The following is a 72,089-nucleotide window of genomic DNA, read 5'->3' on the forward strand; positions in this document are numbered from 1 at the left end:
GTCCAGAGAAGATGCTCTGAACAAAGCTGGAGTAAATCAGACCAGCAGTGCTCGCCCGTGAAGCCAGCACGAGGAAGGACGTCCTCCATCCAACAGGAGGAATCGCCTTTGCAGAGTGGCTTAGCCCGAGGCCACTTTACATCACATCGGTGCTTTCCTTCAGGCGGAAGGAATCCCTCTCCCCGAGGAAAGATGCTTTCTTGGGCCAGAAGAAATCACTTTTGGTAGGAAAGATGCTTTCTTGGCAGCGAAGGAATCCACTTTCGGCAGAAAGCAACACAGACCAATGTCACGTCACTCTGACGGATGGCATCTCCACCAGCAGAGGACAAGAAAAGGACGTACGAAGGAATCCACTTTCGGCGGACCAAGGACACTGTGCAATAAAGCACTTTGTAAAGCAGTGCTGTTTACTGCTTACTTTTTACTGTTGAGTCCTTTCGGTCTTTCTTTTTCTTTTCTTTATGTCGTGTCATTCTTTATTGTTTTGTCTGTCGTCCACGTGAGGAGACAGTCTGACCCCGGACTCCAAAATGAATTGGAATCCATTGTAACCCGAGGTCTATTTAAGGCAACGACTACTCGCATTTGGGTAGGAGGAACCTTAGACAGCCCCTTGAAGTAATAAGAAAATCTCTTTTGCTTCTGTCTCGGTTCTTTGCTTCTTGCCTCTCTCCTTCCTTTCCCCCGCTTCCGCTCCGAGGGACTCCAAAAGAACCGAGTCACTGCGGGGACTTAGGCTTCATCGTCCTCTCTTCCCCTCACTGCCGCCTCCATGCGGACTTACCAACAGGTACTTCAATCGGACTTCATCACCCTCCCGCTCTCGGCCTCAACCCATCCAAGTACATTATCCTCGGGAGAGAAAGTGTCGTATACTTGAAATCATCCTTATGATGGATTCAGAAGGAAGGTGTGTTCATACCGTTCAATGATAGATAAACTATTATCACATAATGCTTTTTAGACATGGAATATTAAACTACCATATATGATCATGCCTGGACATCATAACAGATAGTGGAGATTCATAAGCTCAAAACGAGATAGACCATAGCCACCAGATCATGCTTTTAGCAGAATCCTATACTATTTCAGCAGCATAATAAGGCTACATAGAAAGAACCATATACCTTCGAGTGCCTTAGCACTCCCAAGCCAGACGCCTCTTAGCCTCTCATTAGGCTAAGCCCTGTTCCTGCCGGCCTACCGGCGTGCGGTAGTCTCCTCCCTGAACCAAGAACTAACTTGGCTCTGATACCAACTTGAGGGGGCGCGAGTCCCTCGGAGCGGAAGCGGGGGAAAGGAAGGAGAGAGGCAAGAAGCAAAGAACCGAGACGGAAGCAAAAGAGATTTTCTTATTACTTCAAGGGGCTGTCTAAGGTTGTTCCTACCCAAATGCGAGTAGTCATTGCCTTAAATAGACCTCAGGTTACATTGGATTCCAATTCATTTTGGAGTCCGGGGTCAGACTGTCTCCTCACGTGGACGACAGACAAAACAATAAAGAATGACACGACATAAAGAAAAGGAAAGAAAAGACCGAAAGGACTCAACAATAAAAAGCAAGCAGTAAACAGTACTGCTTTACAAAGTGCTTTATTGCACAGTGTCCTTGGTCTGCCGAAAGTGGATTCCTTCGTACGTCCTTTTCTTGTCCTCTGCTGGTGGAGATGCCATCCGTCAGAGTGACGTGACATTGGTCTGTGTTGCTTTCTGCCGAAAGTGGATTCCTTCGCTGCCAAGAAAGCATCTTTCATGCCAAAAGCTATTTCTTGCTGGCCAAGAAAGCATCTTTCCTCGGGTGGAGGGATTCCTTCCGCCTGAACGAAAGCACCGATGTGATGTAAAGTGGCCTCGGGCTGAGCCACTCTGCAAAGGCGATTCCTCCTGCTGGATGGAGGACGTCCTTCCATGTGCTGGCTTCACGGGCGAGCACTGCTGGTCTGATTTGATCCAGCTTTGTTCAGAGCATCTTCTCTGGACTTGTCCTTGTGCTTGGTGATAAGTCATTTCTTCCACCGAAAGCATTGCTTGATGAAGACACAAGGCTTGGTTGTTCCGCCGAAAGTAGATTCTCCCGGTCATAGAACAATCATCTTCCTCTGCTTAGTCAGAGGCTGGTTCTTTTCCCTTGGTTTGGTGTAGCTTCACCGGCTTGAACCTGGGATCATCAAGGATTGCTTGATGTTGGGTCTTGATTGCACCCTTTCTTGGATGTATTTCCAAGATGCTTTGCCACATGTGTTCTGTAGCTTCAGCTCTACCCATCTTATGCATTTGATTATGCATAGAAGGAGACTGTTCTTCTTCTTTTTCAGGAGAGAGAGTATCCTCTGCATAGGAATCTTGAGCTTCTCCTGCAAGACACCTGAACATATTAGCATCATCAGGCAGAGAGTTAGATGAACTCTGTGAGGCAGCATCCTTAATTGACACCGTCTTCTTTAATGCAGTACTCTTGATGGAGTCTGTCAAATGTTCTGCTTCAAATGTAGAACAGAACTGCTTCTTCAGCTGGTCCAGGCATTTGGACAAAATCTCTTCAGGACTGCATTGTGGATATTTTCTGGAGAGTTTAGCTTTAAGACTGGCAAAATAATTGTCAGTAGAACCTTCAGACTGCTAAATTTCAGAACGGTCCTTCTTGAAGGTAGCTAAATCAGATTTAATGGTGGAAATGATATCATCATATTTTTCTCGAGGCATACCTCGCCACTATTTGTGGAGATATTTTCTCTTGAGGACAGGGATATTTACCTCCTGGTCCATTTCTGCCGATATGATCCACTTAAATATCCATGGGATCTTGTTCTAGATTACGAACATCATCGGACATAGCTCTGTTGAGATGCATTCATCTGTGAGCTTGTTGATGGTGGGATGATTATCCACCCATTCTTCAAAATATTGAAGCACTGGTGAGGGCAGCATATTAATTTCTGGCCCAAACTTGGTCCACCATTTGTGAAACCATCCTGGCAGTGGCTTCTGCAATATTTCCGGCTCCACCTGTATAAACCAAGAATGCTTCTTCTTGGGATTTTCATAATAGAAAATGTTGGTGAAGGCTTGAACATAGTCCCAGTAATTAACCAGATAGACTTGTCCATTGGTTGTGATCTGCTTGGCCTGATTTGGGTCAAGTCCCCATTCATTGGGTCTGATCACCTTCAGAATATACCATTTGCTAAAATTGATTATTCCACTCCTGATACTTCCATTTTGGAAGTTATGCTGGGTTTCTACAGATTTAGTATGGAGCAGGAGTGCCTCCATTACTACTCTGTTTTTCCCCTCCATTGAAGGGTAACCCCGTTCGTCAAAGTATTTTTGACGTATGAACCATGGATCACTCAGATGAGCAACTTCACTGTGATCCAGGTACATAATAATCTCCTCGGATTTCTTCTCCGAGTAAGTACTGTCCAGGAGATTCTCCTGTAGTACTTCCTTCATCGTTGGGCTCGACGATGAAGTTGGTTGCAAGAAAGTTCCTTGCCCAGCACTAGTGTGCTGTTCATGGTCAACCTTCTGCTTTTCTTTATTGAGAAAGGTTGCCAAGTCCACCAGTTTCGAACTGCTGGGTTCCATTGGTGGAAAATTACCCGCAGTTAACTGTGGAGCAGCTTGAGTGGGAAGTGCATAAGCACTGCGTCCCCTGCCATATATGGGAAGTGCATAAGCACTGCGTCCCCTGCCATAATGACCATAATGGGGCAATGTATTCCCAGTATTTTCGGGAAGTGCTATATTTGCACTGCGTCCCCTGATATTTCGGGCAGATGATTTTCTGCCTTGTTCATAAGAATCTCGCCTTGGGATCATTCCTGCAAGAATTCATGAAACAAGGGGTGAAGAAGCATAATTTCTTCTACAGTCAGATCTTCAATTTGAAAATCAAAAGCACTTAATTGTGCTTGCCATCCAACAGATACTTTCTGTGAGGCTTGAATGATTTGTTTTACTGCATTGCAGTTTGTCCTTAGCACAAATGGCTTGGATAACAAATCATTTTGGAAAAGGGATATAACTTTCATTATTGAAAGTATTCCTCTTTTCTCTTCAGGATACTTACTCTGAGTGGCATTCCACATGGCAGAAGTGTATCTCAATGAAACTTCTTTACCCTGTATTGGATCAAACTATTTTAAGATTCCTTCAAAATAAATAGAGGAAGTTGAAACATGAATAATCTTATCCCAGTTTGGATTAGGTAAAGTGTTTTTAATTGCAATTATTTTTCCAAAACTGATGTAATATCCCCTAAACCATAATGCGGTTTGGAATAAGTTCATTTCATCAGATTTTATGGTGAAATTGTTATTAACAGTCACCATCTTAAAGATTTGTATATCTTTAAAGTGTTGTTCTACTGATTTAGAAAACACTATGACTTCATTGTTATAATTAACAATAAAATGTGAGAATGGATTATAAATCTCATTCTGTATTTTCTGGAATTCAGAGATTGCATTTCCTATGCCAAAAGGTATGACATTCCATTCGTACTGTCCGAATGGTGTGGTAAATGCTGTTTTATACCGATCACATTCCTTAATTGGAATATGGTAAAAAGCTAAGTCTAGCTTGAACTTAGAAAAGATGAATGATTCACTCAACTTATCTAAGCATTCTTTCTGGTTAAAAGATGGATATATTTTCCATCCCAAAGCTTTATTTAGAGGTTTATAGTTTATAACCAATTTTGGTTTACCTCTAGCTTGTATTATGTTATTTTTAACATAGTATGCTTCAGAACTCCATGGTGATTGGGATTCCCTAATCAACCCTTCATTTAGGAGTCTATCTATTTCAGTTTTACACAGATCAAGATATTTCTGTGTAGGTCTAGCCTTAGGAGGTATATCCTTTTCATTAAAGGATTCATCGTAAGGTAAGGAAATGAAATAATTTTCCCTAGACCTAGTCGATAGGTTATTTCCTATCTGTTTCCTTAGATCCTTAATCCTTTTAATTATTAAAGGATCTTCAAGCTTTCCTAAGGTGCTAAGTATTTTAGCCTGCTTTATAAGAAAGCTTAAGTAATCTTCTTTACAAGCTAACTTAATTTTAGCTTGCTGTATGGCTTGATTATAGCCCTGAGAGACATAAGGAGTTATTCTTTGCCTTTTCATGTTAGGCACTATGTCTCTTTTAGATTCTAACAGATTAATTTCTGTTTTTAATTCTTCAATTTCATGCCTCAGTCGATTTACCGAGACTATGGCTCTATGGTTATTGGTCAACATAATAACCATATGAACCATCTGATGTAGAGCTATAATCTACATCACTTTGTTCTTCTTCATTGGAAGAATAATTTACTTCTTCTTCTTCATTCGAAGAAGGATAGATTTTCTGTTTATCTTCTTCTTCATTTAAAGAAGAGTCTTCTAATGGATAGTCTCTAATTTTGGACTTCCAATAATGGACTGACAGGGAGGGCTGCCTATCCATCATTTACTTCTTCTTCTTTATTGGAAGAAGAATATCTTTTCTTATCTTCTTCATTTGAAGAAGAGGGATATATCTTTTTCAGTTTTATTAACTGATTTTCCCTTTTCTTGGATTTCCAATAGTGGACTGACAAGGAAGCTTGCCTGTCAGTACTTGATTCTATATTAGAATCCAAGATTATACTTAGGAGTTGAATTACTCCTATGTCTCTAGGTTTAAGCTTATTCCTAAACCTATAGAACTTACAATGAGTCCTAATGTTTTCTGAGTTATTAGATTTTATTAACTCAGTCCCAGACACAATGTTTTCTTGTTCTGGTTCTAGGTGTTCAACCATTTGATGCACCTCAGATCTATTATCTGCAATAGGTTCAATGATTTCTTGACCTATTAATTCATAGATATTACTAGGAATATCTATCCTAAATGCAGGATGATGATCTTCCCCATATATTAAAGGATGATCTCTTGCATATATCTTTTTTATTAAAAAAGAAGTAAGCTCTATTTTAGCTTTTTGTTCTTTAAAGAACTTTGAAGACCAAGGAACATAACATATTATGTCCTTTTCGATTTCCTGGAGACACTGAATGTAATAATCTAATTCAGTTAGTCCAAGGGTCTTAAAATACCAATTCTGAAAGATTTTATTATCTTCAGATTTACCACTCTCATTTAGAGCATATTTATTTATACGTCCTATTTGGATGTATATTTGCTGGTCTATTAGACTCAGTCTTCTAAAATATGTTAAAAATACTTCCATAATTTCATTATTATGGTTTAAGCCAGTGGGAGGGGAGACATTCTCCAAATTCATGGAACTATTGTCCATGACCACTGCAGAACTAGGGCTACTGGAGACAATCTCCATAGGTGCAGGCAGAGCTGGCTCTTTGGCGAGTGCTAAGTTGACCATGCACAGTGAAAGTATAGCTTTCTTTCTATTAACCTTATCAAAAGATATGTATATGCTAACTGATCAACAAATAGTGTATGATTCTGAACAAAAGCAGTATGATATGGGAGCTATCTTCTAGTCTATATTTGAACACTGAATCTTACTATACAGATATATGATATAAATGCATGCTCAGGATATGATAGTTTAACTCTATGGAACTTAGAAGCATAATATGATAATCTTTTATTCTAGCATTGAAAAATACAACCCTTCCAACCTGCCGTCTTATGGATGACCAACCCGACGGTCCTCGATCACCAGGCGATGTACCATACAGGGGAGGATCACTGCGGGGACTTAGGCTTCATCGTCCTCTCTTCCCCTCACTGCGGGGACTTGGCTCTGATACCAACTTGAGGGGGCGCGAGTCCCTCGGAGCGGAAGCGGGGGAAAGGAAGGAGAGAGGCAAGAAGCAAAGAACCGAGACGGAAGCAAAAGAGATTTTCTTATTACTTCAAGGGGCTGTCTAAGGTTCCTCCTACCCAAATGCGAGTAGTCGTTGCCTTAAATAGACCTCAGGTTACATTGGATTCCAATTCATTTTGGAGTCCGGGGTCAGACTGTCTCCTCATGTGGACGACAGACAAAACAATAAAGAATGACACGACATAAAGAAAAGGAAAGAAAAGACCGAAAGGACTCAATAATAAAAAGCAAGCAGTAAACAGTACTGCTTTACAAAGTGCTTTATTGCACAGTGTCCTTGGTCCGCCGAAAGTGGATTCCTTCGTACGTCCTTTTCTTGCCCTCTGCTGGTGGAGATGCCATCTGTCAAAGTGACGTGACATTGGTCTATGTTGCTTTCTGCCGAAAGTGGATTCCTTCGCTGCCAAGAAAGCATCTTTCCTGCCAAAAGCTATTTCTTGCTGGCCAAGAAAGCATCTTTCCTCGGGTGGAGGGATTCCTTCCGCCTGAACGAAAGCACCGATGTGATGTAAAGTGGCCTCGGGCTGAGCCACTCTGCAAAGGCGATTCCTCCTGCTGGATGGAGGACGTCCTTCCATGTGCTGGCTTCACGGGCGAGCACTGCTGGTCTGATTTGATCCAGCTTTGTTCAGAGCATCTTCTCTGGACTTGTCCTTGTGCTTGGTGAGAAGTCATTTCTTCCACCGAAAGCATTGCTTGATGAAGACACAAGGCTTGGTTGTTCCGCCGAAAGTAGATTCTCCCAGTCATAGAACAATCATCTTCCTCTGCTTAGTCAGAGGCAGGTTCTTTTCCCTTTGTTTGGTGTAGCTTCACCGGCTTGAACCTGGGATCATCAAGGATTGCTTGATGTTGGGTCTTGATTGCACCCTTTCTTGGATGTATTTCCAGGATGCTTTGCCACATGTGTTCTGTAGCTTCAGCTCTACCCATCTTATGCATTTGATTATGCATAGAAGGAGACTGTTCTTCTTCTTTCTCAAGAGAGAGAGTATCCTCTACATAGGGATCTTGAGCTTCTCCTGCAAGACACCTGAACATATTAGCATCATCAGGCAGAGAGTTAGATGAACTCTGTGAGGCAGCATCCTTAATTGACACCGTCTTCTTTAATGCAGTACTCTTGATGGAGTCTGTCAAATGTTCTGCTTCAAATGTAGAACAGAACTGCTTCTTCAGCTGGTCCAGGCATTTGGACATAATCTCTTCAGGACTGCATTGTGGATATTTTCTGGAGAGTTTAGCTTTAAGACTGGCAAAATAATTGTCAGTAGAACCTTCAGACTGCTGAATTTCAGAACGGTCCTTCTTGAAGGTAGCTAAATCAGATTTAATGGTGGAAATGATATCATCATATTTTTCTCGAGGCATACCTCGCCACCATTTGTAGAGATATTTTCTCTTGAGGACAGGGATATTTACCTCCTGGTCCATTTCTGCCGATATGATCCACTTAAATATCCATGGGATCTTGTTCTGGATTACGAACATCATCGGACATAGCTCTGTTGAGATGCATTCATCTGTTAGCTTGTTGATGGTGGGATGATTATCCACCCATTCTTCAAAATAATGAAGCACTGGTGAGGGCAGCATATTAATTTCTGGCCCAAACTTGGTCCACCATTTGTGAAACCATCCTGGCAGTGGCTTCTGCAATATTTCCGGCTCCACCTGTATAAACCAAGAATGCTTCTTCTTTGGATTTTCATAATAGAAAATGTTGGTGAAGGCCTGAACATAGTCCCAGTAATTAACCAGATAGACTTGTCCATTGGTTGTGATCTGCTTGGCCTGATTTGGGTCAAGTCCCCATTCATTGGGTCTGATCACCTTCAAAATATAGCATTTGCTAAAATTAATAATTCCACTCCTGATACTTCCATTCTGGAAGTTATGTTGAGTTTCTACAGATTTAGTATGGAGCAGGAGTGCCTCCATTACTACTCTGTTTTTTTCCTCCATTGAAGGGTAACCCCGTTCGTCAAAGTATTTTTGACGTATGAACCATGGATCACTCAGATGAGCAACTTCACTATGATCCAGATACATAATAACCTCCTCGGATTTCTTCTCCGAGTAAGTACTGTCCAGGAGATTCTCCTGTAGTACTTCCTTCATCGTTGGGCTCGACGATGAAGTTGGTTGCAAGGAAGTTCCTTGCCCAGCACTAGTGTGCTGTTCATGGTCAACCTTCTGTTTTCCCTTATTGAGAAAGGTTGCCAAGTCCACCAGTTTCGAACTGCTGGGTTCCATTGGTGGGAAATTACCCGCAGTTAACTGTGGAGCAGCTTGAGTGGGAAGTGCATAAGCACTGCGTCCCCTGCCATATATGGGAAGTGCATAAGCACTGCGTCCCCTGCCATAATGACCATAATGGGGCCATGTATTCCCAGTATTTTCGGGAAGTGCTATATTTGCACTGCGTCCCCTGATATTTCGGGCAGATGATTTTCTGCCTTGTTCATAAGAATCTCGTCTTGGGATCATTCCTGCAAGAATTCATGAAACAAGGGGTGAAGAAGCATAATTTCTTCTACAGTCAGATCTTCAATTTGAAAATCAAAAGCACTTAATTGTGCTTGCCATCCAACAGATACTTTCTGTGAGGCTTGAATGATTTGTTTTACTGCATTGCAGTTTGTCCTTAGCACAAATGGCTTGGATAACAAATCATTTTGGAAAAGGGATATAACTTTCATTATTGAAAGTATTCCTCTTTTCTCTTCAGGATACTTACTCTGAGTGGCATTCCACATGGCAGAAGTGTATCTCAATGAAACTTCTTTACCCTGTATTGGATCAAACTGTTTTAAGATTCCTTCAAAATAAATAGAGGAAGTTGAAACATGGATAATCTTATTCCAGTTTGGATTAGGTAAAGTGTTTTTAATTGGAATAATTTTTCCAAAACTGATGTAATATCCCTTAAACCTTAATGAGGTTTGGAATAAATTCATTTCATCAGATTTTATGGTGAAATTGTTATTAACAGTCACCATCTTAAAGATTTGTATATCTTTAAAGTGTTGTTCTACTGATTTAGAAAACACTATGACTTCATTGTTATAATTAACAATAAAATGTGAGAATGGATTATAAATCTCATTCTGTATTCTCTGGAATTCAGAGACTGCATTTTCTATGCCAAAAGGTATGACATTCCATTCGTATTGTCCGAATGGTGTGGTAAATGCTGTTTTATACCGATCACATTCCTTAATTGGAATATGATAAAAAGCTAAGTCTAGCTTGAACTTAGAAAAGATGAATGATTCACTCAACTTATCTAAGCATTCTTTCTGATTAAAAGATGGATATATTTTCCATCCTAAAGCTTTATTTAGAGGTTTATAATTTATAACCAATTTTGGTTTACCTCTAGATTGCACTATGTTATCTTTAACATAGTATGCTTCAGAACTCCATGGTGATTGGGATTCCCTAATCAACCCTTCATTTAGGAGTCTATCTATTTCGATTTTACACAGATCAAGATATTTCTTGTTAAACTATGTTGGTCTAGCCTTAAGAGGTATATCCTTTTCATCATCATAAGGTAAGGAAATGAAATGATTTTCCCTAGACCTAGTCGATAGGTTATTTCCTATCTGTTTCCTTAGATCCTTAATCCTTTTAATTATTAAAGGATCTTCAAGCTTTCCTAAGGTGCTAAGTATTTTAGCCTGCTTTATAAGAAAGCTTAAGTAATCTTCTTTACAAGCTAACTTAATTTTAGCTTGCTGTATGGCTTGATTATAGCCCTGAGAGACATAAGGAGTTATTCTTTGCCTTTTCATGTTAGGCACTATGTCTCTTTTAGATTCTAACAGATTAATTTCTGTTTTTAATTCTTTAATTTCTTGCCTCAGTTGATTTACCGAGACTATGGCTCTATGGTTATTGGTCAACATATTAACCATATGAACCATCTGATGTAGAGTTATAATCTACATCACTTTGTTCTTCTTCATTAGAAGAATAATTTACTCCTTCTTCTTCTTCATTAGAAGAAGGGTAATTTCTTTGTTCTTCTTCTTCTTCATTTGAAGAAGAATATTCCAATGGATAGTCCCTAATTTTGGACTTCCAATAATGGACTGACAGGGAAGGCTGCCTGTCCATTTTCCATCCTGATTCAGGATCATTTACTTCTTCTTCTTTATTGGAAGAAGAATATCTTTTCTTATCTTCATTTGAAGAAGAGGGATATATCTTTTTCAGTTTTATTAACTGATTTTCCCTTTTCTTGTATTTCCAATAGTGGACTGACAAGGAAGCTGGCCTGTCAGTACTTGATTCTATATTAGAATCCAAGATTATACTTAGGAGTTGAATTACTCCTATGTCTCTAGGTTTAAGCTTATTCCTAAACCTATAGAACTTACAATGAGTCCTAATGTCTTCTGAGTTATTAGATTTTATTAACTCAGTCCCAGACACAATGTTTTCTTATTCTGGTTCTAGGTGTTCAACCATTTGATGCACCTCAGATCTATTATCTGCAATAGGTTCAATGATTTCTTGACCTATTAATTCATAGATATTACTAGGAATATCTATCCTAAATGCAGGATGATGATCTTCCCCATATATTAAAGGATGATCTCTTGCATATATCTTTTTTATTAAAAAAGAAGTAAGCTCTATTTTAGCTTTTTGTTCTTTAAAGAACTTTGAAGACCAAGGAACATAACATATTATGTCCTTTTCGATTTCTTGGAGACACTGAATGTAATAATCTAATTCAGTTAGTCCAAGGGTCTTAAAATACCAATTCTGAAAGATTTTATTATCTTCAGATTTACCACTCTCATTTAGAGCATATTTATTTATACGTCCTATTTGGATGTATATTTGCTGGTCTATTAGACTCAGTCTTCTAAAATATGTTAAAAATATTTCCATAATTTCATTATTATGGTTTAAGCCAGTGGGAGGGGACACATTCTCCAAATTCATGGAACTATTGTCCATGACCACTGCAGAACTAGGGCTACTGGAGACAATCTCCATAGGTGCAGGCAGAGCTGGCTCTTTGGCAAGTGCTAAGTTGACCATGCACAGTGAAAGTATAGCTTTCTTTCTATTAACCTTATCAACAGATATGTATATACTAACTGATCACCAAATAGTGTATGATTCTGAACAAAAGCAGTATGATATGGGAGCTATCTTCTAGTCTATATTTGAACACTGAATCTTACTATACAGATATATGATATAAATGCATGCTCAGGATATGATAGTTTAACTCTATGGAACTTAGAAGCATAATATGATAATCTTTTATTCTAGCATTGAAAAATACAACCCTTCCATCCTGCCATCTTATGGATGACCAACCCGACGGTCCTCGATCACCAGGCGATGTACCATACAGGGGAGGATCACTGCGGGGACTTAGGCTTCATCGTCCTCTCTTCCCCTCACTGCCGCCTCCATGCGGACTTACCAACGGGTACTTCAATCGGACTTCATCACCCTCCTGCTCTCGGCCTCAACCCATCCAAGTACATTATCCCCGGGAGAGAAAGTGTCGTATACTTGAAATCATCCTTATGACGGATTCAGAAGGAAGGTGTGTTCATACCGTTCAATGATAGATAAACTATTATCACAAGATGCTTTTTAGACATGGAATATTAAACTACCATATAAGATCATGCCTGGACATCATAACAGATAGTGGAGATTCATAAGCTCAAAACGAGATAGACCATAGCCACCAGATCATGCTTTTAGCAGAATCCTATACTATTTCAGCAGCATAATAAGGTTACATAGAAAGAACCATATACCTTCGAGTGCCTTAGCACTCCCAAGCCAGACGCCTCTTAGCCTCTCATTAGGCTAAGCCCTGTTCCTGCCGGCCTACCGGCGTGCGGTAGTCTCCTCCCTGAACCAAGAACTAACTTGGCTCTGATACCAACTTGAGGGGAAGAGAGGACGATACCATAAGAGCCAAGTTGGTATCAGAGCCAAGTTAGTTCCTGGTTCAGGGAGGTGACTACCGCACGCCGGTAGGCCGGCAGGAACAGGGCTTAGCCTAATGAGAGGCTAAGAGGCGTCTGGCTTGGGAGTGCTAAGGCACTCGAAGGTATATGGTTCTTTCTATGTAGCCTTATTATGCTGCTGAAATAGTATAGGATTCTGCTAAAAGCATGATCTGGTGGCTATGGTCTATCTCGTTTTGAGCTTATGAATCTCCACTATCTGTTATGATGTCCAGGCATGATCTTATATGGTAGTTTAATATTCCATGTCTAAAAAGCATCTTGTGATAATAGTTTATCTATCATTGAACGGTATGAACACACCTTCCTTCTGAATCCGTCATAAGGATGATTTCAAGTATACGACACTTTCTCTCCCGGGGATAATGTACTTGGATGGGTTGAGGCCGAGAGCGGGAGGGTGATGAAGTCCGATTGAAGTACCCGTTGGTAAGTCCGCATGGAGGCGGCAGTGAGGGGAAGAGAGGACGATGAAGCCTAAGTCCCCGCAGTGATCCTCCCCTGTATGGTACATCGCCTGGTGATCGAGGACCGTCGGGTTGGTCATCCATAAGATGGCAGGATGGAAGGGTTGTATTTTTCAATGCTAGAATAAAAGATTATCATATTATGCTTCTAAGTTCCATAGAGTTAAACTATCATATCCTGAGCATGCATTTATATCATATATCTGTATAGTAAGATTCAGTGTTCAAATATAGACTAGAAGATAGCACCCATATCATACTGCTTTTGTTCAGAATCATACACTATTTGTTGATCAGTTAGCATATACATATCTGTTGATAAGGTTAATAGAAAGAAAGCTATACTTTCACTGTGCATGGTCAACTTAGCACTTGCCCAAAAAGCCAGCTCAGCCTGCACCCATGGAGATTGTCTCTGCATGCCCTGAGTTCCGCCATATGGAAAAATATTCCATAGTTTTGGAGGAAGACTCCAAAGGCGTAATCTCCACCCATAATAATAGTATTATGGACCAACTTCTTTTGTTCTTTAATTTTAGAACAATGAGTCTAATAGACCGAGAAAAGAATCTCCAAACTGGAAGTTCTTTAAGACAAATCCTACATAAGGATTATATGTCTGAGGAAAATGCACTCCTCCGAAAATGGTATAGAAACCATTTCAATAATGCTGAGAACGAAAAAATTAAATCTCAGTATTTTCAAGACTTAAAAACCACAGGAGAAATAATAGGTTTCTTTCTTTGGTTCAAAAAATGTCATAAAAATATTAATGACTTTAAAAGTCTTGAAGAATTTCTAATGAAAGAAAAGCTTGTGAAAAATTTCACAACTGACCATGACAAATTAGTTATGGCACATAAGATGATAAGAGATATTAAATCTCAAGAAGTCTTGGAAAATTCTAGGACTAACCCTGATAAATTAATTAGGGAAAAAACAACGTCTGTTAGGAAAGACAGTGTACCGAAACCTATAGTTAAATCTATAGAGTCCACTGCTTTACCTCAGCAGGATGTTTATTCCTCTCTCATTAAAGAGAAGGAAAAAGAAATAGAACAACTTAAAGTTGAAATAGATCAACTTAAGGTTGCTTCTGGTCTTCAGAACTCAATAAGTTCTGAGAAAGATCCCCTAGATAATGAATCTAGGTCCTTGCCAGATCTAATAGATCTGTCAGACTTACCTGAATGGAATACTAGTAAACTAGATCAAGCTCAAGAACAGATTGATAATTTGAGACAGTTTACTACTATATCCAGGTCAGATACAGATCCTTTTCAAATTAAGAAAGGGAATATAGGTCAACAAAAATCTGAACCTATAAAGAAGACAGAAAATAGTCTGCCTAAACCTGAGTCAGTTAAAGTCTACTCAGAAGAAGCTAAGACTCTATTAGAGTTTTACTTAAGGTTTAAAATAAACCTAAGCGTCCAAAGAAAGGAGTAAATCAACTCCGTGAATGGACATTTTATCCTAAATATTGGAAGTCCAAAATTAGGGACTATCCGATAGAAGATTCTTCTTCAAATGAAGAAGAAGAAGAGCAAAGAAATTATCCTTCTTCAAATGAAGAAGAAGAAGAACAAAGATATTACTATTCTTCTAATGAAGAAGAAAGTGATGTAGATTATAGCTCTACATCAGATGGTTCATATGGTTAATATGTTGACCAATAACCATAGAGCCATAGTCTCGGTAAATCAACTGAGGCAAGAAATTAAAGAATTAAAAACAGAAATTAATCTGTTAGAATCTAAAAGAGACATAGTGCCTAACATGAAAAGGCAAAGAATAACTCCTTATGTCTCTCAGGGCTATAATCAAGCCATATAGCAAGCTAAAATTAAGTTAGCTTGTAAAGAAGATTACTTAAGCTTTCTTATAAAGCAGGCTAAAATACTTAGCACCTTAGGAAAGCTTGAAGATCCTTTAATAATTAAAAGGATTACGGATCTAAGGAAACAGATAGGAAATAACCTATCGACTAGGTCTAGGGAAAATCATTTCATTTCCTTACCTTATGATGAATCCTTTAATGAAAAGGATATACCTCTTAAGGCTAGACCAACACAGTTTAACAAAGAATATATTGATCTGTGTAAAATCGAAGGGTTGATTAGGGAATCCCAATCACCATGGAGTTCTGAAGCATACTATGTTAAAAATAATATAGTACAAGCTAGAGGTAAACCAAAATTGGTTATAAACTATAAACCTCTAAATAAAGCTTTAGGATGGAAAATATATCCATCTTTTAATCAAAAGGAATGCTTAGATAAGTTGAGTGAATCATTCATCTTCTCTAAGTTCAAACTAAGCTTAGCATTTACCACACCATTCGAACAATACGAATGGAATGTCATATCTTTTGGCATTGGAAATGCAGTCTCTGAATTCCAGAGAATACAGAATGAGATTTATAATCCATTCTTAAATTTTATTGTTAATTACAACAATGAAGTTATAGTGTTTTCTAAAATAATAGAACAACACTTTGAAATGGTAATCATTAATAATGAATTAACCATCGCCGCTGATGCAATAACCTTGCTCCAAACCTTCCTTAGGATTTTGGACCATTCTATCAGCCCAGGGAAAATTATCCCTATTTTAGCCACTTTACCAAATCCTGATTGGATTAAGATTTTCTATATATTCACTGCTTTTATTTTCAGTGAAATCTTAAAACAATTGGATTTAATTTATGGTAAAGGATTCTTTTTGCAGAATACCTCTGACACGTGCAAGGCCACTCAGAGTAAGTATTCACACACAGAAAGAGGAATACTTTCAATAATGAAAGTTATATCCTTCTTTCGAAATGATTTGTTATCCCTCCAGATTATGTTGGGAATTGACTGCAATGCAGTAAAACAAATCATTAAAGCCTCACAGAAAGTATCTGTCGGATGGCAAGCACAATTAAGTGTTTTTGATTTTCAGATTAAATATCTGACTGTAGAAGATATTATGCTTCTTCACCCCTTGTTTCATGAATTCTTGCAGGAATGATTCCAAGGCGAGACTACCATGAACAAGGCAGAAATCATCTGCCCGAAATATCAGGGGACGCAGTGCAAATATAGCACTTCCCGAAAATACTGGGAATACATGGCCCCATTATGGTCATTATGGCAGGGGACGCAGTGCTTATGCACTTCCCATATATGGCAGGGGACGCAGTGCTTATGCACTTCCCACCAAGCTGCTCCACAGTTAACTGCGGGTAATTTCCCACCAATGGAACCCAGCAGTTCGAAACTGGTGGACTTGGCAACCTTTCTCAATAAAGGGAAGCAGAAGGTTGACCATGAACAGCACACTAGTGCTGGGCAAGGAACTTCCTTGCAACCAACTTCATTGTCGAGCCCAACAATGAAGGAAGTACTACAGGAGAATCTCCTGGACAGTACTTACTCGGAGAAGAAATCCGAGGAGGTTATTATGTACCTGGATCACAGTGAAGTTGCTCATCTGAGTGATCCATGGTTCATACGTCAAAAATACTTTGACGAACGGGGTTACCCTTCAATGGAGGGGAAAAACAGAGTAGTAATGGAGGCGCTCCTGCTCCATACTAAATCTGTAGAAACCCAGCATAACTTCGAAAATGGAAGCATCAGAAGTGGAATAATCAATTTTAGCAAATGCTATATTCTGAAGGTGATCAGACCCAATGAATGGGGACTTGACCCAAATCAGGCCAAGCAGATCACAACCAATGGACAAGTCTATCTGGTTAATTACTGGGACTATGTTCAAGCCTTCACCAATATTTTCTATTATGAAAATCCCAAGAAGAAGCATTCTTGGTTTATACAGGTGGAGCCGGAGATATTGCAGAAGCCACTGCCAGGATGGTTTCACAAATGGTGGACCAAGTTTGGGCCAGAAATTAACATGCTGCCCTCACCAGTACTTCAACATTTTGAATAATGGGTGGATAATCATCCCACCATCAACAAGCTCACAGATGAATGCATCTCTACAGAGCTATGTCCGATGATGTTCGTAATTCAGAACAAGATCCCATGGATATTCAAGTGGATCATATCGGCAGAAATGGACCAGGAGGTAAATATCCCTGTCCTCAAGAGAAAATATCTCTACAAATGGTGGCGAGGTATGCCTCGAGAAAAATATGATGATATCATTTCCACCATTAAATCTGATTTAGCTACCTTCAAGAAGGACCGTTCTGAAATTCAGCAGTCTGAAGGTTCTACTGACAATTATTTTGCCAGTCTTAAAGCTAAACTCTCCAGAAAATATCCACAATGCAGTCCTGAAGAGATTATGTCCGAATGCCTGGACCAGCTCAAGAAGCAGTTCTGTTCTACATTTGAAGCAGAACAGTTGACAGACTCCATCAAGAGTACTGCATCAAAGAAGACGGTGTCAATTAAGGATGCTGCCTCATAGAGTTCATCTAACTCTTTGCCTGATGATGATAATATGTTCAGGTGTCTTGCAGGAGAAGCTCAAGATCCTTATGCAGAGGATACTATCTCTCCTGAAAAACAAGAAGAACAGTCTCCTTCTATGCATAATCAAATGCATAAGATGAGTAGAGCTGAAGCTACAGAACACATGTGGCAAAGCATCTTGGAAATCCATCCAAGAAAGGGTGCAATTAAGACCCAACACCAGTTAATACTGGATGATCCCAGGTTCAAGCCGGTGAAGCTACCCCAAACCAAGGGAAAAGAACCTGCCTCTGACTAAGCAGAGGAAGATGATTGTTCTATGACCGGGAAAATCTACTTTCGGCAGAAGAACCAAGCCTTGTGTCTTCATCAAGCAATGCTTTCGGTGGAAGAAATGACCTCTCACCAAGCACAAGGACAGGTCCAGAGAAGATGCTCTGAACAAAGCTGGATTAAATCAGACCAGCAGTGCTCGCCCATGATGCCAGCAAAAGGAAGGACGTCCTCCATCCAACAGGAGGAATCGCCTTTGCAGAGTGGCTCAGCCCGAGGCCACTTTACATCACATCACCGCTTTCCTTCAGGCGGAAGGAATCCCTCCGATCGAGGAAAGATGCTTTCTTAGCCAGCAAGAAATAGCTTTTGGCAGGAAAGATGCTTTCTTGGCAGCGAAGGAATCCACTTTCGGCAGAAAGCAGCACAGACCAATGTCACGTCACTCTGACGGATGGCATCTCCACCAGCAGAGGACAAGAAAAGGACGTACGAAGGAATCCACTTTCGGCGGACCAAGGACACTGTGCAATAAAGCACTTTGTAAAGCAGTACTGTTTACTGCTTGCTTTTTATTGTTGAGTCCTTTCGGTCTTCCTTTTCCTTTTCTTTATGTCGTGCCATTCTTTATTGTTTTGTCTGTCGTCCATGTGAGGAGACAGTCTGACCCCGGACTCCAAAATGAATTGGAATCCATTGTAACCCGAGGTCTATTTAAGGCAACGACTACTCGCATTTGGGTAGGAGGAACCTTAGACAGCCCCTTGAAGTAATAAGAAAATCTCTTTTGCTTCCATCTCGGTTCTTTGCTTCTCGCCTCTCTCCTTCCTTTCCCCCGCTTCCGCTCCGAGGGACTCGCGCCCCCTCAAGTTGGTATCAGAGCCAAGTTGGTTCTTGGTTCAGGGAGGAGACTACCGCACGCCGGTAGGCCGGCAGGAACAGGGCTTAGCCTAATGAGAGGCTAAGAGGCGTCTGGCTTGGGAGTGCTAAGGCACTCGAAGGTATATGGTTCTTTCTATGTAGCCTTATTATGCTGCTGAAATAGTATAGGATTCTGCTAAAAGCATGATCTGGTGGCTATGGTCTATCTCGTTTTGAGCTTATGAATCTCCACTATCTGTTATGATGTCCAGGCATGATCTTATATGGTAGTTTAATATTCCATGTCTAAAAAGCATTATGTGATAATAGTTTATCTATCATTGAACGGTATGAACACACCTTCCTTCTGAATCCGTCATAAGGATGATTTCAAGTATACGACACTTTCTCTCCCGGGGATAATGTACTTGGATGGGTTGAGGCCGAGAGCGGGAGGGTGATGAAGTCCGATTGAAGCAAAGAACCGAGACAGAAGCAAAAGAGATTTTCTTATTATTTCAAGGGGCTGTCTAAGGTTCCTCCTACCCAAATGCGAGTAGTCGTTGCCTTAAATAGACCTCGGGTTACAATGGATTCCAATTCATTTTGGAGTCCGGGGTCAGACTGTCTCCTCACATGGACGACAGACAAAACAATAAAGAATGACACGACATAAAGAAAAGGAAAAGAAAGACCGAAAGGACTCAAAGGCAAAAGCAAGCAGTGTACAGTACTGCTTTACAAAAGTGCTTATTGCACAGTGTCCTTGGTCCGCCGAAAGTGGATTCTTCCGTACGTCCTTTTCTTGTCCTCTGCTGGTGGAGATGCCATCCGTCAGAGTGACGTGATATTGGTCTGTGTTGCTTTCTGCCGAAAGTGGATTCCTTCGCTGCCAAGAAAGCATCTTTCCTGCCAAAAGCTATTTCTTGCTGGCTAAGAAAGCATCTTTCCTCGATCGGAGGGATTCCTTCCGCCTGAAGGAAAGCGGTGATGTGATAGAAAGTGGCCTCGGGCTGAGCCACTCTGCAAAGGCGATTCCTCCTGTTGGATGGAGGACGTCCTTCCATGTGCTGGCTTCACGGGCGAGCACTGCTGGTCTGATTTAATCCAGCTTTGTTCAGAGCATCTTCTCTGGACTTGTCCTTGTGCTTGGTGAGAGGTCATTTCTTCCACCGAAAGCATTGCTTGATGAAGACACAAGGCTTGGTTCTTCTGCCGAAAGTAGATTCTCCCGGTCATAGAACAATCATCTTCCTCTGTTTAGTCAGAGGCAGGTTCTTTTCCCTTGGTTTGGTGTAGCTTCACCGGCTTGAACCTGGGATCATCCAGTATTAACTGGTGTTGGGTCTTAATTGCACCCTTTCTTGGATGGATTTCCAAGATGCTTTGCCACATGTGTTCTGTAGCTTCAGCTCTACTCATCTTATGCATTTGATTATGCATAGAAGGAGACTATTCTTCTTCTTTTTCAGGAGAGATAGTATCCTCTGCATAAGGATCTTGAGCTTCTCCTGCAAGACACCTGAACATATTATCATCATCAGGCAAAGAGTTAGATGAACTCTGTGAGGCAGCATCCTTAATTGACACCGTCTTCTTTGATGCAGTACTCTTGATGGAGTCTGTCAACTGTTCTGCTTCAAATGTAGAACAGAACTGCTTCTTGAGCTGGTCCAGGCATTTGGACATAATCTCTTCAAGACTGCATTGTGGATATTTCCTGGAGAGTTTAGCTTTAAGACTGGCAAAATAATTGTCAGTAGAACCTTCAGACTGCTGAATTTCAGAATGGTCCTTCTTGAAGGTAGCTAAATCAGATTTAATGGTGGAAATGATATCATCATATTTTTTCTCGAGGCATACCTCGCCACCATTTGTAGAGATATTTTCTCTTGAGGACAGGGATATTTACCTCCTGATCCATTTCTGCCGATATGATCCACTTGAATATCCATGGGATCTTGTTCTGAATTACGAACATCATCGGACATAGCTCTGTAGAGATGCATTCATCTGTGAGCTTGTTGATGGTGGGATGATTATCCATCCATTCTTCAAAATGTTGAAGTACTGGTGAGGGCAGCATGTTAATTTCTGGCCCAAACTTGGTCCACCATTTGTGAAACCATCCTGGCAGTGGCTTCTGCAATATCTCCGGCTCCACCTGTATAAACCAAGAATGCTTCTTCTTGGAATTTTCATAATAGAAAATATTGGTGAAGGCTTGAACATAGTCCCAGTAATTAACCAGATAGACTTGTCCATTGGTTGTGATCTGCTTGGCCTGATTTGGGTCAAGTCCCCATTCATTAGGTCTGATCACCTTCAGAATATAGCATTTGCTAAAATTGATTATTCCACTCCTGATACTTCCATTTTGGAAGTTATGCTGGGTTTCTACAGATTTAGTATGGAGCAGGAGTGCCTCCATTACTACTCTGTTTTTCCCCTCCATTGAAGGGTAACCCCGTTCGTCAAAGTATTTTTGACGTATGAACCATGGATCACTCAGATGAGTAACTTCACTGTGATCCAGGTACATAATAACCTCCTCGGATTTCTTCTCCGAGTAAGTACTGTCCAGGAGATTCTCCTGTAGTACTTTCTTCATCGTTGGGCTCGACGATGAAGTTGGTTGCAAGGAAGTTCCTTGCCCAGCACTAGTGTGCTGTTCATGGTCAACCTTCTGCTTCCCTTTATTGAGAAAGGTTGCCAAATCCACCAGTTTCGAACTGCTGGGCTCCATTGGTGGGAAATTTCCCGCAGTTAACTGTGGAGCAGCTTGAGTGGGAAGTGCATAAGCACTGCGTCCCCTGCCATATATGGGAAGTGCATAAGCACTGCGTCCCCTGCCATAATGACCATAATGGGGCCATGTATTCCCAGTATTTTCGGAAAGTGCTATATTTGCACTGCGTCCCCTGATATTACGGGCAGATGATTTTCTGCCTTGTTCATGGTAGTCTCGCCTTGGGATCATTCGTGCAAGAATTCATGAAACAAGGGGTGAAGAAGCATAATATCTTCTACAGTCAGATATCTAATCTGAAAAACACTTAATTGTGCTTGCCATGCAACAGATACTTTCTGTGAGGCTTCAATGATTTGTTTTGCTGCCTTGCAGTAAATTCCCAACATAATCTGGAGGGATAACAAACCATTTCGAAAGAAGGATATAACTTTCATTATTGAAAGTATTCCTCTTTCTGTGTGTGAATACTTACTCTGAGTGACCTTGCACGTGTCAGAGGTATTCTGCAAAAAGAGTCCTTTACCATAAATTAGATCCAATTGTTTTAAGATTTCACTGAAAATAAAAGCAGTGAATATATAGAAAATCTTAATCCAATCTGGATTTGGTAAAGTGGCTAAAATAGGGTTAATTTTCCCTGGGCTGATAGAATGGTCCAAAATCCTAAGGAAGGTTTGGAGCAAGGTTATTGCATCAGCGGCGATGCTTAATTCATTATTAATGATTACCATTTCAAAGTGTTGTTCTATTATTCTAGAAAACACTATAACTTCATTGTTGTAATTAACAATAAAATTTAAGAATGGATTATAAATCTCATTCTGTATTCTCTGGAATTCAGAGACTGCATTTCCAATGCCAAAAGATATGACATTCCATTCGTATTGTTCGAATGGTGTGGTAAATGCTAAGCTTAGTTTGAACTTAGAGAAGATGAATGATTCACTCAACTTATCTAAGCGTTCCTTTTGATTAAAAGATGGATATATTTTCCATCCTAAAGCTTTATTTAGAGGTTTATAGTTTATAACCAATTTTGGTTTACCTCTAGCTTGTACTATGTTATTTTTAACATAGTATGCTTTAGAACTCCATGGTGATTGGGATTCCCTAATCAACCCTTCATTTAGGAGTTTGTCTATTTCAGTTTTACACAGATCAAGATATTTCTGTGTAGGTCTAGCCTTAGGAGGTATATCCTTTTCATTAAAGGATTCATCGTAAGGTAAGGAAATAAAATGATTTTCCCTAGACCTAGTCGATAGGTTATTTCCTATCTGTTTCCTTAGATCCTTAATCCTTTTAATTATTAAAGGATCTTGAAGCTTTCCTAAGGTGCTAAGTATTTTAGCCTGCTTTATAAGGAAGCTTAAGTAGTCTTCTTTACAAGCTAACTTAATTTTAGCTGGCTGTATGGCTTGATTGTAGCCCTGAGAGACATGAGGAGTTATTCTTTGCCTTTTCATGTTAGGCACTATGTCTCTTTTAGATTTTAACAGATTAATTTCTGTTTTTAATTCTTCAATTTCTTGCCCCAGTTGATTTACCGAGACAATGGCTCTATGGTTATTGGTCAACATATTAACCATTTGAACCATCTGATGTAGAGCTATAATCTACATCACTTTCTTCTTCATTAGAAGAATAGTAATATCTTTGTTCTTCTTCTTCTTCATTTGAAGAAGGATAATTTCTTTGCTCTTCTTCTTCTTCATTTGAAGAAGAATCTTCTATCGGATAGTCCCTAATTTTGGACTTCCAATAATGGACTGACAGAGAAGGCTGCCTGTCCAGTTTCCATCCTGATTTAGGATAAAATGTCCATTCACGGAGTTGATTTACTCCTTTCTTTGGACCCTTAGGTTTATTTTTAAACCTTAAGTAAAACTCTAATAGAGTCTTAGCTTCTTCTGAGTAGACTTTAACTGACTCAGGTTTAGGCAGACTATTTTCTGTCTTCTTTATAGGTTCAGACTTTTGTTGACCTATATTCCCTTTCTTAATTTAAAAAGGATCTGTATCTGACCTGGATATAGTAGTAAACTGTCTCAAATTATCAATCTGTTCTTGAGCTTGATCTAGTTTACTAGTATTCCATTCAGGTAAGTCTGACAGATCTATTAAATCTGGCAAGGACCTAGATTCATTATCTAGGGGATCTTTCTCAGAACTTATTGAGTTCTGAAGACCAGAAGCAACCTTAAGTTGATCTATTTCAACTTTAAGTTGTTCTATTTCTTTTTCCTTCTCTTTAATGAGAGAGGAATAAACATCCTGCTGAGGTAAAGCAGTGGACTCTATAGATATAACTATAGGTTTCGGTACACTGTCTTTCCTAACAGACGTTGCTTTTTCCCTAACTAATTTATCAGGGTTAGTCCTAGAATTTTCCAAGACTTCTTGAGATTTAATATCTCTTATCATCTTATGTGCCATAACTAATTTGTCATGGTCAGTTGTGAAATTTTTCACAAGCTTTTCTTTCATTAGAAATTCTTCAAGACTTTTAAAGTTATTAATATTTTTATGACATTTTTTGAACCAAAGAAAGAAACCTATTATTTCTCCTGTGGTTTTTAAGTCTTGAAAATACTGAGATTTAATTTTTTCGTTCTCAGTATTATTGAAATGGTTTCTATACCATTTTCGGAGGAGTGCATTTTCCTCAGACATATAATCCTTATGTAGGATTTGTCTTAAAGAACTTCCAGTTTGGAGATTCTTTTCTCGGTCTATTAGACTTATTGCTCTAAAATTAAAGAACAAAAGAAGTTGGTCCATAATACTATTATTATGGGTGGAGATTACGCCTTTGGAGTCTTCCTCCAAAACTATGGAATATTTTTCCATATGGCGGAACTCAGGGCATGCGGAGACAATCTCCATGGGTGCAGGCTGAGCTGGCTTTTTGGGCAAGTACTAAGTTGACCATGCACAGTGAAAGTATAGCTTTCTTTCTATTAACCTTATCAACAGATATGTATATGCTCACTGATCAACAAATAGTGTATGATTCTGAACAAAAGCAGTATGATATGGGAGCTATCTTCTAGTCTATATTTGAACACTGAATCTTACTATACAGATATATGATATAAATGCATGCTCAGGATATGATAGTTTAACTCTATGGAACTTAGAAGCATAATATGATAATCTTTTATTCTAGCATTGAAAAATACAACCCTTCCATCCTGCCATCTTATGGACGACCAACCCGACGGTCCTCGATCACCAGGCGATGTACCATACTGGGGAGGATCACTGCGGGGACTTAGGCTTCATCGTCCTCTCTTCCCCTCACTGCCGCCTCCATGCGGACTTACCAACGGGTACTTCAATCGGACTTCATCACCCTCCCGCTCTCGGCCTCAACCCATCCAAGTACATAATCCCCGGGAGAGAAAGTGTCGTATACTTGAAATCATCCTTATGACGGATTCAGAAGGAAGGTGTGTTCATACCGTTCAATGATAGATAAACTATTATCACAAGATGCTTTTTAGACATGGAATATTAAACTACCATATAAGATCATGCCTGAACATCATAACAGATAGTGGAGATTCATAAGCTCAAAACGAGATAGACCATAGCCACCAGATCATGCTTTTAGCAGAATCCTATACTATTTCAGCAGCATAATAAGGCTACATAGAAAGAACCATATACCTTCGAGTGCCTTAGCACTCCCAAGCCAGACGCCTCTTAGCCTCTCATTAGGCTAAGCCCTGTTCCTGCCGGCCTACCGGCGTGCGGTAGTCTCCTCCCTGAACCAAGAACTAACCTGGCTCTGATACCAACTTGAGGGGGCGCGAGTCCCTCGGAGCGGAAGCGGGGGAAAGGAAGGAGAGAGGCGAGAAGCAAAGAACCGAGACGGAAGCAAAAGAGATTTTCTTATTACTTCAAGGGGCTGTCTAAGGTTCCTCCTCCCCAAATGCGAGTAGTCGTTGCCTTAAATAGACCTCGGGTTACAATGGATTTCAATTCATTTTGGAGTCCGGGGTCAGACTGTCTCCTCACATGGACGACAGACAAAATAATAAAGAATGACACGGCATAAAGAAAAGGAAAAGAAAGACCGAAAGGACTCAAAGGCAAAATCAAGCAGTGTACAGTACTGCTTTACAAAAGTGCTTTATTGCACAGTGTCCTTGGTCCGCCGAAAGTGGATTCTTCCGTACGTCCTTTTCTTGTCCTCTGCTGGTGGAGATGCCATCCGTCAGAGTGACGTGACATTGGTCTGTATTGCTTTCTGCCGAAAGTGGATTCCTTCGCTGCCAAGAAAGCATCTTTCCTGCCAAAAGCTATTTCTTGCTGGCTAAGAAAGCATCTTTCCTCGATCGGAGGGATTCCTTCCGCCTGAAGGAAAGCGGTGATGTGATAGAAAGTGGCCTCGGGCTGAGCCACTCTGCAAAGGCGATTCCTTCTGCTGGATGGAGGACGTCCTTCCATGTGCTGGCTTCACGGACGAGCACTGCTGGTCTGATTTAATCCAGCTTTGTTCAGAGCATCTTCTCTGGACTTGTCCTTGTGCTTGGTGAGAAGTCATTTCTTCCACCGAAAGCATTGCTTGATGAAGACACAAGGCTTGGTTGTTCTGCCGAAAGTAGATTCTCCCAGTCATAGAACAATCATCTTCCTCTGCTTAGTCAGAGGCAGGTTCTTTTCCCTTGATTTGGTGTAGCTTCACCGGCTTGAACCTGGGATCATCAAGGATTGCTTGATGTTGGGTCTTGATTGCGCCCTTTCTTGGATGTATTTCCAAGATGCTTTGCCACATGTGTTCTGTAGCTTCAGTTCTACTCATCTTATGCATTTGATTATGCATAGAAGGAGACTGTTCTTCTTCTTTTTCAGGAGAGAGAGTATCCTCTGCATAAGGATCTTGAGCTTCTCCTGTAAGACACCTGAATATATTAGCATCATCAGGCAAAGAGTTAGATGAACTCTGTGAGGCAGCATCCTTAATTAACACCGTCTTCTTTGATGCAGTACTCTTGATGGAGTCTGTCAAGTGTTCTGCTTCAAATATAGAACAGAACTGCTTCTTGAGCTGGTCCAGGCATTTGGACATAATCTCTTCAGGACTGCATTGTGGATATTTCCTGGAGAGTTTAGCTTTAAGACTGGCAAAATAATTGTTAGTAGAACCTTCAGACTGCTGAATTTCAGAACGGTCCTTCTTGAAGGTAGCTAAATCAGATTTAATGGTGGAAATGATATCATCATATTTTTCTCGAGGCATACCTCGCCACCATTTGTAGAGATATTTTCTCTTGAGGACAAGGATATTTACCTCCTGGTCCATTTCTGCCGATGTGATCCACATGAATATCCATGGGATCTTGTTCTGAATTACGAACATCATCGGACATAGTTCTGTAGAGATGTATTCATCTGTGAGCTTGTTGATGGTGGGATGATTATCCACCCATTCTTCAAAATGTTGAAGCACTGGTGAGGGCAACATATTAATTTCTGGCCCAAACTTGGTCCACCATTTGTGAAACCATCCTGGCAGTGGCTTCTGCAATATCTCTGGCTCCACCTGTATAAACCAAGAATGCTTCTTCTTGGGATTTTCATAATAGAAAATGTTGGTGAAGGCTTGAACATAGTCCCAGTAATTGACTAGATAGACTTGTCCATTGGTTGTGATCTGCTTGGCCTGATTTGGGTCAAGTCCCCATTCATTGGGTCTGATCACCTTCAGAATATAGCATTTGCTAAAATTGATTATTCCACTCCTGATACTTCCATTCTGGAAGTTATGTTGGATTTCTACAGATTTAGTATGGAGCAGGAGTGCCTCCATTACTACTCTGTTTTTCCCCTCCATTGAAGGGTAACCCCGTTCGTCAAAGTATTTTTGACGTATGAACCATGGATCACTCAGATGAGCAACTTCACTGTGATCCAGGTACATAATAACCTCCTCGGATTTCTTCTCCGAATAAGTACTGTCCAGGAGATTCTCCTGTAGTACTTCCTTCATCGTTGGGCTCGACGATAAAGTTGGTTGCAAGGAAGTTCCTTGCCCAGCACTAGTGTGCTGTTCATGGTCAACCTTCTGTTTTTCCTTATTGAGAAAGGTTGCCAAGTCCACCAGTTTCGAACTGCTGGGTTCCATTGGTGGGAAATTACCCGCAGTTAACTGTGGAGCAGCTTGAGTGGGAAGTGCATAAGCACTGCGTCCCCTGCCATATATGGGAAGTGCATAAGTACTGCGTCCCCTGCCATAATGACCATAATGGGGCCATGTATTCCCAGTATTTTCGGGAAGTGCTATATTTGCACTGCGTCCCCTGATATTTCGGGCAGATGATTTTCTGCCTTGTTCATGGTAGTCTCGCCTTGGAATCATTCCTGCAAGAATTCATGAAACAAGGGGTGAAGAAGCATAATATCTTCTACAGTCAGATATTTAATCTGAAAATCAAAAACACTTAATTGTGCTTGCCATCCGACAGATACTTTCTGTGAGGCTTTAATGATTTGTTTTACTGCCTTGCAGTCAATTCCGAACATAATCTGGAGGGACAACAAATCATTTCGAAAGAAGGATATAACTTTCATTATTGAAAGTATTCCTCTTTCTGTGTGTGAATACTTACTCTGGGTGACCTTGCACGTGTCAGAGGTATTCTGCAAAAAGAATCCTTTACCATAAATTAGATCCAATTGTTTTAAGATTTCACTGAAAATAAAAGCAGTGAATATATAGAAAATCTTAATCCAATCTGGATTTGGTAAAGTGGCTAAAATAGGGATAATTTTCCCTGGGCTGATGAAGTGGTCCAAAATCCTAACTAAGGGTTGGAGCAAGTTCATTTAATCAGCGGCGATGGTTAATTCATTATTAATAATTACCATATCAAAGTGTTGTTCTATTATTTTAGAAAACACTATAACCTTATTGTTGTAATTAACAATAAAATTTAAGAATGGATTATGAATCTCATTCTGTATTCTCTGGAATTCAGAGACTGCATTTCCAATGCCAAAAGGTATGACATTCCATTCGTATTGTCCGAATGGTGTGGTAAATGCTAAGCTTAGTTTGAACTTAGAAAAGATGAATGATTCACTCAACTTATCTAAGCATTCTTTCTGGTTAAAAGATGGATATATTTTCCATCCTAAAGCTTTATTTAGAGGTTTATAATTTATAACCAATTTTGGTTTACCTCTAGCTTGTACTATGTTACTTTTAACATAGTATGTTTCAGAACTCCATGGTGATTGGGATTCCCTAATCAACCCTTCATTCAGGAGTTTGTCTATTTCGATTTTACACAGATCAAGATATTTCTTGTTAAACTGTGTTGGTCTAGCCTTAAGAGGTATATCCTTTTCATTAAAGGATTCATCATAAGGTAAGGAAATGAAATGATTTTTCCTAGACCTAGTCGATAGGTTATTTCCTATCTGTTTCCTTAGATCCTTAATCCTTTTAATTATTAAAGGATCTTCAAGCTTTCCTAAGGTGCTAAGTATTTTAGCCTGCTTTATAAGAAAGCTTAAGTAATCTTCTTTACAAGCTAACTTAATTTTAGCTTGCTGTATGGCTTGATTATAGCCCTGAGAGACATAAGGAGTTATTCTTTGCCTTTTCATGTTAGGCACTATATCTCTTTTAGATTCTAACAGATTAATTTCTGTTTTTAATTCTTTAATTTCTTGCCTCAGTTGATTTACCGAGACTATGGATCTATGGTTATTGGTCAACATATTAACCATATGAACCATCTGATGTAGAGTTATAATCTACATCACTTTGTTCTTCTTCATTAGAAGAATAATTTACTCCTTCTTCTTCTTCATTAGAAGAAGGGTAATTTCTTTGTTCTTCTTCTTCTTCATTTGAAGAAGAATATTCCAATGGATAGTCCCTAATTTTGGACTTCCAATAATGGACTGACAGGGAAGGCTGCCTGTCCATTTTCCATCCTGATTCAGGATAAAATGTCCATTCACGGAGTTGATTTACTCCTTTCTTTGGACCCTTAGGTTTATTATTAACCCTTAAGTAAAACTCTAATAGAGTCTTAGCTTCTTCTGAGTAGACTTTAACTAACTCAGGTTTAGGCAGGCTATTTTCTGTCTTCTTTATAGGTTCAGATTTTTGTTGACCTATATTCCCTTTCTTAATTTGAAAAGGATCTGCATCTGAACTGGGTATAGTAGTAAACTGTCTCAAATTATTAATCTTTTCTTGAACTTGATCTAGTTTACTAGTATTCCAGTCAGGTAAGTCTGACAGATCTATTAGATCTGGTAAAGACCTAGATTCATTATCTAGGGGATCTTTCTCAGAACTTATTGAGTTCTGAAGACCAGAAGCAACCTTAAGTTGATCTATTTCAACCTTAAGTTGTTCTATTTCTTTTTCCTTCTCTTTAATGAGAGAGGAATAAACATCCTGCTGAGGTAAAGCAGTGGACTCTATAGATTTAACTATAGGTTTCAGTACACTGTCTTTCCTAACAGACATTGTTTTTTCCCTAATTATTTTATCAGGGTTAGTCCTAGAATTTTCCAAGACTTCTTGAGACTTAATGTCTCTTATCATTTTATATGCCATAACTAATTTGTCATGGTCAGTTGTGAAATTTTTCACAAGCTTTTCTTTCATTAGAAATTCTTCAAGACTTTTAAAGTCATTAATATTTTTTTGACATTTTTTGAACCAAAGAAAGAAACCTATTATTTCTCCTGTGGTTTTTAAGTCTTGAAAATACTGAGATTTAATTTTTTTCGTTCTCAGTATTATTGAAATGGTTTCTATACCATTTTCGGAGGAGTGCATTTTCCTCAGACATATAATCCTTATGTAGGATTTGTCTTAAAGAACTTCCAGTTTGGAGATTCTTTTCTCGGTCTATTAGACTCATTGTTCTAAAATTAAAGAACAAAAGAAGTTGGTCCATAATACTATTATTATGGGTGGAGATTACGCCTTTGGAGTCTTCCTCCAAAACTATGGAATATTTTTCCATATGGCGGAACTCAGGGCATGCGGAGACAATCTCCATGGGTGCAGGCTGAGCTGGCTTTTTGGGCAAGTGCTAAGTTGACCATGCACAGTGAAAGTATAGCTTTCTTTCTATTAACCTTATCAACAGATATGCATATGCTAACTGATCAACAAATAGTGTATGATTCTGAACAAAAGCAGTATGATATGGGAGCTATCTTCTAGTCTATATTTGAGCACTGAATCTTACTATACAGATATATGATATAAATGCATGCTCAGGATATGATAGTTTAACTCTATGGAACTTAGAAGCATAACATGATAATCTTTTATTCTAGCATTGAAAAATACAACCCTTCAATCCTGCCATCTTATGGATGACCAACCCGACGGTCCTCGATCACCAGGCGATGTACCATACAGGGGAGGATCACTGCGGGAACTTTGGCTTCATCGTCCTCTTTTCCCCTCACTGCCGCCTCCATGCGGACTTACCAACGGGTACTTCAATCGGACTTCATCACCCTCCCGCTCTCGGCCTCAACCCATCCAAGTACATTATCCCCGGGAGAGAAAGTGTCGTATACTTGAAATCATCCTTATGACGGATTCAGAAGGAAGGTGTGTTCATACCGTTCAATGATAGATAAACTATTATCACAAGATGCTTTTTGGACATGGAATATTAAACTACCATATAAGATCATGCCTGGACATCATAACAGATAGTGGAGATTCATAAGCTCAAAACGAGATAGACCATAGCCACCAGATCATGCTTTTAGCAGAATCCTATACTATTTCAGCAGCATAATAAGGCTACATAGAAAGAACCATATACCTTCGAGTGCCTTAGCACTCCCAAGCCAGACGCCTCTTAGCCTTTCATTAGGCTAAGCCCTGTTCCTGCCGGCCTACCGGCGTGCGGTAGTCTCCTCCCTGAACCAAGAACTAACTTGGCTCTGATACCAACTTGAGGGGGCGCGAGTCCCTCGGAGCGGAAGCGGGGGAAAGGAAGGAATCTTCTCCCCCTCCACTTTCTCCTCCTTCTACTTCCTCATCTTATTCTTCTTCTTCTACTCCACCTACCTCCTCCTCCTTCTTCTTCTCCTTAGTCTTCTTCTTCTTCCTCTTCTCCTTCTTCTTCTTCTTCTTCTGCTCCTCCTCCTCCTCCTCCTCCTCCTCCTCCTCCTTCTCCTTCTCCTTCTCCTTCTCCTTCTTCTTCTTCCTCTTCCTCTTCTTCTTGTTCTTGTTCTTCCTCTTCCCATTATCCTTTTTCTTCTTCTTCTCCTCCTCCCTACTACATCTTCTTGTACTTCCTCTTCTTCTTCTTCTTCTTCTTCTCTTCCTCATCCTCCTCCTTCTTCTTCTCCTTCAACTTCTACCTCTCCTTCCTCTTCTTATTCTTCTCCTTCTTCATCTCCTTCTTCTTATTCTTCTCCTTCCTCTTCTTCTTCTTCAACTACTCCTTCTTCACCTTCTTCTTCTTCTCCAACTTCTTCCTCTCCTCCTTCTCCTTCTTCTTGTTCTGCTGCTACTTCTTCTTCTTCTCTTTCTACTTCTTCTTCTCGTTCTCCTTCTCTTTCTTCTTCTTCTGCTACATCTCCACCTTCCTCTTTGGCTACTCTTTTTTCTTCTTCTGCTACATCTTCACCTTCTCCTTCTTCTATTTCTTCTCCTTCTCCTTCTTCTACTTCTTCTCCTTCTCCTTCTTTGGTTCCTTCTCCTTCTCCTTCCTCTTCTTCTTCTTCTTCTCCTTCTCCTTCTTCTTCTTCGATTCCTTCTCCTTCCTCTTCTTCTTCTTCTTCTCCTTCTCCTTCTTCTACTCCTTCTCCTTCTCCTTCTTCTATTCCTTCTCCTTCATCTTCTTCTACTACTCCTTCTTCACCTTTTTCTTCTTCTCCAACTTCTTCCTCTTCTCCTTCTCCTTGTTTTGCTACTACTTCTTCTTCTTCTTCTCCCTCTCCTTCTTCTTCTCGTTCTCCTTCTCCTTCTTCTTCTTCCGCTACATCTCCACCTTCTTCTTCTTTAGCTACTCCTTCTGCTGCTCCATCTTCACCTTCTCCTTCTTCTTCTTCTCCTTCTTCTACTCCTTCTACTTCTTCTTCTTCTCCTTCTTCTCCTTCTTCTTCTTCTCCCTCTTTTACTCCTACTTCTTCTTCCACTTCTACTTCTTCTTCTCCATGTTCCTCTTCTCCTTCTTCATCTTCTCTTTCTTCTCCTTCTTCTTCTTCTTCATCATCTCCTGTTTCTTCTTCTTCTTCTTCTTCTCCTTCTTCTACTCCTCCTACGTCTTCCACTTCTACTTCTTCTCCATCTTCCTCTTCTCCTTCTTCTTCTTCTTCTTCTCCATCTCCGGTTTCTTCTTCTCCTTCTTCTTCTTCTTCTTCTTCTTCTTCTTCTTCTTCTTCTTCTTCTTCTTCTTTTTCTTCTCCAGCTCCAGCTCCTGTTTCTTCTTCTTCTTCTCCTTCTTCTACTTCTTCTTCTTCTCTTTCTGCTTCTTCTTCCTCAACTCCTCCTTCTTCTCCTCCTTCTCCTTCTTCTCCACCTACTTCTTCTACATCTTCTCTTCTCCTTCTTCTCCATCTCCTGTTTCTTCTTCTTCTTCTTCTTCTTCTTCTTCTTCTTCTTCTCATCATTTTTCTTCTTCTTCTTCTTCTTTATTTTTCTTCTTCTACTTCTTCTTTTCCGCCTCTTTCTTCCTCTTCTTATTCTACTCCTTCCCATTCTTCTCCTTATACGCTTTCCTCTCCTTCCTCTTGTCCTTCTCCTTCTTCGTCGGCTTCTTCTACTTCTTTTTCATCTCCTCCTCCTCCTCCTTCTTTTTCCCCTTCATATTCTTCTCCTTCTTCTTCTTCTTCATCTTCTTCTTCTTCTCCCCCTCCTCCTTCTCCCCCTCTACCTTCTCCTCCTTCTTCTTCTACTTCCTCATCTTATTCTTCTTCTTCTTCTCCACCTCATCCTCCTCCTCCTTCTTCTCCTTCGTCTTCATCATCTTCTTCTCCTCCTTCCTCTCCTCCTTCTTCTCCTTCTTCTTCTTCTTCTTCTTCTTCTCCTCTCCTCCTTCTTCTCCTTCTTCTTCCTCTTCTTCTTCTTCTTCCTCTTCCCCTTCTTCTTCTTCTCCTCCTCCTCCTCCTCCCTACTACATCTTCTTGTACTTCCTCTTTTTTTTTCTTCTTCTTCTCCTCCTCATCTTCTTCTCCTTCAACTTCTACTTCTCCTTCTTGTTCTTATTCTTCTCCTTCTTCTGCTTCTTCTTCTCCTTCTTGTTCTTATTCTTCTCCTTCCTCTTCTTCTTCTTCTCCTTCTCCTTCACCTTCTTCTTCTTCTACTCCCTCTTCACCTTCTTCTTCTTCTCCAACTTCTTCCTCTTCTCCTACTCCGTCTTCTTGTTCTGCTACTTCTACTCCTTCTTCTTCTTCTCCTTCTACTTCTTCTTCCCATTCTCCTTCTCTTGCTTCTTCTTTTGCTACATCTCCACCTTCTTCCTCTTTAGCTGCTACTTCTTTTGCTACATCTTCACCTTCTCCTACTCTTCTTCTCCTTCTTCTATTCCTACTTCTTCTTCTTCTTCTTCTCCTACTGTTAGATGTATGCCCTAGAAGTCAATTTGGCGGACACATTATTAATTCTAGAACATAAATTTATACTTGACTTTATTATTATTGAATAATAAATGGGCATCTTTTCATTCATATTGTTTATGTGTCTATGAATCGTCCAAGAAATTAATAAGATGATGATACATATTCTCAAGAGTTGAAAATTTGAACCATGTATTATTGGTGATTAATTTCTAAATGCTCCTGATCAATGGATCATCACGAGGATGGTGATCGATCCAATCAGTGCACAGATCGCTTTCCTTATGGATGGACGAGACTCGAGTCCACAGTGTAGGGACACTGAAGTGATAGTGCAGGTGCTTGTTAGAGAACAAGGGTACTGAGCGTGACCAAGACAAGAAGTCACTTGGATGTCTATCCACTCGTCAGTGACTTACTTGATGTTGCAGTAGTGTGACTGGTCCTTTGATTTGCGGTGCTTCGGCTACTCACAGTAAGGTTATTGTAGTTTGACCGCATATATACATGGTCTCTAGTCATATGGGTCCTTGTAGTGTAGATTGGCTGCTGTAGGTTCACTGTAGGAGTAGGGTATGCACCTACATGGAATCTATCGACCTTGATAGATGAGGAGTGATCCTATGTGATTTATTAGATTGAGTTCTAAGACCTTGGCCAGGGCAGTAATATAAAGTGGAGAAAGAGTTTTCCACTATCGAACTCAAATCGAATAAATCTAGATATATGACAGACAACGGGGTTTGACGAGTTATCCATGACCTTCGATCTGTAGGGATCCACGATAGAAGGACTGTATCATACGATAACTGCACCTAGAGGTTCATCATTCTATTCTGCTGGGTAGCCACTACATACTGCTAGGTGTCACTGGTAGATGGTGAGACTCACAGGGATCATCTCGATGGTCGATAATCCCTGGTGAGTTGAGTTGGAATTGTTTCAACCCATTGAAAGGAGTTTTCAATGATATTGTGATAGAAATTGCAATATATCTCGCTAACAGTCAGAATAGAACCTATGGGGTCACACACCTTAGAAGTATTGACCGATCCGATGGTTGAATTGTGATTAAGAATCACATATGATCAATTAGATTGATAAATGGTTAACACGCTAAGAGTTAGTGGTTAGAAGAACGAACAATTGTAATCGGATTGCAATTTAATTTAATTAATTGGACTTGATCATGAGTCCTACTTGGAGTGGGATTCATGAAGTCCTAATTGGATTAGAATTTCAAATTAAATTAGAGTCCTACTTGGAATAGAATTTCTAAAGTCCTAATTGTCTTAGGGCTGAAATTTGAACAAGTCCTGATTAGACTAGGATTTTCTCAAGTTCTAATTAATTTTAATTTTAATCTAATTAATTAAATGACTCCTAATTGGATTAAGATTGAAGAGTTTAATAGAGTCATGGTTCAATTAAATCCTAATTAGATTAGGATAAGGAGGAAATTGAAATGGGTTCATATAAATCCCATTTTGAATGGGATTAGACCCATGCATTAGACCCAAACCATCTTACCACTTAATTTGATTAAATGGCTAATTAAATAGGATATGAGGGAGGGGCCCACGCCCCTCCCCTAGGGAATTGCGTGGAAGAAAAAGGAGGGGCGTAAGCCCCTCCTTGCTACCGAATAGAAGAGATAAGGGTGAGCTCCTAAAAAATAGGAGCTCATCCTTATCTCATGGGAAATTAAAAGGAGGAGGGGTTTTGGCCCCTCCTCTCATGCTATTTATGGGAGTTCACGGCAGCAAGTCCCTATCTCCATTCCTCCTTTCAGCCGTAAGAGCAAGGGAAGAAAATAAAGATGGTTTCATCTCCTTCCTCTTCTTCTTTTGGTTCTAGCGCAAGGGAAAGTAAAAGGCTGCTAAGAGCTTTCGTTTCTTCTTCCTTGGCACTTCCTTTTTATTCTTCCTCTCAAGCCAATCAATGGTTGATTCAAAGGAAAGGACTTTAGCCATCTAAAATCATCTCTACAAGGGAGCTAGCACCCCGGGGAGATCCAAAGGCTTCGATCGAATCACTACTTCGTGTAGATACCTGTAGAGGCCGGACGCGTGTGCGGCTTTCATTGAGCCCTCATCAAATATCACGTGAATCAGATTTGCGGAGACCATCTACCCACACAATGTGAAGATCTGATCTTCTTAATCATGATTTTAAAATGATTTAATAAAAATTTAATCCTTATCTATCTACAAAAGGTTTTAAAATACGTTCATGCGATGAACGGGATATGCACATGTCTTTCCGCTGCGTATCTGAAAATTTTTGAATTTTCAGCGGCATGTGACAGATCCTAACAGTGGTATCAGAGCCAATTGATAAATGCCTGGATGTTTAATGTTTATATCTATGTAGGTAGATTTATATTTGCATGAGATGTGAATACGCGATCGAGTGAGACCGAATAATAAACCTCCCTAATCAGTCGATGGTGAACCAACATGAGTTAGTCATATTAGATTAATTGATCTAATTGGTGTCTAGGCAAGCCTATAAGGTAGTTACTTAATTAGGACCTTACTCTCTAAGTAAGGGGAGCCTCCCACCTGCTTACCTGGCCAATTGTTTGATTACCTCTTATGAAGAACTCAAGTTGCAAACACTAAGACATGATTATGCAATATTAAGTCCATAGGTCTTCCACCGTAGTAGAGCTGCTAAGGTCTTTTCGATGTTGATTTGTCTCGGCTGGACACAGTGGACAAGTTGCATCGGAGGACTGGACCTCTCTATTAGACATGAGATGTTGTGGGGTAAAGGTGGGGTTGGGCACCAATAACTGTTAGGTGAGGATCCAATGACGACTTTATTTCTGCGGTTATACGGTGGGTCTGACTTAACTAAGTAATGGGGCCAATAACTGTTAGGTGAGGTTTTTATGACTTAGAGACCAAGTATCACTGCAATTTGCTTAAGAAGCATTGTACAAGAGTTGTACACTCATCCATTTATATGTCACCAATAACTGTTAGGTGAGGTGGCATGTAAATCGGTGAGACCGCAGTACCTACTAGAAATCCTAGTCGCGTAGGGTTTTCGTTTCTCCATCAGGAGAGTATGAGGGATTCGATAAAATAGTGGGAGCATATTTGTTTTAAAAGTTCCTAGAACAAATTAAGTTCAAGTACAAAGTCTAACTAGAATCTTTACTCTGTACAGATCACAATATCAGCTTCGAACCCTTTGACCCGTATTCTTGAAACCAACCGACTGACCGGAACCAATTACAAAGACTGGCTGAGAAACCTCAAAATAGTTCTGAGTTGTGAGAAATTAGGGTATGTGCTCGAGAGTGACATCCCCAGGTTACCATCACGTCCGACCGATGATCAGCGTGAGACGCATGAAAAATGGACGGACGATGACATTAAAGTCAAGTGCTACATCATGGCATCCATGACTAATGAACTTCAATGCCAGCATGAGAACATGAAGACTGTTAGAAAAATACTGGCTCATCTGCAAGAGTTGTATGGTGAGCAGAGCCGCACTGCATGTTTTGAAGTATCCAAGAGAATTTTCAAGGCAAAAATGCACGAAGGGCAGTCTATCCATGATCACTGTCTCTCTATAATCAAGGACCTTAGAGGAGCTTGAGAAGCTCGGTATGACCATGCATAAGGAACTGCAGATAGATCTGATCCTACAATCCCTACCTGATTTATTTGGTCAGTTTATAGTAAACTACTATATGAATAAAATTGAATGCACGAAGACTGAACTTTTGAATATATTGGTAACTGCTGAGGGAGCCTTGAAAGGTTCAAGAGGCTCTGTTCTGGCTGCTGAGCTGACTTCTGGTTCCAAGAGAAAGTCTACTTGGAAGAAAAAGAAGCCTGTAAAGAAACAGAAGAAAGACAAGAAGCCTAAAAAGGAAGTTCATAAGAAAAAGACTAATGACAAGGAAAAATGTTTCCACTGCAACGTCGACGGCCATTGAAAAAGAAACTGCCCTTCATCCCTCGAGAGCCTAAAGAACAAAAAGGCAGACACACCTTCTGAAGATATATTAGACTTGCTCGTAAATGAAACTAACCTTACGGTTTCTTCTACTTCTAGTTGGGTTATAGATTCTGGTTCTAGTGCTCATTTGTGCACTACTCTGCAGGGTCTAAAGAAAAGTAGGAGGCTGGCGGAAGGTGCAGTGACCCTTCGGGTAGGCAACGGGCCAAAAGTTGCTGTTGTAGCTGTGGGCACCTATCCTCTGCGATTACCGTCTGGATTTAGTTTATTGCTTAGAGACTGTTATTATGTCTCTGCTGCTAGCAGGAATTTGATTTCTGTTTCGTATTTAGCATAGGATGGTCATATTATGACATTTGACAAAGACTGCTGTTCTATTTATTTCAGAAATAAATTAGTTGCACGTGGTTTCATGATTGACAATCTCTATCACTTGCATATTGATGTATCTGTGAATGTGTCTGAGCAAGTAGTGAATGCCATAGGATCTAAAAGATCTAGAGATGAGATAAACCAGAAGTATTTATGGCACCTCAGGCTATTGGAGATGACAGAATGAACAAAATGGAGAAAGATGGGCTTCTCGACCCATTGACTTCTGAGTCATATCCAGTTTGTGAGTCCTGTCTTCAAGAAAAAATGGCTAGATTGCCCTTTGTAGGACATGGGGAGAGGACCACTGAAATACTTATCCTGGTACACACTGATGTGTGTGGCCCATTTGATGTGTCAGCCAGGAGTCGTTATTCGTACTTTATTACCTTTACCGATGATTATTCACGATATGCGTATGTGTATCTTATGAGATACAAATCTGAGTCTTTTGAAAAGTTCAAAGAATTCAGAAATGTAGAAAAACAGACTGGAAAAACTCTTAAGGTTCTTCGATCAAATCGAGTAGGAGAATACCTTAGTGGGAAATTCCGAAACTATCTCAAGGAGAATGGCATAGTCTCACAATGGACGCTTCCGGGTACACCTCAACTCAACGGGGTGTCAGAAAGGAGGAATAGGACTCTATTGGAAATGGTCCGATCTATGATGAGCTTCACAGATCTGCCTATGTTTCTTTGGAGAGATGCCTTATTATCCGCGATTTATTTACTGAATAGAGTTCCCTCTAAATCCGTTCCTACCACACCATATGAGATATGGCATGGTAAGAAGCCGAGTCTTGGTCATCTCAAGATTTGGAAATGTCCGGCCCATGTCAAACGAATGCAGGCGGACAAGTTAGAGCCTAGGACCATAAGTGCTCGTTTCATAGGATATCCTAAAGAGTCATTAGGATACAATTTTTACGTCTCAGAGGATCACAATGTGTTTGTGAGCCGACATGCCATCTTCTTGAAAAAACAATTTATCCTTGATAGAGGCAGTGGGAGGAAAATTGAGCTTGAAGAGAGAGTCTCTGAAAAGCAACGAGTAATGGATCCTAGAGAACCTATTCACATAGAGCCAGTACACGTAGTTACTCCACCTCGTAGATCAAGTAGGGTCTCCCATCCTCCTGATAGATACTTAGGTATACTAGTAGAGGATACCGAGGAAATATTTCTCATGGAAGATAGGAAACATGTACAGGATTCCAATACCTACAACGAGGCGATATCTGATATTGATTCCGAGAAATGGCTGGAAGCCATGAAGTCAGAGATAGACTTCATGTATTCCAACCAAGTCTGGACCTTAGTAGATCCACCGAAGTTATAGTACCTATTGGATGTAAATGGATCTACAAAAGGAAAATAGGTTCGGATGGGAAGGTAGAGACCTATAAGGCAAGGCTAGTAGCGAAAGGGTAGCGCGAAGGCATTGACTATCAGGAGATCTTTTTACCAGTAGCCATGCTAAAATTCATTCGAACATTGCTTGCCATTGCAGCATTTCATGATTATGAAATATGGCAGATGGATGTGAAAACTGCTTTCCTGAATGGATATCTTGATGAAGATATTTATATGGAGCAGCCTTTGGGTTTCACTTCCAGTGATGGAGATCACAAGGTCTGCAAGCTGCAAAGGTCCATCTATGGACTGAAGCAAGCATCTCGAAGTTGGAACACTCGTTTCAATGATGCGATCAAATCGTTTGATTTCATCAAAAACGAAGAGGAACCGTGTGTTTACAAGAAGGTTAGTGGGAGTGCTGTCGTATTCCTCGTACTGTACGTAGATGACATCCTCCTGATTGGGAATGATATTCCTATGCTAACCTCGGTCAAGGTCTGGTTGTCAAAAGAGTTCTCCATAAAAGACCTTGAGGAAGCATCCTACATTTTGGGGATTAATGTATATAGAGATAGATCTAAAAGGATGCTTGGCCTATCACAGAAGATGTATATAGAGGAGGTACTGAAGAGGTTTAGTATGGAAAACTCCAAGAGGGGTCTATTATCCCTAAGGCATGGGATTCATCTCTCCAAGAAGATGCGCCCCAACACATCTGAAGAGATTCAACGCATGAGCAGGATTCCTTATGCTTCTACAATAGGAAGCCTCATGTATGTCATGCTGTGTACACGACCTGATATAGCCCTTGCTGTGAGTATCACTAGCAGATATCAGTCGAATCCAGGCGAAGAGCACTGGACTGCTGTGAAGAACATTCTTAAGTACTTAAGAAGAACTAAAGATTTGTTCTTGGTTTTTGGAGGATCATCAGAGTTAAAGGTAGAAGGATACACAGATTCAGACTTCATGACTGATATTGATGATAGAAAGTCTACATCTGGATATGTGTTCTTGTGCAATGGTGGTACGGTAAATTGGAAGAGTTCCAAACAACCGATTATTGCTGATTTTACCATGGAAGCTGAGTATATCGCCGCCTCTGAAGCTGCAAAGGAAGCCTTCTGGTTCAAAAAATTCATTGCAGAGCTAGATGTAATGCCATCAGATGCCATCACACTCTACTGCGATAATAATGGCGCCATAGCTCTTGCTAAGAAGCCAAGGTCTTATCAGAAGTCCAAGCACATAGAGCGGCGCTTTCACCTCATACGCGACTACCTCAAAAAGAAATATGTCGAGGTGCAGAGAGTAGACTCCACGGATAACGTGGTGGACCCGCTCACTAAGCAGTTAAATCAGCAGAAGACTGAAGCCCACCTTGAGAAGATGGGACTTAGATATACGTCTGATTGGCTTTAGTGCAAGTGGGAGATTGTTAGATGTATGCCCTAGAAGCCAATCTGGCGGACACATTATTAATTCTCGGACATAAATTTGTACTTGACTTTATTATTATTGAATAATAAATGGGCATCTTTTCATTCATATTGGTTATGTATCTATGAATCGTCCAAGAAATTAATAAGATGATGATGCATATTCTCAAGAGTTAAGAATTTGAGCCATGTATTATTGGTGATTAATTTCTAAATGCTCTTGATCAATGGATCATCACAAGGACGGTGATCAATCCGATTAGTGCGTAGATCGCTTTTCTTATGGATGGACGAGACTCGAGTCCACAGTGTAGGAGAGTCCACAGTGTAGGAACACTGAAGTGATAGCGCAGGTGCTTGTTAGAGAATAAGAGTACTGAGCGTGACCAAGACAAGAAGTCACTTGGATGTCTATCCACTCGTCAGTGACTTACTTGATGTTGCAGTAGTGTGACTGGTCCTTTGATCTATGGTGCATCGGCTACTCACAGTGAGATTATTGTAGTTTGACTACATATATACATGGTCTCTAGTCATATGGGTCCTTGTAGTGTAGATTGGCTGCTGTAGGTTCACTGTAGGAGTAGGGTATACACCTACATGGAATCTATCGACCTTGATAGATGAGGAGTGATCCTATGTGATTTATTAGACTGAGTTTTAAGACCTTGGCTAGGGCAGTAATATAAAGTGGAGAAAGAGTTTTCCACTATCGAACTCAAATCGAATAAATCTAGACATATGACAAACAACGGGGTTTGACGAGTTATCCATGACCTCCGGTTGTAGGGATCCACGATAGAAGGACTGTATCATACGATAATAACACCTAGAGATTCATCATTCTATTCTGCTGGGTAGCCACTACATACTGCTAGGTGTTCTGGTGGATGGTGAAACTCACAGGGATCATCTCGATGGTCGATAATCCATGGTGAGTTGAGTTGGAATTGTTTCAACCCATTGAAAGAAATTTTCAATGATATTGTGATAGAGATTGCAATATATCTCGCTACCAGTCAGAATAGAACCTATGGGGTCACACACATTAGAAGTATTGACCGATCCGATGGTTGAATTGTGATTAAGAATCACATATGATCAATTAGATTGATAAATGGTTAAGAATCACATAAGTGGTTAGAAGAAGGAACAATTACAATCGGATTGTAATTTAATTTAATTAATTGGACTTGATCATGAGTCCTACTTGGAGTGGAATTCATGAAGTCCTAATTGGATTAGGATTTCAAATTAAATTAGAGTCCTACTTGGAATAGGATTTCTAAAGTCCTAATTGTCTTAGGGCTGAAATTTGAACAAGTTCTAATTAGATTAGGATTTTCTCAAGTCCTAATTAATTTTAATTTTAATCTAATTAATTAAATGACTCCTAATTGGATTAGGATTGAAGAGTTCAATAGAGCCATGGTTCAATTAAATCCTAATTAGATTAGGATAAGGAGGAAATTGAAATGGGTTCATATAAATCCCATTTTGAATGGGATTAGACCCATGCATTAGACCCAAACCATCTTACCACTTAATTTGATTAAATGGCTAATTAAATGGGATATGAGGGAGGGGCCCACGCCCCTCCCCTAGGGAATTGCGTGGAAGAAAAAGTAGGGGCGTAAGCCCCTCCTTGCTGCTGAATAGAAGAGAAAAGGGTGAGCTCCTAAAAAATAGGAGCTCATCCTTATCTCATGGGAAATTAAAAGGAGGAGGGGTTTTGGCCCCTCCTCTCATGCTATTTCTGGGAGTTCACGGTAGCAAGTCCCTATCTCCATTCCTCCTTTCAGCCGTAAGAGCAAGGGAAGAAAATAAAGGTGGTTTCATCTCCTTCCTCTTCTTCTTTTGGTTCTAGCGCAAGGGAAAGTAAAAGGCTGCGAAGAGCTTTCGTTTCTTCTTCCTTGGCACTTCCTTCTTCTTCCTCCTCTCAAGCCAATCAAAGGTTGATTCAAAGGAGAGGACTTCAGCCATGTAAAGCCATCTCTACAAGGAAGCTAGCACCCCGGGGAGATCCAAAGGCTTCGATCGAATCACTACTTCGTGTGGATACCTGTAGAAGCCGGACACGTGTGCGGCTTCAATTGAGCCCTCATCAAATACCACGTGAATCAGATTTGCGGAGACCAGCTACCCGCACAAGGTGAAGATCGGATCTTCTTAATCATAATTTTAAAATAATTTAATAAGAATTTAATCCTGATCTATCTACAAAAGGTTTTAAAATACGTTCATGCGATGAACGGAATATGCACATATCTTTCTGCTGCGTATCTGAAAATTTTTGAATTTTCAGCGGCATGTGACAGATCCTAACACCTACTTCTTCTACTGCTGCTGCTGCTTCTTCTTCTACTTCTTCTCCTTCTCCTTCTACTCCTTCTCCTCCTTCCTCTTCTTCTTCTTCTTCTCCTTCTCCTTCATCTTCTTCTACTACTCCATCTTCACCTTCTTCTTCTTCTCCAACTTCCTTTTCTCCTTCTCCTTCTTCTTGTACCGCTACTTCTTCTTCTTCTTCTCCTTCTCCTTCTTCTCGTTCTCCTTCTCCTTCTTCTTCTTCCGCTACACAGACCAATGTCACGTCAATCTGACGGATGGCATCTCCACCAGTAGAGGACAAGAAAAGGACGTACGAAGGAATCCACTTTCGGCGGACCAAGGACACTAAGTAGCATCTCCGCCTAAGTTCCCGTAGTGATCCTCCCCTGTATGGCACATCGCCTGCGATCGAGAGGCTGTCGGGTTGATCACTTATAAGATGGCAGGATAGAAGGATTGTGTTTTCCAATACCAGAACAAACACTATCATATTATGCTTTCAAGTTCCATCGAGTTAAACTATCATATGCTTTTATCTGCTCTTGTGTCATAGGCTGTATGGGAAGATTTATCTTTCAAACATGAAGGAGAATGTTATTATCATGTCATTTATGATGATGTTTCTATGTTTTAGAATCATAGACTATCTGTCAGCTATCTTCATATGCATATCTGCAAATAAGGTTAATAGTTAGAAAGTTATATCTTCACTGTGCATCTCAAACTTAGCACTTACCCAAAAAGCCAGCACAGCCTGAACCTATGGAGAAAATCTCCATGTGCCCTGGTTCCAGCCCTATGGAAATAGTTCCATAGATATGGAGGAAGACTCCATCGGCGTTATCTCCACCCATAATAATAATATTATGGAACAGTTATTTTTGTTTTTTAATTTTAAAACAATGAGTCTTAAAGAAAGACAAAGGAATCTTCAATCCGGAAGTTCCATAAGAGAAATCTTAGGTAAAGATTTCAATTCTAAAGAAAATAGATTCTTTAAAAAATAGTACATGAGCCATTTTACTGAAACTGAGAAAGATAATTATCGCACTCAGTATTTTCAAGACTTACAAACCAAAGGAGAAATAATAGGTTTTGCACTTTGGTTTCAAATGATCCATAAAGATCAATTAGAACTTAAAGGTCTTGACAAATTTCTAATAAAAGAAATCTTAGAAAATTCTAAGACTAACCCTGATAAATCTATTAGGGTAGGAAAAATGTCTATTCAGGAAAACAGTGAATCCAAGTCTCTAAAGAGAGTAAGGATCACTGATTTACCTCAATCAGATGTTTATTCTTTTCTCATTAAAGAAAAGGAAAACCAGATAGACCAACTTAAAGTTGAGTCTGATCTTCAGAACTTAATTAGTTCCGATGAAGATCTTCTAGACAATAAGTCTAGGCCATTGCCAGATCTAATAGATCTGTCAAACTTACCTGAATGGAATACTAGTAAACTAGATGATATTCAGAATAAGATTAAAAATCTAAAAAAGTTTACTACTATATCCATGTCAGATGAAGGTTCCTTTCAAACCAGTGAGAGGAATATAGGTCAAGAAAAACCTATCCCTACATGGGGGACAGAAAATACTCTGCCAAAAACTGAGTCAATTAAAAACTACTTAGAAGATATCAAGACTTTATATGAGTCTTGCTTAAGGTTTAGGAATAAACCTAACCAACTATAGATAGGGGTATATTTATCCCTAGAAAATATATTAGATTCTAATATAGGATTAAATATGGATAGGCAGTCTTCCCTGTCAGTCCACTATTGGAATCCAAAATAAGGGATTACCCATTAGAGGATCCTTCTTCAAATGAGGAAGAAGAAGAAAGTGAAACAGATGTAGACTATAGCTCTACATCAGATGGTTCCATCTGGTTAATAACCAGATCTCTTGTGTTGTTGGAAAAATAATGTTAGCCAGCAACCATAGAGCTTCCGTCTCAGTAAGTCAACTGAGATATGAAATAAAAGAACTTAAGGCAGAAATAAGTCTGCTAGAAGCTGAGAAGACCATAGTGCCTAGAATTAAAAGGCAAAAAGAAGAGATAATATTCTCTTATGAGTTAAGGAATCCGAATAGGGCCTTAACACAAGCTAGGAATCAATTAGCTTGTAAAGAAGAATATCTAAGTTTTCTCCACCAAGAAGCTAAAATATTTAGCATAGAAAGAAAACTTAGGAATCCTTTAATAATCCAATGGATAAAGGATGTTAAAAAACAGATAGGTAATTTACTATCTACAAATGAGTCTAGGAAAAATTATATAATTTCCTTACCTTATGTCGATTTCTTTAATGAAAAAGAAATACCTCCTAAGGCTAGACCAACATAGACAAGTAAAAAATACTTTGATCTGTTGAAATCAAAAATAGAAATACTCCTGAATAAAGGATTGATTAGAAAATCCCAGTCTCCATGGAGTTCCGAAATATACTATGTTAATAAAAACATAGGACAAATTAGAGGTGGACCAAATTTGGTTATAAATTATAAGCCTCTAAATAGGGTCTTAAAATGGAAAAGGTTTCCATTCCCAAACCAAAAAGACCTCTTAGAAAGATTAAGTAAATCACTAATCTATTCTAAGTTTTATCTGAAATCCAGATACTATCAGACCCAAATAAAGGAATCTGATAAGTATAAAACTGCATTTGTTACACCAATAGGGCAATATGAATGGAATGTTTTGCCATTTAGTTTAAGGAATGCACTCTCTGAAATACAGAGTATTCAGAATGAGATTTATAATCCATTCTCACATATTATCATTAATTATAATGATGAAGTTGTAGTGTTTTCTAAATCACTAGAACAACACTTTAGAGACATAGAAATTTTTGGAATGGTAACCATTAATAATGGATTAACCATCGCCGCTGATGCAATGAACTTGTTCCAAACCTCAGTTAGGTTCTTGGGCCACTTCATCAACTTTGGGAAAATTGTCCCACTTGAAAAATCTACTTTACCAAATCCAAACTGGACTAAGATCCTCCTTGTATTTACCTCTTCTATTGGTCTTGATGGAATCTTAAAACAGTTGGATCCAATCTATGGTAAAGAAATCTTCTTACAGAGTACTTCTGGTATGTGGAATGCCACTCAGAGTAAGTATTCACACACAGAAAGAGGAATACTTTCAATAATGAAAGTTATATCCTTCTTTCAAAATGATTTGTTACCTCTTCAATTTATATTGAGGATAGACTGCAAGGCAGCACAACAAATCATTAAAGCCCGGCAGAAAGTATCTGCTTTGTGGCAAGCACAATTATGTGTTTATGATTTTCAAATTAAAACATTAACCCAAGAAGAAAATTATCTTCGTTACCCCTTGTTTCATGAATTGCAGGGATGATCCCTAGGCAAGACTATCATGAACAAGGCAGAAAATCATCTGCCCGAAATATCAAGGGATGCAGTGCAAATATAGCACTTCCCGAAAATACTGAAAATTCATGGCCCCATTATGGTCATTATGGCAGGGGACGCAGTGCTTATGCACTTTCCACATATGGCAGGGGACGCAGTGCTTATGCACTTTCCACTCAAGCTGCTCCACAGTTAACTGCAGGAAATTTCCCACCAATGGAGCCCAGCAGTTCGAAACTGGTGGACTTGGCAACCTTTCTCAATAAAGGAAAGCAGAAGGTTGACCATGAACAGCACAGTGGTGCTAGGCAAGGAACTTCCTTACAACCAACTTCATCGTCGAGCCCAACGATGAAAGAAGTACTACAGAAAAATCTGCTGGATAGTACTTACTCGGAAAAGAGATCCGGGGAGGTTATTATGTACCTGGACCACAGTGAAGTTTCTCATCTAAGTGATCCATGGTTCATACGTCAAAAGTATTTTGACGAACGGGGTTACCCTTCAATGAGGAAAAAAATAGAGTAGTAATGGAGGCGCTCCTGCTCCATACTAAATCTGTAGAAACTCAACATAATTTCCAAAATAGAAATATCAGGAGTGGAGTAATTAATTTTAGCAAATGTTATATATTGAAGGTGATCAGACCAAATGAATGGAGACTTGACCCAAATCAGGCCAAGCAGATCACAACCAATGGACAAGTCTATCTAGTTAATTATTGAGACTATGTTCAGGCATTCACCAATATTTTCTATTATGAAAATCCCAAAAAAAAGCATTCTTGGTTTGTACAGGTGGAGTCGGAAATATTGCAGAAACCACTGCCAGGATGGTTTCACAAATGGTGGACCAAGTTCGGGCCTGAAATCAATATGCTGCCCTCACCAATCCTTCAACATTTTGAAGAATGGGTGGACAATCATCCCACCATAAACAAGCTCACAGATGAATGCATCTCTACAGAGCTATGTCCGATGATGTTCATAATTTAGAACAAGATCCCATGGATATTCAAATGGGTCATATCGGCAGAAATGGACCAGGAGGTAAATATCCCTGTCCTTAAGAGAAAATATCTCTACAAATGGTGGCGAGGAATGCCTCGAGAAAAGTATGATGATATTGTTACCACCATTAAATCTGATTTAGCCGCCTTTAAGAAAGACAATACTGAAATTCAGAAGTCTGAAGGCTCTACTGACAACTATTTTGCCAGTTTAAAGGCTAAACTCTTCAGGAAGTATCCACAGTGTTCTCCTGAAGAGATCATGTCCAAATGCCTGGACCACCTCAAGAAGCAGTTCTGTTCCACATTCGAAGCAGAACATATACAGACAGACTCCATAAAGAGTACTGCATCCAAGAAGACGGTGTCAATGAAGGATACTACCTCACAGAGTTCATCTAACTCTTTGCCTGATGACACTAATATGTTCAGGTGTCTTGCAGGAGAAGCTCAAGATCCTTATGCAGTGGATACTCTTTCTCTTGAAAAAGAAGAAGAGCAGTCTACTTCTGTACATAATCAAATGCATAAGGCAAGTAGAGCTGAAGCTACAGAATATATGTGGCAAAGTATCTTGGCAATTCATCCAAGAAAAGGGGCAATCAAGACCTAGCATCAATTAATTCTTGATGATCCCAGGTTCAAGCCAGTAAAGATGCACCAAATCAAGGGCAAAAAACCTGCCTCTGACTAAGCAGAGGAAGAGGGTTGTTCCGAAAGAATCTACTTTCGGCAGAAGAACCAAGCCTTGTGTCTTCATCAGCAATGCTTTAGGTGGAAGAAATGACTTCTCACCAAGCACAAGGATAAGTCCAGAGAAGATGCTCTGAATAAAGCTGAATCAAATTAGATCAGCAGTGCTCGCCAGTGAAGCAAGCACGAGGAAGGACATTCTCCACCCAACAGGAGGAATCGCCTTTGCAGAGTGGCTCAGCCCAACGCCACTTTAGATCACATCATTGCTTTCCTTCAGGCGGAAGGAATCCCTCCGATCGAGGAAAGATGCTTTCTTGGCAACGAAGGAATCACTTTCGGTGGAAAGCTACACAGACCAATGTCACGTCACTCTGACGGATGGCATCTCCACCAGCAGAGGACAAGAAAAGGATGTACGAAGGAATCCACTTTCGGCGGACCAAGGATACTATGCAATAAAGCACCTTTGACAAAAGCAGGATTGTTTACTGCTTTTATCTTTGTGTCTTTTCGGTCTTTCTTTTTCCTTTTCTTTATATCGTGTCATTCTTTATTGTATTTGCATGTCGTCCATGTGAGGAGACAGTCTGACCCCGGACTCCAAAATGAATTGGAATCCAATGTAATCCGTGGTCTATTTAAGGGACTTAACTCTTCACATTGAGGAGGAGGAACCTTAGACAGCCCCTTGAAGTAATAAGAAAATCTCTTTTGCTTCTGTCTCTGTCTTTGCGCCCTTGCTTCTCTCCTTCCTTCTTCCCCGCTTCCGCATCCGAGGGTTTCACCCCTCAAGCTGGTATCAGCTTGAGTGGGTGAAACCCTCGGATGCGGAAGCGGGGAAGAAGGAAGGAGAGAAGCAAGGGGGCAAAGACAGAGACAGAAGCAAAAGAGATTTTCTTATTACTTCAAGGGGCTGTCTAAGGTTCCTCCTTCCCCGCTTCCACATCCGAGGGTTTCACCCCCTCAAGCTAGTATCAGAGCCAAGTTAGTTCTTGGTTTTAGGAAGGAGACTACCGAATCTTGGTAGGCCGGAGGAACAGGGTTCTTCTACTTCTATTACTTCTGCATCTTCCGTTCCTCCTTCCTCTCCTTTTCTCCTCCTCCTCCTCCTCCTTCTTCTTCCTCTTCGCCTCCTTCTTCTTCTACTACTTCATCTTCTACTACTACTCCTTCACCTTCTTCTTATTCTCCAACTTCTTCCTTTTCTCCTTCTCCTTCTCCTCGTTCTGCTACTTCTTCCTCTTCTTCTTCTTCTCCTTCTACTTCTTCCGCTTCCGCTTCTTATTCAACTTCTCCTTCTACTTCATCTTCTTCTACTACTCCTTCACCTTCTTCTTATTCTCCAACTTCTTCCTTTTCTCCTTCTCCTTCTTCTCGTTCTGCTACTTCTTCCTCTTCTTCTTCTTCTCCTTCTTCTTCTTCTTCTTCTTCCTGTTCTTCCTGTTCTTCTTCTTCTTCTTCTTCTTCTTCTTCTTCTTCTTCTCGTTCTTCTTCTTCTTCTTCTTCTTCTTCTTCTTCTTCTTCCTCTTCTTCTTCTTCAACTTCTCCTTCTGCTCCATCTTCTTCTACTACTTCTTCACCTTCTTCTTATTCTCCAACTTCTTCCTTTTCTCCTGTTCCTTCTTCTCGTTCTGCTACTTCTTCCTCTTCTTCTTCTTCTCCTTCTTCTTCTTCTTCATCCAAGCCTCACAGAAAGTATCTATCGGATGGCAAGCACAATTAAGTGTTTTTGATTTCCAAATGGAAAATCTGACTATAGAAGATAATATTAAATATCCCTGTCCTCAAGACAAATCCTACATAAGGATTATATGTCTGAGGAAAATGCACTCCTCCGAAAATGGTATAGAAACCATTTCAATAATACTGAGAACGAAAAAATTAAATCTCAGTATATTCAACTTCTCCTTCTACTTCATCTTCTTCTACTACTCCTTCACCTTCTTCTTATTCTCCAACTTCTTCCTTTTCTCCTTCTCCTTCTTCTCGTTCTGCTACTTCTTCCTCTTCTTCTTCTTCTTCTTCTTCTTCTTCTTCTTCTTCTTCTTCTTCTTCTTCTTCTTCTTCTTCTTCTCGTTCTTCTTCTTCTTCTTCTTCTTCTTCTTCTTCTTCTTCTTCTCGTTCTTCTTCTTCTTCTTCTTCTTCTTCTTCTTCCTCTTCTTCTTCAACTTCTCCTTCTGCTCCATCTTCTTCTACTACTTCTTCACCTTCTTCTTATTCTCCAACTTCTTCCTTTTCTCCTGTTCCTTCTTCTCGTTCTGCTACTTCTTCCTCTTCTTCTTCTTCTCCTTCTTCTTCTTCTTCTTCTCATTCTTCTTATCCTTCTACTTCTTTTGCTATAACTCCACCTTCGTCTTTAGCTACTCCTTCTTCTTCTGCACCAACTTCTTCTACGCCTTCACCTCCTCTTTCTCCTTCTTCTCCTTCTTCTCCTTCTTCTTCTTCTTATCGTTCTCCTTCTTCTTCTACTTCTTTGTCTCCTTCTTTCTCTTCTCATTCTTCTCCTTCTTCTCCTTCTTCTTCCACTCCTCCTCCTCCATCTTCTGCTTCCATTGCTTCTTCTTCTTCTTCACATCCTCCTCCTTCTCCTTCTTCTCCTTCTTCTACTTCTACTACTTCTGCATCTTCCGTTCCTCCTTCCTCTCCTTTTCTCCTCCTCCTCCTCCTCCTTCTTCTTCCTCTTCGCCTCCTTCTTCTTCTACCGCACGCCGGTAGGCCGGCAGGAACAGGGCTTAGCCTAATGAAAGGCTAAGAGGCGTCTGGCTTGGGAGTGCTAAGGCACTCGAAGGTATATGGTTCTTTCTATGTAACCTTATTATGCTGCTGAAATAGTATAGGATTCTGCTAAAAGCATGATCTGGTGGCTATGGTCTATCTAGTTTTGAGCTTATGAATCTCCACTATCTGTTATGATGTCCAGGCATGATCTTATATGGTAGTTTAATATTCCATGTCTAAAAGCATCTTGTGATAATAGTTTATCTATCATTGAACGGTATGAACACACCTTCCCTGAATCCGTCATAAGGATGATTTCAAGTATACGACACTTTCTCTCCCGGGGATAATGTACTTGGATGGGTTGAGGCCGAGAGCGGGAGGGTGAGGAAGTCCGATTGAAGTACCCGTTGGTAAGTCCGCATGGAGGCGGCAGTGAGGGGAAGAGAGGACGATGAAGCCTAAGTCCCCGCAGTGATCCTCCCCTGTATGGTACATCGCCTGGTGATCGAGGACCGTCAGGTTGGTCATCCATAAGATGGCAGGTTGAAGGGTTGTATTTTTCAATGCTAGAATAAAAGATTATCGTATTATGCTTCTAAGTTCCATAGAGTTAAACTATCATATCCTGAGTATGCATTTATATCATATATCTGTATAGTAAGATTCAGTGCTCAAATATAGACTAGAAGATAGCTCCCATATCATACTGCTTTTGTTCAGAATCATACACTATTTGTTGATCAGTTAGCATATACATATCTGTTGATAAGGTTAATAGGAAGAAAGCTATACTTTCATTGTGCATGGTCAACTTAGCACTTGCCCAAACAGCCAGCTCTGCCTGAACCTATGGAGGTGATCTCCAGTTGCCCTAGTTCTGCAGTGGTCATGGACAGTAGTTCCATGAATTTGGAGAATGTCTCCCCTCCCACTGGCTCAAACCATAATAATGAAATTATGGAAGTATTTTTAACATATTTTAAAAGACTGAGTCTAATAGACCAGCAAATATACATCCAAATAGGACGTATAAATAAATATGCTCTAAATGAGAGTGGTAAATCTGAAGATAATAAAATCTTTCAGAATTGGTATTTTAAGACCCTTGGAGTAACTGAATTAGATTATTACATTCAGTGTCTTCAAGAAATTGAGAAGGACATAATATGTTATGTTCCTTGGTCTCCAAAGTTCTTCAGAGAACAGAAAGCTAAATTAGAGCTTACTTCTTTTCTAATAAAAAAGATATATGCAAGAGATCATCCTTTAATATATGGGGAAGATCATCATCCTGCATTCAGGATAGATATTCCTAGTAATATCTATGAATTAATAGGTCAAGAAATTACTGAACCTATTACAGATAATAGATCTGAGGTGGATCAAATGGTTGAACACCTAAAACCAGAACAAGAAAACATTGTGTCTGGAACTGAGTTAATAAAATCTAATAACTCAGAAAATATTAGAACTCATCGTAAGTTCTATAGGTTTAGGAATAACCTTAAACCTAGAAACATAGGAGTAATTCAACTCCTAAGTATAATCTTGGATTCTAATATAGAATCAAATACTGACAGGCAAGCTTCCTTGTCAGTCCACTATTGGAAATCCAAGAAAAGGGAATATCAGTTAATAAAACTGAAAAGGATCTATCCCTCTTCTTCAAATGAAGAAGATAAGAAAAGATATTCTTCTTCTAATAAAGAAGAAGAAAAAGTAAATGATCCTAAATTAGGATGGAAAATGGATAGACAGTCTTCCCTGTCAGTCCATTATTGGAAGTCCAAAATTAGGGACTATCCATTAGAAGACTCTTCTTCAAATAAAGAAGAAGAAGAGCAAAGAAATTATCCTTCTTCCCATAAAGAAGAAGATGAACAGAAAATCTACCCTTCTTCGAATGAAGAAGAGGAAGAAGTAAATTATTCTTCTAATGAAGAAGAAAGTGGGTCGAACTACCAGAATGGTCTAGAAATCCGAGTCTTTCTTAAGTAAAGTAATTTTTTTGATTGAAAAACTGGGACTTTCTAGTTCTTATGAACCTAACTCATTGAAATTCCATCCAGTAAAACGGAAGAATTATAAATTTCCAAAATAATAGATAGGAATATCGCAAATAGAGCCATTGCGACCCCCATAAGTGGTGTAGTCCCCCAGCCCGGTGCTACTTTACCATATTCCGAATTCAATGGTTTCAATAAATTCCCTACAGTAGTTCGTCTTGGCCCAGATCTAGAACTACCCTCAACGGTTTGTGTAGCCATAAAATACTATTCCTTGGTTGAGATCTGTTGACTTTGTATACCATTCCGTTGTAGATTATAGCTCTACATCAGATGGTTCGTATGGTTAATATGTTGACCAATAACCATAGAGCCATTGTCTCGGTAAATCAACTGAGGCAACAAATTGAAGAATTAAAAATAGAAATTAATCTGTTAGAATCTAAAAGAGACATAGTGCCTAACATGAAAAGGCAAAGAATAACTCCTTATGTCTCTCAAGGCTATAATCAAGCCATACAGCAAGCTAAAATTAAGTTAGCTTGTAAAGAAGATTATTTAAGCTTTCTTATAAAGCAGGCTAAAATACTTAGCACCTTAGGAAAGCTTGAAGATCCTTTAATAATTAAAAGGATTAAGGATTTAAGGAAACAGATAGGAAATAACCTATCAACCAGGTCTAGAGAAAATCATTTTATTTCCTTACCTTATGATGAATCCTTTAATGAAAAGGATATACCTCCTAAGGCTAGACCTACACAGAAATATCTTGATCTGTGTAAAACTGAAATAGATAAACTCCTGAATGAAGGGTTGATTAGGGAATCCCAATCACCATGGAGTTCTGAAGCATACTATGTTAAAAATAACATAGTACAAGCTAGAGGTAAACCAAAATTGGTTATAAATTATAAACCTCTAAATAAAGCTTTAGGATGGAAAATATATCCATCTTTTAACCAGAAAGAATGCTTAGATAAGTTGAGTGAATCATTCATCTTTTCTAAGTTCAAGCTAGACTTAGCTTTTTATCATATTCCAATTAAGGAATGTGATCGGTATAAAACAGCATTTACCACACCATTCGGACAATACGAATGGAATGTCATACCTTTTGGCATAGGAAATGCAGTCTCTAAATTCCAGAGAATACAAAATGAGATTTATAATCCATTCTCACATTTTATTGTTAATTATAACAATGAAGTCATAGTGTTTTCTAAATCAGTAGAACAACACTTTAAAGATTTACAAATCTTTAAGATGGTGACTGTTAATAACAATTTCACCATAAAATCTGATGAAATGAATTTATTCCAAACCTCATTAAGGTTTAAGGGATATTACATCAGTTTTGGAAAAATTATTCCAATTAAAAACACTTTACCTAATCCAAACTGGGATAAGATTATCCATGTTTCAACTTCCTCTATTTATTTTGAAGGAATCTTAAAACAGTTTGATCCAATTCAGGGTAAAGAAGTTTCATTGAGATACACCTCTGCAATGTGGAATGCCGCTCAGAGTAAGTATCCTGAAGAGAAAAGAGGAATACTTTCAATAATGAAAGTTATATCCCTTTTCCAAAATGATTTGTTATCCAGGCCATTTGTGCTTAGGACAAACTGCAATGCAGTAAAACAAATCATCCAAGCCTCACAGAAAGTATCTGTAGGATGGCAAGCACAATTAAGTGTTTTTGATTTTCAAATGGAAAATCTGACTATAGAAGATAATATGCTTCTTCACCCCTTGTTTCATGAATTCTTGCAGGAATAATCCCAAGGCGAGACTACCATGAACAAGGCAGAAAATCATCTGCCCGTAATATCAGGGGACGCAGTGCAAATATAGCACTTTCCGAAAATACTGGGAATACATGGCCCCATTATGGTCATTATGGCAGGGGACGCAGTGCTTATGCACTTCCCATATATGGCAGGGGACGCCGTGCTTATGCACTTCCCACTCAAGCTGCTCCACAGTTAACTGCGGGTAATTTCCCACCAATGGAGCCCAGCAGTTCGAAACTGGTGGACTTGGCAACCTTTCTCAATAAAGGGAAGCAGAAGGTTGACCATGAACAGCACACTAGTGCTGGGCAAGGAACTTCCTTGCAACCAACTTCATCGTTGAGCCCAACGATGAAGGAAGTACTACAGGAGAATCTCCTGGACAGTACTTACTCGAAGAAGAAATCCGAGGAGCTTATTATGTACTTGGATCACAGTGAAGTTGCTCATCTGAGTGATCCATGGTTCATACGTCAAAAATACTTTGACGAACAGGGTTACCCTTCAATGGAGGGGAAAAACAGAGTAGTAATGGAGGCACTCCTGCTCCATACTAAATCTGTAGAAACCCAGCATAACTTCCAAAATGGAAGTATCAGGAGTGGAATTATTAATTTTAGCAAATGCTATATTTTGAAGGTGATCAGACCAAATGAATGGGGACTTGACCCAAATCAGGCCAAGCAGATCACAACCAACGGACAAGTCTATCTAGTGAATTACTGGGACTATTTTCAAGCCTTCACCAACATTTTCTATTATGAAAATCCCAAGAAGAAGCATTCTTGGTTTATACAGGTGGAGCCGGAAATATTGCAGAAGCCACTGCCAGGATGGTTTCACAAATGGTGGACCAAGTTTGGGCCAGAAATTAATATGCTGCCCTCACCAGTACTTCAACATTTTGAAGAATGGGTGGATAATCATCCCACCATCAATAAGCTCACAGATGAATACATCTCTACAGAGCTATGTCCGATGATGTTCGTAATCCAGAATAAGATCCCATGGATATTCAAGTGGATCATATCGGCAGAAATGGACCAGGAGGTAAATATCCCTGTCCTCAAGAGAAAATATCTCTACAAATGGTGGCAAGGTATGCCTCGAGAAAAATATGATGATATCATTTCCACCATTAAATCTGATTTAGCTACCTTCAAGAAGGACCGTTCTGAAATTCAGCAGTCTGAAGGTTCTACTGACAATTATTTTGCCAGTCTTAAAGCTAAACTCTCCAGGAAATATCCACAATGCAGTCCTGAAGAGATTATGTCCAAATGCCTGGACCAGCTCAAGAAGCAGTTCTGTTCTACATTTGAAGCAGAACATCTGACAGACTCCATCAAGAGTACTGCATCGAAGAAGACAGTGTCAATCAAGGATGCTGCCTCACAGAGTTCATCTAACTCTTTACCTGATGATGTTAATATGTTCAGGTGTCTTGCAAGAGAAGCTCAAGATCCCTATGCAGAGGATACTCTCTCTCCTGAGAAAGAAGAAGAACAGTCTACTTCTATGCATAATCAAATGCATAAGATGAGTAGAGCTGAAGCTACAGAACACATGTGGCAAAGCATCTTGGAAATACATCCAAGAAAGGGTGCAATCAAGACCCAACATCAAGCAATCCTTGATGATCCCAGGTTCAAGCCGGTGAAGCTACACCAAACCAAGGGAAAAGAACCTGCCTCTGACTAAGCAGAGGAAGATGATTGTTCTATGACCGGGAGAATCTACTTTCGGCAGAAGAACCAAGCCTTGTGTCTTCACCAAGCAAAGCTTTCGGTGGAAGAAATGACTTCTCACCAAGCACAAGGACAAGTCCAGAGAAGATGCTCTGAACAATGCTGGATTAAATCAGACCAGCAGTGCTCGCCCGTGAAGCCAGCACATGGAAGGACGTCCTCCATCCAGCAGGAGGAATCGCCTTTGCAGAGTGGCTCAGCCCGAGGCCACTTTCTATCACATCACCGCTTTCCTTCAGGCGGAAGGAATCCCTCCGATCGAGGAAAGATGCTTTCTTAGCCAGCAAGAAATAGCTTTTGGGAGGAAAGATGCTTTCTTGGCAGCGAAGGAATCCACTTTCGGCGGAAAGCAACACAGCTCAATGTCACGTCACTCTGACGGATGGCATCTCCACCAGCAGAGGACAAGAAAAGGACGTACGAAAGAATCTACTTTCGGCGGACCAAGGACACTGTGCAATAAAGCACTTTTGTAAAGCAGTACTGTTTACTGCTTGCTTTTGCCTTTGAGTCCTTTCGGTCTTTCTTTTCCTTTTCTTTATGTCGTGTCATTCTTTATTGTTTTGTCTGTCGTCCACGTGAGGAGACAGTCTGACCCCGGACTCCAAAATGAATTGGAATCCAATGTAACTCGAGGTCTATTTAAGGCAACGACTACTCGCATTTGGGTAGGAGGAACCTTAGACAGCCCCTTGAAGTAATAAGAAAATCTCTTTTGCTTCCGTCTCGGTTCTTTGCTTCTTGCCTCTCTCCTTCCTTTCCCCCGCTTCCGCTCAGAGGGACTCGCGCCCCCTCAAGTTGGCTCTGATACCAACTTGAGGGGGCGCGAGTCCCTCTGAGCGGAAGCGGGGGAAAGGAAGGAGAGAGGCAAGAAGCAAAGAACCGAGACGGAAGCAAAAGAGATTTTCTTATTACTTCAAGGGGCTGTCTAAGGTTCCTCCTACCCAAATGCGAGTAGTCGTTGCCTTAAATAGACCTCGGGTTATAATGGATTCCAATTCATTTTGGAGTCCGGGGTCAGACTGTCTCCTCACGTGGACGACAGACAAAACAATAAAGAATGACACGACATAAAGAAAAGGAAAAGAAAGACCAAAAGGACTCAAAGGCAAAAGCAAGCAGTAAACAGTACTGCTTTTACAAAAGTGCTTTATTGCACAGTGTCCTTGGTCCGCCGAAAGTAGATTCTTCCGTACGTCCTTTTCTTGTCCTCTGCTGGTGGAGATGCCATCCGTCAGAGTGACGTGACATTGGTCTGTGTTGCTTTCCGCCAAAAGTGGATTCCTTCGCTGCCAAGAAAGCATCTTTCCTGCCAAAAACTATTTCTTGCTGGCTAAGAAAGCATCTTTCCTTGGGTGGAGGGATTCCTTCCACCTGAAGGAAAGCACCGATGTGATAGAAAGTGGCCTCGGGCTGAGCCACTCTGCAAAGGCGATTCCTCCTGCTGGATGGAGGACGTCCTTCTATGTGCTGGCTTCACGGGCGAGCACTGCTGGTCTGATTTAATCCAGCTTTGTTCAGAGCATCTTCTCTGGGTTTGTCTCGATCAGAAGCGATTCCTTCGTCTGCAAGACTTGATGAAAAGTAGCTATAGCGCTTATTAACGTCTTTTATAGCTATAGAGCTTATTAGCTTCTTTTAACCAGAATTGGCTATTACCAATCTGTTGCCAAGGAGTTAATTTATTTTTAACTCTATGAACCTTCTATCATTCAGATAGCCTTCATCATGATATTGGTTCAATCACCTCCCAGAATACTTCTCTGAGAACGAGTAATAATACTCCCTTTGTTCCTGGCTAAGAACAAAGTTGGTTGCAACTTATTAATTGCAATGTAGCAATTTGCTATCAAGGCTATTCTTCCAAACAGAATGCCAAATGTGGGAAGTGCTTCCTCACTGCGTCCCGTAGGACTATTCCCAGTATTTCGGGAAGTGCATCAGCACTGCGTCTCATATTATGAGAAGTGCTTCCTCACTGCGTCCCTTGGGGATAATTCCCATTATTTCGGGAAGTGCATCAGCACTGCGTCCCCTATCATAACAAGTGGGAAGTGCTATTAGCACTGCGTCCCCTGATTTATCAAGCAGATAAAATTTTCTGTCCTGATCTTGTTCCTGCATAGCAGACAAGTTAGGGAGGACTATTTTCAAATCGAGTATTATAATATTTATAATACTCTATAGCATCTATTATTGATGCATAATCAGGCAAGCAATTTACCTCGGGGTATTTTCCCTTTCTTACCAGAGCGTGGTGCTGTGGTTGAATGCAGCTAGCATTGTTGGCTGTTCCTGCATGAAGAATTTCTTGTAGACTTTGGAATTCAAAGTTTGGTTGTGATAATTTCATCTTTTCATTAAGTTTTACAACCTTAAAAGGAAATTCAATTTGTTTTCCTTTATACAAGCATTCTTGTTTTATCATCCTTGCAGAAATTCTCTGGTGAGGAAATCAGGAAGAGAATTTTCTTCAGATTTAAGAAATTCAATTTGAAAATCAAAGACACTTAATTGTGCTTGCCATGATGCAAATATTTGCTTTGATACAAGATTTTTCACATCTTGTTCAATAATTTGTTTTACTCCCGTGCAATCAACTCTTAACAAAAATTGTTTGTTTAAGAGATCATCTTGAAATTTAGAAATGGTTTTTACGATTGCACACATTTCTTTTTTGATTGTTGGGTACTGTCTCTGAGTAGGATTCCACTTAGCAGAAACATACCTTACTAAGATTTCTTTACCAACATTTGGATCCTTTTGTTTTAAGATTCCTCCATAACCAATGTCAGATGCATCAGTCTCGACAATCTTAAACCAATTAGGATTTGGTAAAGTTAAACAAGGTAAATTCTTTACCTTAGACTTAATTAGTCTAACTTTCCTGGTATGAATTTCATTCCATGGAGGAGGGTTTTTATTTAACCTTTCATAAAGGACAGCAGTATCTTGTGCTAAGTCCTTATAGTAATTAGACACATAATTTAAACTTCCCAAAAATCTTTGGAGTTGTTTAGTGTCCAATATTTCATCCGGAAATTTGGATGCAAACTCAATGCTTCTTTCTATGGGAACTATTTTTCCGAAGCTTATATAATGACCCAAAAATCTTATTTGGGTTTGGAATAGATCCATTTTTGTAGCCGATACTGCTAAGCCATTTTTTATGGCTACCATTTCAAAGGTTTTTAAATCCTTGAAGTGTTGTTCTACTGATTTAGAAAACACCAAAATGTCGTCTATATAGACTATAATGAAATCAAATGGATTAAAGATTTCATTCATAATGCTCTGAAATTCAGAGGGTGCATTCTTCAGGCCAAATGGCATGACATTCCATTCGTAATGTCCGAATGGTGTGGTGAATGCAGTCTTATATCGATCAGATTCCTCTATTTGAATCTGCCAATATCCTGATTTCAGGTCAAACTTAGAAAAGATTAGTGATTCTCCTAATCTATCTAAGAGATTCTTTTTGTTGGGTAATGGATATCTTATCCATTTTAAAACCCTATTTAGAGGTTTGTAATTAATAACCAATCTTGGTTTTCCTCTTTCTTTTTCTGCATTTTTATTAACGTAGAATGCTGTACAACTCCATGGGGATTGGGATTTCCTAATCAACCCTCTATTCAGGAGTGTTTGTATTTCTGTTTTACACAAATCAAGGAAATTCCTATTCATTTGTGTAGGTCTAGCTTTGGTAGGTATGTCCTTTTTATTAAAGGAATCTTCATAAGGCAAAGAAACAATATGTTTCTTTCTGAACCAGAATTGGTGTGGTAATTCACTACAGATATGATCTGTGAGCTGGTCTCGAAGATCCTTAATTTTTGTTTTAATATAAGGATCCTGTAGTCTTTTTTCTAGTTGCAACATTGTTGCTTCCTTTTGAAGGAAAATTAATTGTTTTTCCTTTTGGGCTAGAAGATTTCTAACCTGACCAACCTTATTTTGAGGTTGTTTTATAAAAGAGAAATAAACTCTTTTTCCATGCCTATCTGAATAGATACCATCATTATCTATCTTAATTATAGGCATTAATTCATTTAGGAAGGGTATTCCTAAAATGATTGTCTGAGTCAAATTTTTGACTAGAATAAATGAAGTCTGTATGCAGACTTCAGCATTGCAGACATAAGCTTGTGGTATCTTATAATTGATTTCCAGCTTAAATCCGTCTGCTGCAGTTAAATTCTGCATTGTTTTCTCAAAGAAGGTTGTAGGAATTATACCTTCTTGAATACAGTTTAAATCTGCACCACTATCAATTAATGCAGTAATATTCTGTAAGACTAATTCGTCTTTTACTACAATATTAATTATTGTAGTCCATCTATTATATCTTATTTGATTTAAGATATAAGATGTGATGTCTGGATTTTCTTTAATTGTTTGGTCTTCTTTTTGAGACCTTAACAGATTTATTTCTGTTTTTAATTCTTTAATTTCATGCCTTAGTTGATTTACCGAGACAATGGCTCTATGGTTATTGGTCAACATATTAACCATATGAACCATCTGATGTAGAGCTATAATCTACATCACTTTCTTCTTCATTAGAAGAATAAGTTACTTCTTCCTCTTCTTCATTAGAAGAAGGGTAATATCTTTGTTCTTCTTCTTCTTCATTTGAAGAAGAATCTTCTATCGGATAGTCCCTAATTTTGGACTTCCAATAATGGACTGACAGAGAAGGCTGCCTGTCCAGTTTCCATCCTGATTCAGGATAAAATGTCCACTCACGGAGTTGATTTACTCCTTTCTTTGGACCCTTAGGTTTATTATTAACCCTTAAGTAAAACTCTAATAGAGTCTTAGCTTCTTCTGAGTAGACTTTAACTGACTCAGGTTTAGGCAGACTATTTTCTGTCTTTTTTATAGGTTCAGATTTTTGTTGACCTATATTCCCTTTCTTAATTTGAAAAGGATCTGCATCTGAACTGGGTATAGTAGTAAACTGTCTCAAATTATCAATCTGTTCTTGAGCTTGATCTAGTTTACTAATATTCCAGTCAGGCAAGTCTGACAGATCTATTAGATCTGGCAAGGACCTAGATTCATTATCTAGGGGATCTTTCTCAGAACTTATTGAGTTCTGAAGACCAGAAGCAACCTTAAGTTGACCTATTTCAACTTTAAGTTGTTCTATTTCTTTTTCCTTCTCTTTAATGAGAGAGGAATAAACATCCTGCTGAGGTAAATCAGTGGACTCTATAGATTTTACTATAGGTTTCGGTACACTGTCTTTCCTAACAGACGTTGTTTTTTCCCTAATTAATTTATCAGGGTTAGTCCTAGAATTTTCTAAGACTTGTTGAGACTTAATAGCTCTTATCATCTTATGTGCCATAACTAATTTGTCATGGTCAGTTGTGAAATTTTTCACAAGCTTTTCTTTCATTAGAAATTCTTCAAGATTTTTAAAGTCATTAATATTTTTATGACATTTTTTAAACCAAAGAAAGAAACCTATTATTTCTCCTGTGGTTTTTAAGTCTTGAAAATACTGAGATTTAATTTTCTCGTTCTCAGTATTATTGAAATGGTTTCTATACCATTTTCGGAGGAGTGCATTTTCCTCAGACATATAATCCTTATGTAGGATTTGTCTTAAGGAACTTCCAGCTTGGAGATTCCTTTCTCGGTCTATTAGACTCATTGTTCTAAAATTAAAGAACAAAAGAAGTTGGTCCATAATACTATTATTATGGGTGGAGATTACGCCTTTGGAGTCTTCCTCCAAAACTATGGAATATTTTTCCATATGGCGGAACTCAGGGCATGCGGAGACAATCTCCATAGGTGCAGGCAGAGCTGGCTCTTTGGCGAGTGCTAAGTTGACCATGCACAATGAAAGTATAGCTTCCTTTCTATTAACCTTACCAACAGATATGTATATGCTAACTGATCAACAAATAGTGTATGATTCTGAACAAAAGCAGTATGATATGGGAGCTATCCTCTAGTCTATATTTGAACATTGAATCTTACTATACAGATATATGATATAAATGCATGCTCAAGATATGATAGTTTAACTCTATGGAACTTAGAAGCATAATATGATAATCTTTTATTCTAGCATTGAAAAATACAACCCTTCAACCTGCCATCCTATGGATGACCAACCCGACGGTCCTCGATCACCAGGCGATGTACCATACAGGGGAGGATCACTGCGGGGACTTAGGCTTCATCGTCCTCTCTTCCCCTCACTGCCGCCTCCATGCGGACTTACCAACGGGTACTTCAATCGGACTTCCTCACCCTCCCGCTCTCGGCCTCAACCCATCCAAGTACATTATCTCCGGGAGAGAAAGTGTCGTATACTTGAAATCATCCTTATGACGGATTCAGGGAAGGTGTGTTCATACCATTCAATGATAGATAAACTATTATCACAAGATGCTTTTAGACATGGAATATTAAACTACCATATAAGATCATGCCTGGACATCATAACAGATAGTGGAGATTCATAAGCTCAAAACTAGATAGACCATAGCCACCAGATCATGCTTTTAGCAGAATCCTATACTATTTCAGCAGCATAATAAGGTTACATAGAAAGAACCATATACCTTCGAGTGCCTTAGCACTCCCAAGCCAGACGCCTCTTAGCCTTTCATTAGGCTAAGCCCTGTTCCTGCCGGCCTACCGGCGTGCGGTAGTCTCCTCCCTGAACCAAGAACTAACTAATCATCCTTAGGAAATACCCTCGCGCCCCCTCTAGATACTGCAAGATAAAAAAACGGATTAATAATCTCAGTTATGATGAAGAGACAAAGGCACAAATAGCAAAAATAGTGCTAGCATCTTCATCAGATCAGGAAATAGATTCTGATATTTCTGATGCAGATGATGAAATGGACACCATCTCATCTTCCTCTTCTTCAGAAAGAGAGGCATGTTGCAGTAGAGCAAGCTGCAAAAAAGACTATTGGAAATCCGTAGTCGAAATGAACAATATAAATGTTCTATCCAGAGATCAAGAAGATATTCTTGAACTCCTTGATCACATTAAAGATCTAGATGCAAGGAAGGCTTTGCTCGAGTTCTTAATAGAAAAGAACCCGAATAGTACAGAAATAGGGCCTAAAATCCCTACTTACACATACCAATTGAGGGAAGTCATGAATCGATTTTACTCATCCCAAATCAGGGAAAAACCTGGTTCAACAAATGAATTGAAACAGAAAATTGAAGAGTCAGAAATGGATATAGCTCTTTTAAAATCTGAAAATAATCAGATTAAGTCTAGAATCACAGACTTAGAAAATTCCCAAGAATCTTTTTTGGATTCAAAAGGAAAAAGTGTAATCAATGAAGAAGAAAATATATCTTCTCAAGATGTACACTTATTGCAAAGGGTAATAACCCCAAAATGGTATGTTAATATCACCATTAAGGTTAATAAAAACCTTATCATACCAAATATTATTGCTCGGATAGATTCTGGAGCAGATTTTAATTGCATTAAAGAGGGAATTATCCCTAAAACTTATCTGGTTAAAACAACCCAATCAGCTACTATAGCAGAAGGAACCAGATTAAGTATCTCCAATGAATTGTTGGATGCATATATTATTACAGAGGAAACAAAGATGAAAACATCCTTTGTAATAATAGAAAATTTGACACATAATGTCATTCTAGGAACACCTTTCCTAGACCAAATTATGCCTATCAATAAGATAGATCATAAAGGAATAATATTCCAAAGAAAGGGCAAACAAATTAGGCTTCCCTTTGTGAACCCAAATTATGAGGTTATTAAACAGATAATGACTCATCTTAATGAGAAGGTGAAATTATCGCAACTACAAGAAATTCTTGATGCAGGAACAGCCAACAATGCTAGCTGCAGCCAACCACAGCGCCAAGCTCTGGTAAGAAAAGGGAAACACCCCGAGGTAAATTGCTTGCCTGATTATGCATCAATAATAGATGCTATAGAGTATTATAAATATTATAATACTGGAGTTGAAAATAGTCCTCCCTAACTTGTCTGCCAGTCCTGAAGAGATTATGTCCAAATGCCTGGACCAGCTCAAGAAGCAGTTCTGTTCTACATTTGAAGCAGAACATCTGACAGACTCCATCAAGAGTACTGCATCGAAGAAGACAGTGTCAATCAAGGATGCTGCCTCACAGAGTTCATCTAACTCTTTACCTGATGATGTTAATATGTTCAGGTGTCTTGCAGGAGAAGCTCAAGATCCCTATGCAGAGGATACTCTCTCTCCTGAGAAAGAAGAAGAACAGTCTACTTCTATGCATAATCAAATGCATAAGTTGGTATCAGAGCCAAGTTAGTTCTTGGTTCAGGGAGGAGACTACCGTATCCCGGTAGGCCGGAGGAACAGGGCTTAGCCTAATGACAGGCTAAGAGGCGTCTGGCTTGGGAGTGCTAAGGCACTCGAAGGTATATGGTTCTTTCTATGTAACCTTATTATGCTGCTGAAATAGTATAGGATTCTGCTAAAAGCATGATCTGGTGGCTATGGTCTATCTAGTTTTGAGCTTATGAATCTCCACTATCTGTTATGATGTCCAGGCATGATCTTATATGGTAGTTTAATATTCCATGTCTAAAAGCATCTTGTGATAATAGTTTATCTATCATTGAACGGTATGAACACACCTTCCCTGAATCCGTCATAAGGATGATTTCAAGTATACGACACTTTCTCTCCCGGGGATAATGTACTTGGATGGGTTGAGGCCGAGAGCGGGAGGGTGAGGAAGTCCGATTGAAGTACCCGTTGGTAAGTCCGCATGGAGGCGGCAGTGAGGGGAAGAGAGGACGATGAAGCCTAAGTCCCCGCAGTGATCCTCCCCTGTATGGTACATCGCCTGGTGATCGAGGACCGTCGGGTTGGTCATCCATAAGATGGCAGGTTGAAGGGTTGTATTTTTCAATGCTAGAATAAAAGATTATCATATTATGCTTCTAAGTTCCATAGAGTTAAACTATCATATCCTGAGCATGCATTTATATCATATATCTGTATAGTAAGATTCAATGTTCAAATATAGACTAGAGGATAGCTCCCATATCATACTGCTTTTGTTCAGAATCATACACTATTTGTTGATCAGTTAGCATATACATATCTGTTGGTAAGGTGAATAGAAAGAAAGCTATATCTTCAATGTGCATGTTCAACTTAGTACTCGCCAAAGAGCCAGTTTAAGCCTTGAACCATGGATATGGAATCCATAGACCCAGTTCCTGCCTCCTATGAGGTCTTCCGAAGCTCTGCCTCGACCAATGAGGTTACCTATGCGGAAAGCATAGAATATCCAAAATATTTGGATGAATTGAATAATTGGTCAATTCCTAAGGTAAATCCGAGCCATATCTACAAGAAAGGATGGCTGGGTTTAGGTTCTAAGATGATAGTAAAAACTATCGAAAGGACCCTGTCTGTTAAGAAACAGACACAAACTTTTCAGTTATTAGATGAAAAGGATATTAAGGAATACCGAGAAAAGTATAATTTCATACATATCGGTATGGTCCAGGTTTCATTTAAACCATTAACCTTGCTAGGAATAAACTCTAGCTTTATGTCCATAATAAGGGATGCAAGGAATATGGATTTCCAGACTTCCTTGGCAGCAGCAGTTGAGACTAGTCTCTGCTTTGGTCCAGTTTATTTTAACTGTTCCCCAAATTTTAGTCTTTCATTAAAAGACCAAAATCTTTTGAGAGCCTTAGAACTTAAGGTATCTACTCATGGATATAATTTTATTCCAGGGTCAGAAATTATGGCCATCAGTTATAGAATTTACTATAAAATCCTGACCACACTTGCTCCTAGAACTAAGGAGGTAAATCTGCCACATGGATTTACAACAGTGGTCCAAACAAATTTAAGGTCATCCCATGTAATGACCAATAAGCTTATCGAATGTAATAAGATAAAATTTCCAGGATCCTGGAAAATAGAAAAAGAAGAACAAACTGAGCCTATACTAAATAAAAGTGTAGACCAGGTAATCCAGTATACAGATGGATCTGTAGAAATTATGTTTCATGATAAAGAAACAGGTAGGATCAAGAGATCATTCTCTAGTAGATCCTTTCACCAACCCAATCTGGTTGATATCCCTAATAGAGCATCAACGTCTCGGATGAGGAATGAAGACATCGAGACAGTTGAAGGAATAGGGATGAGTAGAAATGAAATTCCTTTTGGAATCTACTCCAGAGACAGAGGGAAGGAATCTCCGACACAATCTGAAATGAGCTTTCATCTATGATTTCTTACAAAATAGGAAGTCATTATAGGAAACTCTTAAGCAAAGAGTTTGGGCTTGACAAAAACAAGCCATTTAGACAATGGTATGGGAAGAGATTTTCCCAACAAGAAAAAGAGTTCTATAAAAAGAAATTTTATAAGGAACTCCAAAGAAACCAGGATATTCAATTTTTTATCCCTTGGTTTCTAAAATACTTCTTGAATGAACAAGAAAAGAAATTGACTGTTATACAAAGATCTTGGATAACAGTCCAAGATGAGGTAATAAAAGCCCCATTTCCACCTCAACAGCCGATTAAATTAGAATCGACTGAAGCCAATGCTTATCTAGGATTAAATAAATCAGTCCTAGAACATATAAGGATAAAAGAACTTAATGAATTAATTAAGTCTCAAAATTACACAAATGTGTACCTAGTTTGTCTTGGAAGCCAGCTATTAGAACTGGAAAATAAAATTGAGAAAATGACAAACTACTTTAAGAGAGAAATTCAAACTTTGAAATCTCTTAAATAACCCACCAAACAAAAGGAAGCAATTGATCTTCCAATGATACAACCGCCAATTAAGGTGGAAGATTCAAATTGAAAAACCATAATTCTGAATTTTGAGAATTATTGGAAGATAGGTTAAAAACCCTTCATATAGGAATGATAAATCAAGATCATTTCCTAAAGGAAGAAAGATCTCCATATTATGGCTTTGAAAATCAATCAAGCCTAGAAAAGTTAGAACACCAACTAGGAGTATTTAAACTTGATCATCTAGATGAATTATCACAGATCAATCAAGTTAAATATAAGCCGGCAAGAATGGAGCATTATTATTATCAAAGACCTACTCCGGCTGATGTACTCCTTGAGGAAAATCAACCTCATTTCCAGACTTCATTTTCTGGAAAACAAATCTATGAATGGAACATAGATGTATGAATGACAAACAGATAATTGGCGTTATACATAGAATGATGATGTATAGCACTGTTTGTAGAGCCAATGGTAATTCAGACCATCAGATAGCTCAGTTCATAATAACTGGGTTCATAGGCCAATTAAGAGGCTGGTGGCAGCACTATCTTTCTGAGGCTCAAAGGATTGAAATTATGAGTCATCAGAAGATTATTAAAATAGAACCTGACATGGCAGGAACAACAGCTGTCACAGAGCAAGATGCAGTTTATACACTCACTCTTGCCATAGTTCAAAACTGGTTAGGTCATAAAATCTCAGTGACCGACACGATCAAGTCATTATTGATCAATCTCAAATGCCCAACCTTAACCCATTTCAGATGGTATAAGGATACTTTCCTTAGCAGAGTCATGCAATTACTGGACTCAAACTCAGAAGGTTGGAAGTCTAAATTTATAGAAGGACTCCCGCATCTGTTTGCGGAAAGAATCAAGAGAGTCCTGAGGAATAGAAATAATGGAATTTCTATAAATTATCAACAATATACCTATGGACAACTTATTAATACTTGTGTCCAGGAAGGTCTTGCCTTATGTAATGACTTAAGGTTGAAAAGACAGTTGAAAAAACAGAGGCTCACAGAAAAACATCAATTAGGTGAATTCTGTGACCAATTTGCTTGTGATATAGGGGAAGATGTACCACCTATAAAAAAGCATAAACATCGCAAATTGCGAAGGGAAAGGGAAAGAAAACCCAAACCCCGTAGGAGAAATTTACCTCCTAAAACTAAAACACCTAAGAATGAACTTACGTGTTATACTTGCGGGAAAAAAGGTCATACCTCTAGATACTGCAAGATAAAAAAACGGATTAATAATCTCAGTTATGATGAAGAGACAAAGGCACAAATAGCAAAAATAGTGCTAGCATCTTCATCAGATCAGGAAATAGATTCTGATATTTCTGATGCAGATGATGAAATGGACACCATCTCATCTTCCTCTTCTTCAGAAAGAGAGGCATGTTGCAGTAGAGCAAGCTGCAAAAAAGACTACTGGAAATCCGTAGTCAAAATGAACAATATAAATGTTCTATCCAGAGATCAAGAAGATATTCTTGAACTCCTTGATCACATTAAAGATCTAGATGCAAGGAAGGCTTTGCTCGAGTTCTTAATAGAAAAGAACCCGAATAATACAGAAATAGGGCCTAAAATCCCTACTTACACATACCAATTGAGTGAAGTCATGAATCGATTTTACTCATCCCAAATCAGGGAAAAACCTATTTCAACAAATGAATTGAAACAGAAAATTGAAGAGTTAGAAATGGACATAGCCCTTTTAAAATCTGAAAATAATCAGATTAAGTCTAGAATCACAGACTTAGAAAATTTCCAAGAATCTTTTTTGGATTCAAAAAGAAAAAGTGTAATCAATGAAGAAGAAAATATATCTTCCCAAGATGTACACTTATTGCAAAGGGTAATCACCCCAAAATGGTATGTCAATATTACTATAAAGGTTAATAAAAACCTTGTCATACCAAATATTATTGCTCGGATAGATTCTGGAGCAGATTTTAATTGCATCAAAGAGGGAATCATCCCTAAGACTTATCTGGTTAAAACAACCCAATCAGCTACTATAGCAGAAGGAACCAGATTAAGTATCTCCAATCAATTGTTGGATGCATATATTATTACAGAGGAAACAAAGATAAAAACATCCTTTGTAATAATAGAAAATTTGACACATAATGTCATTCTAGGAACACCTTTCCTAGACCAAATTATGCCTATCAATAAGATAGACTATACAGGAATAATATTCCAAAGAAAGGGCAAACAAATTAGGCTTCCCTTTGTGAACCCAAATTATGAGGTTATTAAACAGATAATGGCTCATCTTAGTGAAAAGGTGAAATTATCACAACCACAAGAAATTCTTGATGCAGGAACAGCCAACAATGCTAGCTGCAGTCAACCACAGCACCAAGCTCTGGTAAGAAAGGGGAAACACCCCGAGGTAAATTGCTTGCCTGATTATGCATCAATAATAGATGCTATAGAGTATTATAAATATTATAATACTGGATTTGAAAATAGTCCTCCCTAACTTGTCTGCTATGCAGGAACAAGATCAGGACAGAAAATTTTATCTGCTTGATAAATCAGGGGACGCAGTGCTAATAGCACTTCCCACTTGTTATGATAGGGGACGCAGTGCTGATGCACTTCTCGAAATAATGGGAATTATCCCCAAGGGACGCAGTGAGGAAGCACTTCTCATAATATGAGACGCAGTGCTGATGCACTTCCCGAAATACTGGGAATAATCCCCAAGGGACGCAGTGGGGAAGCACTTCCCACATTTGGCATTCTGTTTGGAAGAATAGCCTTGATAGCAAATTGCTACATTGCAATTAATAAGTTGCAACAAACTTTATTCTTAGCCAGGAACAAAGGGAGTATTATTACTCGTTCTCAGAGAAGTATTCTGGGAGGTTATTGAACCAATATCATGATGAAGGCCATCTGAATGATAGAAGGTTCGTAGAGTTAAAAATAAATTAACTCCTTGGCAACAGATTGGTAATAGCCAATTCTGGTTAAAAGAAGCTAATAAGCTCTATAGCTATAAAAGACGTTAATAAGCGCTATAGCTATTCTTCATCAAGTCTTGCAAACGAAGGAATCGCTTCTGATCGAGACAAGTCCAGAGAAGATGCTCTGAACAAAGCTGGATCGAATCAGATCAGCAGTGCTCGCTCGTGAAGCCAGCACAAGGAAGGACGTCCTCCATTCAACAGGAGGAATCGCCTTTGCAGAGTGGCTTAGCCCGAGGCCACTTTACATCACATCGGTGCTTTCCTTCAGGCGGAAGGAATCCCTCCACCCAAGGAAAGATGCTTTCTTGGCCAGCAAGAAATCACTTTTGGCAGGAAAGATGCTTTCTTGGCAGCGAAGGAATCCACTTTCGGCGGAAAGCAACACAGACCAATGTCACGTCACTCTGACGGATGGCATCTCCACCAGCAGAGGACAAGAAAAGGACGTACGAAGGAATCCACTTTCGGCGGACCAAGGACACTGTGCAATAAAGCACTTTTGTAAAGCAGTACTGTTTACTGCTTGCTTTTTACTGTTGAGTCCTTTCGGTCTTTCTTTTCCTTTTCTTTATGTCGTGTCATTCTTTATTGTTTTGTCTGTCGTCCATGTGAGGAGACAGTCTGACCCCGGACTCCAAAATGAATTGGAATCCAATGTAACTCGAGGTCTATTTAAGGCAACGATTACTCGCATTTGGGTAGGAGGAACCTTAGACAGCCCCTTGAAGTAATAAGAAAATCTCTTTTGCTTCCGTCTCGGTTTTTTGCTTCTTGCCTCTCTCCTTCCTTTCCCCCGCTTCCGCTCAGAGGGACTCGTGCCCCCTCAAGTTGGTATCAGAGCCAAGTTAGTTCTTGGTTCAGGGAGGAGACTACCGCACGCCGGTAGGCCGGCAGGAACAGGGCTTAGCCTAATGAGAGGCTAAGAGGCGTCTGGCTTGGGAGTGCTAAGGCACTCGAAGGTATATGGTTCTTTCTATGTAACCTTATTATGCTGCTGAAATAGTATAGGATTCTGCTAAAAGCATGATCTGGTGGCTATGGTCTATCTAGTTTTGAGCTTATGAATCTCCACTATCTGTTATGATGTCCAGGCATGATCTTATATGGTAGTTTAATATTCCATGTCTAAAAGCATCTTGTGATAATAGTTTATCTATCATTGAACGGTATGAACACACCTTCCCTGAATCCGTCATAAGCATGATTTCAAGTATACGACACTTTCTCTCCCGGG

The sequence above is a fragment of the Phoenix dactylifera genome, chromosome 4 (genome assembly GCF_051530095.1).
Source record: "Phoenix dactylifera cultivar Ajwa chromosome 4, Ajwa_hap1_PhDact_Kaust_v1.1, whole genome shotgun sequence".
In the NCBI taxonomy this organism is placed as follows: Eukaryota; Viridiplantae; Streptophyta; class Magnoliopsida; order Arecales; family Arecaceae; genus Phoenix; species Phoenix dactylifera.